The sequence below is a fragment of the Sycon ciliatum genome, chromosome 9 (genome assembly GCF_964019385.1).
Source record: "Sycon ciliatum chromosome 9, ocSycCili1.1, whole genome shotgun sequence".
Classification (NCBI taxonomy): domain Eukaryota; kingdom Metazoa; phylum Porifera; class Calcarea; order Leucosolenida; family Sycettidae; genus Sycon; species Sycon ciliatum.
Window position 1 is genome coordinate 20,386,846 of NC_088651.1, and position 72,089 is coordinate 20,458,934.

Below are 72,089 nucleotides of genomic sequence, written 5' to 3' on the forward strand. Positions count from 1 at the left end.
ACAACACGCAACGTAAAACACAGTGCAAACGGTATTTGCAATGCTTATTTCACTGTAAAAGATCTTGACACTTATACAGATACATGTATAATGGCATTTGATTGAGTGAACAGAGCTTGTCTGTAGGCACGATGCCGACTAGGAGGGTCGATATGACAACAGTTACCAAGGGTTACCACAATGCCTCGCTGTCTATGTAGTATGTACATGTATACATAGACAAGACCGGCACAGGGTGAAACAGCAATGTACCGGCCACCGCACGGCCTGCTAGCAATAGAACGGCAAGCTAGGAATAGAACGGCCTGCTAGCAATAGAACGCCCCCTTCATGGCCTGATAAAATAAATGATCATCGCACACCTGGATAGAATGGCCATCGCAAAACTAGTAAGAACACGGCCAACTCACGGCCTAATGACCATCGCACGGTCTAGTGCCAGCGTGCTACGATACAGAGACAAAACACAAGGACGTACCCAGTGCTGAACGTGCACAGGCAACCACGATATCCCATTCAACATAAACTATAGAGGCGAGTATGGGGTTACAGGGAATAGTATGGGACATGGGATTCAATTTGTAAACTTCTTCCACAAACTGCAAACCCAAAGCTTATAACATGGTCATGGTCTGTTGTAGTACATGTAACCTGAAAATGATTACCCATTATAAAAGTCCACACATACAAAATGTAGTCATCAGTAAGACCGCATTCGCAGCATAACGACATAACGGTTCACATGACTAAACGATATTACAGTGCACAGCAGCACACACACACCCGCTCAACCGTTCATGCTGTGTTGTATACCCAAAATTGTAGAAAAAATCATCAGTTCAGCTACGAGATTTAGATAAGCCGAGCTAGCAGCCATGGTGCAAAGGAGGAACCACAGACATAAAATTTAATATTGTTGGTCGCTCTTGCGACAGAGTGCTCTAACTGCACCAAACAAAGTCGGCAATGTGTCATGTAGCAGCATTGGAGCAGCCTACCGAGAGCGACTAACACGACGAATGTCGAGCAGCATAATCCCCACCTGTGTTCTACACCTATGTGCGCAATGGGCGCACTACAGCCCACCCATATACAACTGGCAACAACGCGTGAACGTACAGGCAGCTTGCACAGACACAGTCATGTTCCACTAGGTAGTCCAGGTCTATATTGCAGCTAGTAGCGCAGAACACTGGCACACCTGCCATGAGACGTATGGCGGGCGCAGGCCTCGGCGCTACGCGCCTTGGCCTGCGCCCTTGGCCGTATGCACTCGGCCTTGATTCAGCCATAAAGTCCTGCCAGAACTCTATGATTGTCTACGTCGTGGTCCCTGGCATTGCCTCGTCTCCGTCCTGGCTGTTAGATGTTGGCGTCACTTACTGCGAGGGCAGCACTGTCGGTTGCTCTTCAAGTAATAGTTCGCAACGAGTGCGACGAGATGCCTTCTGAGTGTTGCACTGTACCCTCGTCGGCTCCTCCTGGCACAGGTACCTTCCAAAAGAGAAGGTAAATTTTGACAAACCTCACTCAGTGCGTGCACTAGGCACAGGTCATTGCACAAAGTGTGCAGTACAACCGTGCACAGGTGACCATTCTGAGACGCCGTTATCCGCTCCAACAGTACTTATGCCACTGTATGACTTACGGTCAGGCCACTCCTCACCAAGCACAAGACCACACTGTGCTGAATCTGGGTCAGGAATGTCGCAGAAGGTGTACGTGCCGTAGACTGCAGCCTGCCATAGATGTCACCATGTTACATGAACAACATGGTCACTGGCAAGCTCAGCGAGTTGGCGTTACATCTTACCATTACAGAGCTAGGTGATCGACACGTTTGAATCCTTGCTGGCACACAGGATATTCTTGCTGAGGTCATCCGTCATAACATCATCACCATGCTGACGCAGTGTTTTCAGCTCCGCTTTCTTTTCATATACACCAGGCAAAGCAGAAACACACCGACGAGCAGCATGCACGCTAGAGCGGATAAGATGATGAGCAGGTAGAACTCTTTAAAACCGACGGCAAAGAACGCTGATGACAAGCTGAGGAGAATGAGGGACATGATGAAGATGCCAACGGTTGTTTGCTCAGCCTGCTGCGCATCACACTAGACCAGAACAAGCGCAAAAAATAGAATACAACCGAGTTACGAATTTGTTCTCACTTTGGTTTATCTGTCAAATAACTAATCGTGTTTTTGGGTTTGTATTTCAAGACAAAGAACCGGGCACGGCATATGCTTCAGAACATACATTACTCTCATTTCTGAAAATTCAGGCGCTCGCAAATTTTAATTCCGACTAGAGATTTCATTCACCAGCACAAGTTGGATTTTGGTTGTCCAGGACTGTACACGTATAATAATTTTTGGGCGAACCAGAATGTTCTCGAAATAGTTTTGAGAGCCATGGCAGTAAAGAGATGAAATCAGACCAAACAGTGAGTAGATTTACGAAAACTACCCGTAACCGATCGACAGAGGTTATATCATACATGATCCAAGTAGGCTGTGTTGTCACTATTACTTGTGGCAATGATCTCCGCGTGCAAGCAATTTGGTAGTTGGCCAAGAATTTCTAGTACCTCGTCCTTTCTTTCTTTCGTATCTGGCTTGCAAGTGTTGAGTTTCGGAGAGAAAAGAGCAGTACGGCACATGTGGCCTCTAAATTCCTAAAAAAATTGAAATTTGGGTTTGCTCGCAGTGGACATAGTTTGATGCGCTCCCCATGATATCAAGCGAATGGCCAAAGGCGCTTTTGATTGGTGTGAGTTGCATGCACCCTCGATATTAGATTCAAGACGTGGTGCATCTGAGCATCAGGTCGTTGAATGTCAGGATCACGTCAGGCTGTGTTGCGCTAATTGCTGCACATTTTGACACAACAGTATCATGCTGATAGTCGTTAGTGTTGGACAAAACGGGTAACTGGTAAACTCATGGTCCTCTCTTTCTGACATAATATATTATCATCTTGCTAAATTTCAACGCAGGTCCTGTTAGTAATTCTGAGAGTTGCCATGAAAATGCAGTGGTGGAAATGCTAAAAATTCCAAGTAAGAATCGGGAGTCGACGGAGAATGACGCCGTCTCCTGCTGGCACTCGAATTGCAGCCGGTTTGTACGCTTGCTTCCCAGTCTACAGTATGAAAAGCGGAACAGATTCACCTCTTCCCGTCGTGACCCGATTGGAACGGTAGTGCGGTTGCGTTCCTGTTTCTGGTGTTTACACTGGACCCCGTAAGACCATCCTCTTGCTTGACGCCGATCCTTACTTGGCGTCCTGGCGCGCCCTGTCGAATGTGAACTAGGCTTTATGGGACCAGTACGAATGTAGAATACTCTTACACAATGTGTGTCATTCTAATGATAGCCCCAGGAAATGATAAAACAGTTTATCTAACACGCTACAGGACTATCCCTAAATGCAGGAAGTGACATAAAACTTATCTTTCTAAATTTCCACTCCAGTCGTTTTAGCTATTCTTTGACTTTGGCTGTGTTTACATGAGAAATTTCAACCCGGGTCGAGTTCAGCCCGGGTTGAAAGTCTGTACGATAGACAAAAGAGGTAAGCGTTTACATGAAGACAGTTGACCCGGGTCAAATACTGATATGCCGCCAAGAGTCCACTTCTAAAGTCCTGTATGGTCACGTGAATCCGTTCGCGCGAAATTTGCATCTGCAGTGCTGTTCAAACCTGGCGCGAGATACGCACAGAAGTACGTTTGTACGATTTTCTTGACCCGGGTAAGGAGAGGTTTGAAATCAACCCGGGGCGAAATTTCAACCCGGGTCAAGCGCAATGCGTAATGTAAACGCGCCATTCATTTTGTGCATATGGCGGGTTGATATCTGACCCGGGTCGAACTCAACCCGGGTTGAATCGCCTCATGTAAACACAGCCTTATAATGGGAAGGGTTTACGTATCTATGTCATTGGGATCTTCCCAAGCTGTACATTGTACTGTTGAGATACCAAATTCAAACAGGAGTAGTCGGCGCGCGACGTCGTCTCCTTGTCGTGATCTGCATCCCGATGTACCACTTGTAGTGTAATGACTGCTGTCATGACTCGGCCTGGTCTAGTCGTGCATAGCTGACTCTAGTTACTCTTGTCCCCCACTGACATTGTGTTTCACCATTAGTACACTTTGCCTCTACTCTAGTCGGTGCATGAATAGCCGTTCCTAGGTTTACATATTCCATCGTGCAGTCCGTAGTGCACGCAACATTCTCGGCTTGACTTCCGCTGCTCTTGCAGCCAGCCAGTTATTATTCCTTTGTGATGGTAGAGAAAGGTTGTACATTGTCTTGGCTCGTATCCAGTAACTCTTTGGGAATGAGGGTACGGATTTGAGAAGTAAGTTGGAATCACTAACTGTAGTTACTTGTGTGACTGGATTGGTTGGGATTAGTAAAGTGAAACTCTCTCTCGAGACGTTTAGGTTGTGCGTCAGTCGAGACATGTTGCTGTGATCAGGATGTCGTCACCCAACGAACAAACAACCTCTGAACAGGAACAGCCTGTCGAGTCAACCGGTGCAGCTGCTGCAGAATTACCGGTGACCCAAGCCGCTCAAACGAGCGTAAATCCACGAGCCGTGGATGGTACAGCGGATGAGTCCCATGAGGCCGGTAATGAGGACGCCAGCAAGGACCAGACCGATGGCACGGACGCTGGTGCAGGAGATTCGGAGCGGCTGCTAGTCTCGTCCACCCCCGAATACAAGCAGATGATCCAATCGAGGTCCAACATGAAGCGTCGACTGACGAGGGTGAGGCAAAAGATAAAAATTCACCTAGACCTGCTAGGAACTGATTGTTTCAGCGCAGACGCTCTTGGCCGCCTAGATGTTTCTGCCGCACGTTCCCTTTACGATGAGGCGTCCGATTTGAAGTCAAACATCGAGGGTATCCAAGACAATATTAGACGGAGCTTAGAAGACGCAAACGAGGATAAGAAATTAGATGAACAAGACGCGTGGGAGAATAATTTCGAACTTGAATGCGTGTGTTTGCTGAGGCTCGCACAATGTTTACAACAATGCGACCACCATTCTCGTACTCAGTATGAAGCTGAAGACGAACGCCGCACCCGACTCCGATTACTACTACTAGAAGAGCATGGGCCACGCGCGCCAGATGTTCTTGATGCGGCCATGTCTAGCCCTCGCAGCGGACCAAAACCAACATGTCATGCGTCGCCAACACTACATGCGTGGAGTGAGAAGATTGCCGACACGGATATCGACACTGCTACTTCAAGTGCTTGTGACACTGTTGAGCCACCGTGACAGTCCCAATGTGAGTCGGCTGAACAGTCACACGCACAAAGTGCAGTGCTTCATGACATTGTACATGTAGTAGATGCAACTGAGTCTCCTGCCAGCGCAGCAAATGCACAGGAAACCAGCGCAGCAGTCAGTGTCAGAAGCCAACCAAGATCACCAGTGCCACCAGTCCCCAAACCACGTGTCAGGCATGCCATTGGCCCTGGCACTGGTAGAACTGCTGCCACTCCCGCAGTGCATGCGGTGCCCAGCCCAAGTCCCACCTATGGCGGTGGTGAGGAGGACAGGGCCTATGACTATGAGCATTACCTCCAGCAGGAGACCCAGGACAGACAAGCAGTACAACAGCTTCAGCCAGATGCAGAAACATTCTATCCACCAGACCATTCTGTCGCCGCCAGGACAGCCCCTCCACCAGCCACAACCTGGCCACGCGATGCTATTGCCCCACTGGAGCAAGCTCTTCAGGGCGCAGTTATGAATGTCGCCCAGGCTTTGAGCCAAAACCAAACGCCACAACACACCAGCATATCCGCTGCAGCCGGCCCAAGCTCCGTTGTGTTCAAGCTAAAACCGATGGAAATACCGAGCTTCGACGGGCAGGTCACCAAATGGCCCGATTTTTGGGACCTGTTTGAAACTGCCGTGGACAAACAGCCAATGTCCGATGTCGTTAAGCTGAGCTACTTGAAGAGTGCCCTCACTGGCCGAGCTGCCCACACGCTCGCTGGTCTGGCTATCACCAACAACAACTATGCCACAGCCGTACAGCTACTGAAAGAACGATACGGACGGACAGATCATATTGTTGCTGCCCTGTATACCAAGCTGCAGCGATTGCAAAGCACCTCGTCCAAACACCGTGATATCCGGAACACCATTGACAACATCGAACGGATACTACGACAGCTGTCTGCCATGGGCATTAGCGTTGAACAGCAGCCACTATTGGTGCAGCACATTTTGTCCAAGTTCCCTACGGAAGTAATCACCAAGCTAGAGGAATGGCGAACATCGAGCCATCAGTCGTGGACGGTCGCCACCCTGCGATCCGCCCTTCAGCGGTATGCCGAAATCCACCGGAATTTGCGGGAAGGTTCCGAGACTTCTGCCTCTCAGTCTTCAAGGACACCGGCCACACAGACACAGCACGGCTCACCAATGACCATGCAAGGAACTGGACACGCTCTTTCATCTCAGTCAACGCATAGTGCGCCTCCACATCTATGTGTCTTCTGCATGGGGACTCACTTCAACGACCAGTGCGTCACCCACAAGCTGGCTCGGACAAGACAACAGAAGCTCCGAGAACAAGGTCGTTGCTTCATTTGTCTGCGACGGAGCCATATGGCGTCCCAGTGCCCAGAGAAAACCAAGGCGTGTTTTCACTGCAGCAAGACCGGCCACAACCGAGCTATTTGCCCAGCCCATGAGAGACGTGAGCCCTCCAAAGGCAGCTCAAGGCCACAACCAAATGGCTCACAACCTGCCAGGGCCGTCTCCACACAGGGTAATGATGAGGAACTTGCAAATACGTGCTCCGCCAGTCTCGTGTCAGAGGGTCCCAGCGACAAGACTGGTGCAGTATTCCTCCAGACAGCACAAGTGCAGATTCAAGCTGCCGATGGTAGCTTTATCACCGCGCATGCGTTACTGGACACCGGCAGCAATCGCACGTACATGAGTACCCAGCTCAGCAAGCAGCTTCAGCTGCAGCCGGAGAGACAAGAGTCATTGACCCTCATCACCTTTGGAGTGACACACCCACGCAGTGTTGTTACATCGGTCGTTCAGACGTCCATCTCACTGTCCGACGGACAGAGGTACCCCATCAAAGCGAATGTACTCGACACCATTACACGACCTATCCGACGCTACCCTCTTCCATCTGAAGATGCAGAGTTCCTGGCAGGCGAACCATCCATTCAAATGGCAGACACCATACCATCAACAGCCGAGACGAGGGCCATTGACATTCTCATTGGTTCTGATCATTACGGAAATCTTGTGCAAGGATCACCGCAGCGTCTACCGTCAGGTTTGTACGTGATGGATACGCTCTTGGGTCACGTCGTCACAGGACAGTGTTCGTCCAAGTCGGATGACAGCAACAGCTCAACGCTTCTTGTCATGACGCAGGCAAGCACCGGTCTACAGCGTCCGCTATATGACTACATGGCAACCGCCGACTCTGCTCTGCTTGCTGAACTCGAACCAAACTTGACGGAGTTTTGGTCGCTAGAAAGGATCGGTGTGGAGGACCCAGCAAGTCTCCCAACAGATGACGACACAGTTCGACAGTTCGAGGAGACCGTCACGTTTGCCGACGGCCGCTACACAGTCCAGTTTCCATGGAAGCCCGACATGCAGCTTCCAAACAACAAGGACCTAGCCTACGGAAGGATGAAGTCACTGGGGAAACGGCTTGCAGCAGATCGAGACCTGCTGACCAGGTACAACGACGTGCTGCTGCAGCAGGAACGGCTTGGCATTATCGAGCGAGTCACAGAGAAAACCAAGTGCGGTCAACGCTCGCACCATCTGCCGCACCATCCAGTGTTGTCTCCTTCGAAGGCTACCACCAAACTCCGAGTGGTCTATGACGCCAGTGCGAAGATCAATAAGACAGCACCGAGCCTGAATGACTGCCTGAATCAAGGGCCGTCCCTCCTGCCTAGCCTCTGCGGCATTCTGCTACGATTTCGCCTGGCCCCGATCGTGCTAATCTCAGATATTGAGAAGGCATTCCTGCAAGTAAGGATTCAAGAGACAGACCGTGACGTCACCCGATTTCTGTGGTATCGTGACATCACTAAGCCGGACGTCATCGTGGACAACATCGAAGTCTACCGGTTCTGCCGACTACCATTTGGCATCATCAGCAGTCCGTTCTTGCTGGATGCCACAATCAGGCATCACCTTGACAAACACAAGACAGCCACAGCAGCCGAAATTCGCAAGAACATCTACGTGGATAACATCATGCTGACGGCTGGTACTGCAGAGGAAGCCGAGGTCAAGTACCGCGAGACTCGGCAGGCGTTCAACTCCGCGTCCATGAATGTACGTGAGTGGTCGTCCAATGACCCTGCTACCTCCTCTGTGTTTGACCCGAGTGTGACGGCGACGAACACGAGCCAGAAAGTTCTCGGCCTGCAGTGGGATACCGTCGCCGACACATTCCACATTCCAGGTGTGAGCTCCGAGTCGCCTGACGTCGACAGCATAGCATCCAAACGGCGTGTTTTGCACAACGTAGCACGCATTTATGATCCACTCGGACTCTTCAACCCAGTAGTGTAACATTTTGCTGGCCGGAGTGTCGTGATCTGCATCCCGATGTACCACTTGTAGTGTAATGACTGCTGTCATGACTCGGCCTGGTCTAGTCGTGCATAGCTGACTCTAGTTACTCTTGTCCCCCACTGACATTGTGTTTCACCATTAGTACACTTTGCCTCTACTCTAGTCGGTGCATGAATAGCCGTTCCTAGGTTTACATGTTCCATCGTGCAGTCCGTAGTGCACGCGACATTCTCGGCTTGACTTCCGCTGCTCTTGCAGCCAGCCAGTTATTATTCCTTTGTGATGGTAGAGAAAGGTTGTACATTGTCTTGGCTCGTATCCAGTAACTCTTTGGGAATGAGGGTACGGATTTGAGAAGTAAGTTGGAATCACTAACTGTAGTTACTTGTGTGACTGGATTGGTTGGGATTAGTAAAGTGAAACTCTCTCGAGACGTTTAGGTTGTGCGTCAGTCGAGACACTCCTGTTCCCACTCGAACCACAGCCGTTTCGTATGTTTGCGTCCCCGTCTAAGGTACGAAAAGTGGAACAGATTCAACTATTCCCGTGGCTTCCCGATCTGCACGGTAACACAGTTGATTTCCCGTTCCTGGCGTTCAAATTGAACGCGGTATGACGGTCCCGTCTCTTCCCGCCGATCCCTATTCCGCGTCCCGTCGCGCCGTGTCAAATGTGAACTAGGCTTTATTGGAACAGTATGAATCTAGAATGCGCTTTATACAAATATTCCCTTCACTGATAACTGTACCTTGACTTTGAAGTTTATCACAACGCTCTACACTTTTTTAAAGATTATTTTCGTTGATTCTCCGGCGGGGTTTGTTCCATTCATCAACCATGATCTTTTTTTACAGCACCTTTCATTGCTCTGCAGCGTATCCATTTTTACTTTGAGCCATTTCCAATGCTTCTAAACATGTACTGTAGTGGACATTGAAATCCGATCGCACGTCTAGCGGCCCCAGGGCGCTGGCCATGCAGCCGTGGGTAAGCAGTACACACATTCATTTATGAGCGCACTGGTCTCATCGGATCAACATGTGCACTGCACACAGCGTTCTGTACGCGCTGAGGGCGCCGGTCCCAGTCAATCGATTGGATTTCCATGTCCGCTACACTACAGTCCATATCCACTACATAATGATGATACTAAACATTTTCGTGGCATAAGAAAAAGAGAACACAAAACACATTCCGTGCGTTCACTTACTTCTTTCCTCATCTCCAATTTTGTAGCTGGTGTCAGTCATAATAATTATTTTCTCAGGTATCGGCTAGATCGCTAGCGGTAATGCAACCCCTGAAAGCTTGTACAATGGAAATGATGTCCAATTTCACCTACTAGAAATTCTTGGCCAACTACCAAAATAATAATCGCGTGCACGCGAAGATCATTGCCCCAAGTAATACTAATAATACTAGTGATAGCAAGAACACAGGCTACTTGGACCATGTATGATGTAACCTCTGTGACCGGGAGTTGTCGTAAATCTACTGAGTGTTTGGTCTGATTTCACTTCCTTACTGCCATGCCTCACAAACTGTTTACGAGACCATTCTGGTTCGCCCGAAAATAATTCTACGTGTACAGACTAGGCAACAAAACTCCAACCTGTGCATGTGCTGCTAGCTGCAGTGCAGAATGGAAATTCATCCAGCCCCGTCACCATGGTCACCATGGTAACTCAAAGCTCAAGCTAAGTGTACATGCGAAATGAATATAGGGCTTGAAAGTGATGACGTCAAAACGGCCAGGGAGTAGTAAGTTGACATCAGATTTCTATTTTTGGATCCACTAAGGTGTGGCTTTGCTATTGCCTAAGTATGTGGGTGCATAGCAACCCACTCATGTCGCATGCAGGTGTGACTTTTATTTCGCCACCAGTTGTAACCCCGCCCCCAGTAGCCAAATCAGTCAGTTTCACTGGCTACATCACCATGCTGTGAGTAAGACCGCTTGAGTTGAAATGTGCTTGGATCCGTACAAAAACTGGATCCAAGTGGATCCAGTTTTTGAATTTTTGAAATTGTTGCTATGCTGTGACGTAGCACTTTCAAGCCCTAGCCAGCGATCGAGTTTACCATAGTTGCGGCAATGACGTCATTGTCGACTGTCGCGCACTCGCACAGTCTCGGCCCCAACTCCCAGTGAGTACGAGTTCGTAGGCAGCGATCCAGCGTGCGTGTGGCCGTGTGTATCATTCTCTTCTCTCATCACTTATGAAAAAGTGTCTCGAGTCCTTCGATTATTTGTACAATCATGTTTTTTGTTTGACAGCATGAAACCAGGTGGAGGACACCGCCTTTGGAAACAACGACCATTCTACAACTGGTCGAGACCAGTCGTCCGTCGACGTTTTCAGCAAGTTGCATTACGGAAATACACAGAAGCATACCTCATCAAAGAGAGACAACCATCCAAGAACGTCGACGCCGGCATTTCCTACATTGACGAATGGTTGTAATCCGTGCAGCAAGGTACGAGGGTTTCTGTTGGCATTAGGTGTTCAACAGGTCAGTGTCCAACTCGCATTCATAATTGCAAAATATGCCTTCAAAGTGATGACGTCAAAAGCTTCAACGGTCAACGGAGTAGTAAGTTCACATCAGATTTCTATTTTTTGATCCACTTATAAGTGTATAAGTAGTTACGTGTATATGTATGTGTGATTTTGCTATTGCCTCAGTATGTGGGTACATAGCAACCCACTCATGTCGTATGCAGGCGTGACTTTTACTTCGCCACCAGTTGTCACCCCGCCCCCAGTAGCCAAATCAGTCAGTTTCACTGATTACAATGTACCTGTACATGTACATGTACATGTACATGTACATGTATATCACCTTGCTGTGAGTAAGACCGCTTGAAATGTGCTTGGATCCATGCAAAAACTGGATCCGAGTGGATCCAGTTTTTGATTTTTAGAAATTGTTGATATGCTGTGACGTAGCATTTTCAACCCCCACAGACTCGAACGGCTAGATTCCTTGATCACTTGTACCACAGATGTACATGTATACGAGTTCTATCCTTGGCCTTGATGTACAACCATGTATATGCACACGGCAATGCGACTGACTTGGTAACGTGACTAGTTTTCTTGCATACAGTAATTACGTGCATACAGTAATGTCGTGCATTATCGTGCATAGAAGAGCAAACGTTGTTAAACACGATTGTCTTGATGTTCGTGTACCACGCAACATACGCGATCTACAACGTGGACCTGTTTCCTCCCACACACACTTGTACGTACATGTACATTGTAGGTATGTTTTTTCCAATTGCCATTGCTTGCCTACACTATTTTTTTGCTGTCTTTCATCTTTTCCAGACATCTCCACAACACTCTCCAAACGGTCTCTGGGCTACACTAATCACTAAAAGAAAAAGACAATATGTCATATTAAAATTATTCAGGCAAGGCCCATCTTCAGGAATGTAGTTACTGCAGACAAAACAGAGATTATAATAATTATGACAAGTCCGAACATTTTGGCTGGTGGGCTGGGGTCTATCATCTTGATAAACATACCTTGGTTATCCGTGCGACACACGCTTACTGCATACAAGACGCCATACTCGCATCATGACTTTATTATGAACTGTTGCTTGCCATCTATTTTTCTTGATTGCTGAAAACGAACACTTACTAAGATTAATTAATCACTCCATCAATACGAAGACTCCTACGATTTAGGCTAAGGCCTGTGGAGAATCCATAAATACAAATACAAAAGACTTCTCACACTACAACCCTCCCTCCTCCACAAACCACGTTTAAGTGTCTTTCCACGCCAGCGAACTGGCCGTCCCACCCACGGTTAACTGGGTAGCTGCTAATTATTTCTTTTTGTGAATCACGTATACTTTCTCCGACCATGGTTGCCGGCTGCTTCTTTGAGCCCGCTTGTACAGTTGTTCACAGTCTACAATGCTGACTCACATTGTGACTAGCTCAATCGCATATCACGTAGTTACTTATTCCCGAGGCCAGGCATTGCTCAATATAAATAGTTGCTGTGTGGAAATTTCTGTGCTCACTCCTACTAAGTAGTTCTTCAGAAAGGACAAGAAAATATGTACCAAGTAGTGCTTTGTGAAGAGACCAGGAACATATCTCCCGCAGAAGGACATCTGTACATTTAGCCAAGTATTAACTGCTGCTTGATGTCAGTTGACACGTGAGCAGGCTGAGGTAAGACGTAACTCCAGCTTGTTTTAATATTTCAAGTAGGTATGTTGTGCAGAAGAGGTGTGTTCATGAGTGTGTGAGGGTATGGCGATGAAAAGGAGCATGCGATCGCGCGAGTAGGGCCATGCACTGCCTTTTGCGCCAAGCCGTTAGCGCCTTCTCCTCCATTGACCGGCTTGGTCAACTGCATTCCCGCTCATCTTACCCGCCTTTTCACCTTTTTTCCTTATTATAGCCCTAGAGTTTGCTTCTCCTGGGTTAGAGTAATTTAGAGTAGTTATTGAGCTAGTCTGAGAACGTCTCAAGAGTAGAGTTCGTGCTCTCCACCTTTACCAATTGTATTTCTCCGTTGCTGTTTACATGAGGCTGCTTTAAAAATATCAGTAAAGATTTCGAACCTCTCCAGTTCATTGGTAGCAGAGGATGGTTTCCTCGTACTAGTTAGTCAGTTCTCGAAAAGTGTAGAAAGCGAAACCATCGCAGTCATGGCGCCCAAAGACGACATCAAGAAAGACTTCATGGAGGACCAGGCTACAGACGAAGGTGCCAGTTCAATTACAACCGCAGAGAGCCAGCCCGTGGAGTTAGCGACGGAACTCCGAAAGCGAAGCTGCACGCCGAAATAGCCTTCACCAGGCACCGGCGAGCAGTGCTGGTGCGACTTATCGACGAAGAGATATTTATGGATAACGTAGACGGCGAGCTAACGGAACTCGGCTAGCCCTTTTCCAAAGGTGCTCTTTTCGCACTTAGTGCTTTTCGCGTCCCTCAAAATATGCTGAAAAAGTGCTCTTTTTTCAGTGGAAACAGGCAAAAAGTGCTTTTTTTCAGTGGAAACAGGCAAAAAGCTCTCTTTTTTCAGTGAAGGGTAGCCATGATACATGTTCAGATATGAACCGAAGCTGAGAAATGAATACGCGCCCATCCATTTATGGGTCCACGAAAGGCAAAACAGGAAGTAAAGTTCAAAAAACCCACTTTTTACAGCATTCTGTACACCGGGTACAAGCTTCACCAAATTGTTGCCCCCCCCGAAAATGCAGCATGCCAAGGCCCATCCACATCAGGCACTCGAAAACTGTGACCGCATGCATAAGCAAACAGATTTTAGAACTCTTTTAGCTAAAAAAGCTCAAAAAGAGCGATATTCACCAAAAACGCAAAAAAAGGCAAAACAAACGGGCTTTTCCAAAAAGGGCCAGAAAGGGCGAAAAAAGTGCCAGCATCTTTGGGAAAGGGCTAAACTCGCCCATACTTACGAAAGAGTTATAAAAATGGTAAGGGACCTCCCAAGCGTTTACGAGGCAAGCGACGACTAGAGAATAGAAAACGTTTTAGGAGAAGCAGACGCGCTGGAGCAGCAGCACACCGCAGCAGTGGACAGAGTGTTACTTGAAGCATGCCCACGCATAAAGTGCGAGCGCTTCACCGACCCCGCTGAGCGGTGGCGCCCGACAAAAGCTGAAGAAGAAAAATACAGCACGAGCGTTGCGAAGTGCACGAGAACTAGAGGCAGAGGGACACACGTCGCATCTCGACTGGGACACCTCCACGGGCTACGGAAAACGAGCGGTCCTTCCGCCATGGAAACGGAATGGCTACATACCGTATTATCTCTAATATAAGCACGGTAGAATGAAGTTGAAGACACCACTGCAGCTGTACTTATGGTTGATAAATATGGTGGTAAAGACACACCTGGCAATATGGCGGTAAACACACGCCTGCCCACACACGCTCTCTAGGCTGCAAAGTTCTGGCACAGAGCTCTCCTTCTCACCACCACCACCATCAGTTCGCGCCTGGCGCCTGGTCGATGCACGGCTGGCGGTATCCGGCATGGCAGGCTGGTACATCAAGTAGCGCATGGCACATAGATGATGACACAGCAACGACATAGCTCGATTGCGACGTACGTTTCGTCCCCATGCATCGACCAGGCGCCAGGCGCGAACTGATGGTGGTGGTGGTGAGAAGGAGAGCTCTGTGCCAGAACTTTGCAGCCTAGACTGCTAGAGAGCGTGTGTGGGCAGGCGTGTGTTTACCGCCATATTGCCAGGTGTGTCTTTACCACCATATTTATCAACCATAAGCACGGTACTTTCTTTTTTCAATGTACCTCCGCCCCGTGCTGTTAATGGAGACGTTCCTTTATAGGAGACTGTTCCATTATTATTTCAACCTCATTTCAGAGGCATATTGCCATGCCAAATAATGTCAGACACACACATTTCAGGGTTGTTTCGCAGGTACAGATAATGAATTTACACGGTGTGCTTATAATGGAGACTGAGCACTTTTTTTTTGAATGCCGCCCCAAGGTGTTCTATTATGGGAGACGTGCTATTATTGGAGACTGTGCTTATATTAGACATTATACTGAGCTTGTATACAAACTCCCATCTCTCCCCACACAACACTCCAGACTTGTATTTTGCATATAACAGGTACTTCGATGACGAGAATATAAACTGGTATATAAACTGGTGTATAAACTGGTGTATAAACTGGTATATAAACTCCTTTTTTTTAGGATCACACTAGGGGAGTTTGTATATCAGCTCATTATAAGCATAATATAACCTACTCAGTTGAATATGGGAAATATGTATCTAATATTGAATGAGTACGAGGTCAATATAGGAAATAAAAGCCGAGTAAAAGACCGAGGCGAAGCCGAGGTCTTTTACGAGGTTTTATTTCCTTTACTGACCAAGTACGAAGTCAATATTAGATTTATCACGACAAACAGTCCGTATTTCAAATTCCAGAACGATAACCTCATGAATCCCGGTTTTATGATTGCACAACCGTTGCACCACGGCCTACTCATGCAGTGACAATGCTGCACTAGGCACCGTCCGTTCAACTGCGCAGTGCGCAACCCCTAAGCAGTCAAATATAAGCAGTCAATATAGCCCTAAGGAGTGAAATATGCAGGAATATTTGACTGCTTAGGTATGGCAAAAATCTATGGGAGTCAATACTAAGGGAGTGATAAAAACCAATATACAAACCTCGGCTTCGCCTCGGTTTGTATACAGGTTTATATTTCCCATATAATCAACTTATTATTATTATTGCAATGAATATAACTAAATGCGCACTCATATCACAACCATGGGGACGAATCATGTATTCCAGAACGTTTTCTTGTCACAATTATCAATGGAATTCGTGACTAAAGAGAATGATGAAACTACAATAGGATTTATACACTTGCAGTGGAACAGCGAGGATACAAGCATAGTAAGAAAAATAGCACAAACCTAGGAACAATTTGCACAGGTAATAAACTATAGGTGAGGTGAGAAATGATAGGAAATTCAGCAAGTGCAGTGTGACAATGGACATGCATGTGTAAGTGTGTGTGAGTGCGAATTTACTGGAATAGCGTAAGTGCGGTGACATTTTCTTTTTGTTTACAAAGATTTGGATCACGAATGCGAATGTAGACTGCTTCTAGAACTTTTAACTGCTTGAAACTACTTGCAGAACGAACAACACTGAACCAAGAATCATCATAACTTTCACGACACACGGGGTTAGACAACAAATGCAATTTAATTGCCGATGTATTCTTCTTCTTCTCACCGCCTCCGCCTTCACTTGGTTTCTGACCGCCACCGTCCTTCACACCATCTGCACCATCATCGTCATCATCGTCACCGTCCTCTTCATCATCGCTGCCACCTTCACCTGTCGTCGGCTCTCCCAGCAACTGACCACCGGGTTCATCATCGTCACTGCACACGTCGCTTCCACACTCCTCCTCCAGCTGCCGTCGCGTTCTCTTCGTGACCGGTCTTCCCTTGCCATTGCCAAACGCCTGACAGTCGTCAACTCTTCCGCTGGCATCATCCATATCCGGAGAGTTTCGATGCATCTTTCCAGTCACCTCTGCAAACCGAGCTGCCGCCAGCCGTCTCACCTCACCTATAGTTTATTACCTGTGCAAATTGTTCCTAGGTTTGTGCTATTTTTCTTACTATGCTTGTATCCTCGCTGTTCCACTGCAAGTGTATAAATCCTATTGTAGTTTCATCATTCTCTTTAGTCACGAATTCCATTGATAATTGTGACAAGAAAACGTTCTGGAATACATGATTCGTCCCCATGGTTGTGATATGAGTGCGCATTTAGTTATATTCATTGCATTATTAAGATTATTGTCTCCACGTCGCCTTTTTATTATTATTATTATTATTTTGCTTGTTCGCGTTGGCATCAACCTGCATAAAGCAGGTATTATAGCCTTCGCTTAAGCTGCCATAAAAAAGAAAGCTCATCCTAAGCGAGAGGGCTAGAGGGAAATATAACGATAACGAGATACAGAATACAAAGAAATCCAATGAGTTCAACGTACAATTCAAAACAAGAAAGAAAGGAAAGAAAAACAGAGCCGAATCTACCGATTGATCCATCAATCGACAAAGGGGACTAATCCGTTAGTGTTGCAAAGTAGAAGCTGATTATAGTTGCAGATCTCCAGGCCAGGGCCAGCATATTGCCGATTCTGGATAGGTCTCCGCAGCATTTGATGTGGTAATTATCATAATGTTTGATAAAATTGTTAGAGTATCTAGTATCTAGAGTACCGAGTATCTAGTATCTAGAGTATCTAGTGTAATTGTATCCGTTATTATTGTTAAGGGTATCTAGTGTAATTGTATCCGTTATTATTGTTAAGGGTATCTAGTGTAATTGTATAACTTCAGCCATTACACACAGCACACATTAGTTCCTTCCACTTTCGACGATCCTGGGCAAGCTGCCTCAGTGCAACTAGATCCTCGTGTGATGTGAGGGAGTTTGTGGATCTGGAATTTTTCAGGTCGTTGTTGATGGATCGCGGGAGTGTTGTTCTCGGGCGGCCTCGGACCCCTGAGCTTCCTGGCTGAAAGTATGCTGACATAGCCTGCTGGACCGGGGATGAGGTGTCTAGTCGAAGCATGTGGCCAAACATTCTCCACCTAGCAGACTGGATGATTCTACTGAGTGGCTTGGAGCCAGTGCGCTTGTACAGTGCTTCATTGCGTATTATACGGGGATATTTGACCCCTATGACTGCTCGTAACTGCTGGCGGTGGAACGAGTCAAGTTTCTTTTCTTGAGTCTCTGTCAGGCTCCATGTGCCGCAGTTATAAAGAAGTATTGGGAGAATAAAGCTGCCGTATAACCTAATCCGAAGGGGTTCACGGGCATGGTTACCTCTTAGCCATATCACCCACAGCTGATGTAAGGCGCATGTTGCTAGACGTTTTCTCCGACTGATATCTTCCTCCACTCCAAGCATCGATCCTAGTTTGACCGTGTTCCGCCATCGCTCGTCTACTCTGTCCTTTTCTCTTTTAATTGTAGTATATTCGGTTTTGGCTTCATTCATTTTTAAATTGTATTCCGCTAACGAGGATGATAGTATGGGTTGATTGTCATGCAAATATTGTAGGCTGGTGCTGATGAAGTCTACGTCATCCGCATACGCTGTTTCATTGGGCAATTGAAGCTGAATATCCAATGCTGGTCGCGGTGAGAGTCGCTCTCGAATCAACCTCAATGCAGCCTCGAGGTAGACAGTAAAAAGGACTGGCGATAGAGAATCACCTTGTGGGGTTCCATTATGTGTGACTAATGGTTGGCTGAGAATGTTATTCAGCTTTACTTTTATTGTGGTGTCTGTCAGAAGGCACTGGATGATGTGCAGCTCATCATGATCATATAATCAACTGGTTAGGTTATATTATATACTAATACGGTACGCGAAGTCCGCGAGAACTAGAGTGCAGGCAGATGGGCACACGTCGCATCTCGACTAGGACACCTCCAGGCGTCTGCATGGCAGCAGGGAGGGTGTCCATGGTGACATCCACTCGGCGTCATGGAACGCAGAAGCAAGTGGAGCACGCAGTACGGACGACGGTGCTGCGGGAGCGCTGGCGAAAGACGGTGCCGCAGGTGCGCTGCGGACGACGAGCAGGCAGTAAGCTGCGCACGCAGTACGGACAGCCGCGTGCAGAAAGATACTGCAGGAGCGGACGCAGAACGACAAAGAAGCGCACGCAGCGCTGGCGGCAGTGTTCTGGGGTACGTTGAAGGTTCGGACGCCGAACAGACAGTGCTAGCGAGCGAAAGCAGCGCAGGCAGTGCGCTGGAGGCACGGATGTGGAACAGTCAGTGACGGTGACTGCGTCGATCAGCGCCAGGATTTTGATGGCCACTAGCGCTGGAAGTGGAAGCACGACGCAACCTAGCACCATCCTTGCGCCATGCGAGAATAGCGGGCAGGCCAACCCTGCAGAAAGGCGGGCTAACGCCCCTACATGGCTACTTCCCCTTGTCTAACCCCAACACGAAATGTTAGTAGCCGACTGGCCGAATAAAAAATAAAAAATAAACCCTGCAGAAGGCAGTGTTTCAGGAAGTACTACCCCTACCAGTGGCCACTGTGAGACGTCACCTGTGCGGATATCCCGGCGCTCTTGCAGCCATTTGCGTCTGGAATTCAGTTGCGAAACACACTCCTTTGGCCATCTCTTCGAAACGTGCCCTACGAGTTCTTGCACGAGTTCTTGCACATAGTGCCAGCCTCTTCCAGCTTGAATACCGCTGCAGTTTCGGCTGTGGAAAGTAGATGGTACTTCAGAAACATGTGGCTGGTGAGGCCCTGCGCACATCCACCTAGGAGGTGTAGGGTATAACAACGCGTTTGCCGTTGCGCAGCCCCACTGGCACAGTGCGCAGCGCAACTCTGTCAGGTACAACTGGCAGTGACTACTCCCCCTTGGTGAAATTCTGCACCAGAAAAGTTGAGGATTGTCTTCTTGTCTGATTTTGCTGCTGGTGTTGCCGACTTAGGCTCAGGGGAATGGGGCTGTCTGGGCTGCTGTGGGCTGCTGGTTCTCATTTGAGGCCATGCACTGTCTGTACTCTATCAGCACACTTGCAGGTGCTATCACAGGGCTGTGAACAGGCTGATTCACAGTGCTGTGGACTGCCTGTACAGGCTGATGTGGAGCACTGTGAACAGGCTGATGATGCCATCAGTCTGTTCACAGGGCTGCACATCAGCCTGCTTACAGGGCTGCACATCAGCCTGTTTACAGGACTCCACATCAGCCTGTTCACACTGCTCCACATCACTCATCAGCCTATAGGCTATACAGGCAGTCCACACCACTGTGTATCACTATCAGCCTGTTCACAGCCCTGTGTCTGTGACAGCACCTGCAAGTGTGCTGAGAGAGTACAGACAGTGCATGGCCTCAAATGAGAACCAGCAGCCCACAGCAGCCCAGACAGCCCCATTCCCCTGAGCCTAATAAGTCGGCAACACCAGCAGCAAGGTCAGACAAGAAGACAATCCTCAACCTTTCTGGTGCAGAATTTCACCAAGGGGGAGTAGTCACTGCCAGTTGTACCTGACAGAGTTGCGCTGCGCACTGTGCCTGTGGGGCTGCGCAGCGGGAAACGCGTTGTTATACCCTACACCTCCTAGGTGGATGTGCGCAGGGCCTCACCAGCCACATGTTTCTGAAGTACCATCTACTTTCCACAGCTGAAACTGCAGCGGTATTCAAGCTGGAAGAGGCTGGCACTATGTGCAAGAACTCGTGCAAGAACTCGTATGGCACGTTTCGAAGAGATGGCTAAAGGAGTGTGTTACACAACTGAATTCCAGACGCAAATGGCTGCAAGAGCGCCGGGATATCCGATGTGGAGCCCTGTAAAACAGGCTGATGGGGAGCCCTGTAAACAGGCTGATGGGGAGCCCTGTAAACAGGCTGATGGGGAGCCCTGTGAACAGGCTGATGGGGAGCCCTGTGAACAGGCTGATGGGGAGCCCTGTAAACAGGCTGATGGGGAGCCCTGTAAACAGGCTGATGGGGAGCCCTGTGAACAGGCTGATGGGGAGCCCTGTAAACAGGCTGATGGGGAGCCCTGTGAACAGGCTGATGGGGAGCCCTGTAAACAGGCTGATGGGGAGCCCTGTGAACAGGCTGATGGGGAGCCCTGTGAACAGGCTGATGGGGAGCCCTGTGAACAGGCTGATGGGGAGCCCTGTAAACAGGCTGATGGGGAGCCCTGTGAACAGGCTGATGGGGAGCCCTGTAAACAGGCTGATGGGGAGCCCTGTGAACAGGCTGATGGGGAGCCCTGTGAACAGGCTGATGGCATCATCAGTCTGCTCACAGTGCTATGCATCGCCATCAAGGCATCAACCTGGTCATGGCGCTAGCGCTCCATATCAGCATGTCCACAGTGCTCCGCATCAGCCTGTTTACAGGGATTGCGGTGCAGAGGACTGTGAACAGGCTGATGAAGAGCAGAACCTGTCAATGGAGACGCTACGTAAGAGGGCCATGCAGAGGCCTGACGGATCGTACCTCCCACTACTCACTAGCGATGAGGTGAAATACTCGTTAGTAGCGGGGTGCCCACTGGCAGTATTTTTTTTTTCACGGGGTCGCGTGAGACTCGGCTGGAAGCCGGGTTTTCCGCATTCGTAGGAACGCCACCACCCTTCAAGGATCAAGGCGCAGATGCAGCTCCTAAAGCGGTGGGAGGTGAGTAGATCAGCTCACCAGCAAGTGGTCAAAGACCGAAAATCCCATTCACTGCATCCATGTTTTCCTCGTGCCAGGCCACGAGTTCCCAATTAACTGTGGGTCGCAGCACGGCTGGAAAAAAATCCTTCCGCTTCCAAGCAGGACTTGAACCTGGTACCCTCTGTTTCTCAATCACGGTCTTAGACCATCCCACTATGCCTGCCTGCCACTGGTAGTACATGTCCTTTATTGCCGGTGGTCAGTTCTGGTATTGCAGCCGGATGTTTCTAGAGGACATTGGCCACTAGGTCGAATTACAGGCACCATGCCGGGAACGGCCGGCCATGTTCACGTAGTCCAAGTGCAAGCAGCCCAGAGAAAAGACAATAAAAATAATAATAATAATACTATTAACTGGTTTGAGGGAAATAATAATAATATCTTTATTAGAACGACCCAGAGGCTTGTCTCCTATCAAGGGGTTCACCGCGATGACAAAGCTGATTACCAGGATCTGCCCCTTGTATTGTGATGTGGGAAACTGACGGTTTGGCAAAGGTGAATTTCGAATTGATTGCTAGTATGCACGTCGCATTGATTATTAGCGGAAGACATTACTGATGAGAAGTATTTTGGACACACCGATACCGTAGAATCGCGCGGGGCTTATCTGTTTCACAAGGACATTTCGGTGGGCTTCTAGGAGAACATGGGCGGGATGGGCTTATACGCCGAAACCAAGTAACTATGAAGTTGATTGTTCCAACTAGGAACACACGCTTCTTGCCGAACTTGACACTTGACTGACTCACGACTGCCATCCGGAGCACACGAGGAGCACGTCGCACCTTCCACTCGGCAAACCTGCAAGAAAGCACCACTCCCTGCTCAATACACGGTGTTTCGGGGAATTCACCCCTCATCAGTTGAGTGGAAGGTGCGACGTGCTCCTCGTGTGCTCCGGATGGCAGTCGTGAGTCAGTCAAGTGTCAAGTTCGGCAAGAAGCATGTGTTCCTAGTTGGAACAATCAACTTCATGACTATTACCGCCGAAGTCGCAACTTCTAAGTTACCAAGTAACTAGTTGTGCGATTGAAAAGTATCAAGCATTCAAGGAAGTGAGAAGTACATTGCTGAAAATTAGTGGTGTGCACAGGTAGTCGGGTACCCGTGCTACCCGTGAGGACCTCGGGTAGACGGGTATCGAATCGTACCCGAAAACCCGAAGTCGCAGTTGACATAATTATACTGATGTAGAAAGAGTAGAGAGAGAGAGGTCTACAGTGTGCGTGTGCAAACAATTCACGCATGTCTACCCAGTGTGTAAGGGAAGGGTCCGGTGTGCATTGTGGTCTTGCCATGGGAACAATACCCGATCAGGTACCCGTGCTACCCGTTGAAAACTACCCGGACCCGATACCCGAAGAAAATGCTACCCGACTCAGCCCTACTGAAAACCACTTTGCAAACAAAACCAACCGATGATTGTGCTGAAATATACGAAAAAAACTAAAATTGTGCATGTACTGTACTACGTACATGGTATGGCCATGAGTCCGTAATTTATGGACTCTCGGTATGACCTAGGCCCATGGGCTTGTACGATGAAGCTTTGTGATGTTCGAACAAACCCTGGGCTTATGCGCGGGCATGGGCTTATACGCGGGATTCTACGGGTATAATGCTTGCTTGATTATGCTGCTGTTTCCGGTGTGCAATGCGTTCTTTGCGTTAGTTTATGTTGAATCTCCAATGCTGTCGATATTGGGCTTATCACCACTATAATAAAAATCCAATCCAATCCAATATTTCGCTGCATATCGCAAGGGGGAAAATGTGCAGAAGCGGTGTGCTCAGGAGTGTGTGAGGGTATGGCGATGAAAAGGAGCATGCGAGTAGAGCCATGCACTGCCTTTTGCGCCAAGCCGTTACCGCCTATTCCTCCATTGACCGGCTTCGTCACCTGTATTCCCGCTCATCTTACCCGCCGTTTCGCCTTTTCTCCTCTTTATAGCCCTGGAGTTTGCTTCTGCTGGGTTAGAGTAGTTTAGAGCAGTTATTGAGTTAATCTGAAAACGTCTCAAGAGTAGAGTTCGTGTTCTCCACCTATATCAATTGCGTTTCTCCGTTGCTGTTTACATGAGGCTGCTTTAAAAATATTAGTAAAGATTTCGAATCTCTCCAGTTCATATGTTACTAACCAAAATATGTGTGATGAATTGACGCACTTCCAGTTGTATAATAGCTATAAAGAGAACAAATTATGCTGTCATCGCCACACTACAACAAAGTCAAAGTCACACGCATTCCTTAAAAAACAAAATTATTTATGGATTCCCCAAAGGCCGAGGCCTAAGTCGAGGGGGTCTCCGTTCATGGCTTACTGGGAATATATCTGAAAAATTATAACATATAGATTGAGAAGAGGAAGGGTTATAACAAATGCATACTGTAGAAATCAGCCATACCATTCTTTCCTATGTTATAGAAACTCTGGAAGGAATGAAACCAGCGGGTTCGAAGCGGGTGTTGGCAAAGATAGTACGCACACGAGACACAAAGCAATGACTATTTTGGGTGGTTCTAATGTCAGTGGGGAGAGAATTCCAGGTGGCAGCGGTAACAAAGAGGAAGGTCCTCCTAAATTCAAGCTGTCTCTTCCTTGCAAATTTCTAATGTCTCAGTCATTTTCTTTGTGGTGTTTATGTTGGTCGCGTGCACTTAGTCACAAAGAGCAAGTATTGGAAAAGCAGCCCTGCAGGCCTACCGTGGCAATGGATGATCATGAATCAGCAGTGAATGGACTGAAAAGTGTTCACTTTGATGTCTGGCAAGCCGTCTTGTTGCCAATGTTGTCTATTCAAGACATATTTCAGCTGTGTGCTGTCAGTAAATCCATGCAACGGTTGCTGCTCAATGAATACACGTTCAGACAACTTTGTATGGTGAGTACTAACTATAAGTGTTTTGGATGTGTATTTATGTCGGTATATGAGTCTTAGGATGTGTGAATTGCATGTGTATTTTGGGCTCAATTTCTGCGTCAACAATGTCGATTTAAGATTCATTTTCGTCCCTATTTTTGAGGCAGTTGCAATCTAGCCTTGGCTGATTCCTTACTTTCATAACGACAAATGTCCATGTCTTTGTCTTCCTACGCTCTGTCTACTTTACATGTACCAAATTCTCGAAACCATTTCTACCTCACATTTTCTTTCGGGATCAAGGAGTATCAGTTGGTAATGCAATGCTTTTAAAGATGCAAATGCTTCGGCCTGACTAGTCATGACATGACCCTAAGTCCATCATCTGCCGTGTGTGTCATGGCGATAACAACCTTCTTTGTTGAACATGAAAAATCAGGAAGTGAACTCTGAAGTATTTCAATCTCATCATTTTAATCCCTCCACAGGAAACTCCCTTGATGTAGGCCTCCGGAGAATCCATAAATTAGTACAAATACAAATACGGTTGATAAATACGGTGGTTAAGACACACCTGGCAATATGGCGGTAAATACACGCCTGCCCACACAAGCTCTTTTTAAAAAGCTGCAAAGTTCTGGCACAGAGCTCTTCTTCTCATCACCACCACCATCAGGTCACGCCTGGCCATATTTACCAACCATAAGTACAGCTGCAGTGGTTTCTTCAACTTCATTCAAAAACAAATACAAACACGGAAGCAGGTTAATATTCACCATTACAGCTGTTCACTACTTTGTCATATCGTCACAGACTTCCACAATTCATGAGAACATTAAGCATTAGATCCGAACATGCATGCCTACACGGAGTAGTAGTACAACTTGAGGATCTTAAACAGAATTGTGAAAGTTAACTGGGTTTCTGGAGTAATCTTTCAACACTTCTCTTCAAGTGATAGACATACAGGAGCACTCGAACGCAAAACATGGAATTATAATGAAACAGAGCAACGAGGAGAAGCTAAAAACAACAGTAGCTGTAAAATATAGACAAGAATAGAACATAACTGCAGTTAAACAACGTGCTTATGACCACCAAACTATCAGAATAAGTGCAAATTTCACACGAGTCTGTTTTTTTCGTGTTGATATACACAGCTTCTGAAACATTCCACAACTTAGCACTATGTAAACGTCAAAATATATAGAGACACAATGATCAAAATACCATTACAAAGCTCGACATTCAGGATGCTCGGACACAGTCATGCATTTGTACTGTACTTGCACACGATTGTTCTGGTCTCCCCAAACCAGACGAAAAGGCACGAAAGTTTGTTCTTGTATCCCATTTCACAAGGCTGTTGCCGAGCCTGCAGTTTGTGCTAGTACTCCGATATATATTATCTTTTTTCTCTCCTAGAAACCCTTTTACATGTACGAACATGTACATGTATATTAGTGTAAGTGTTCATTGTCTTGTTTTTTGTCCCGTGCTTGCAGCAACGCTATCACCTCAGTCCACGTTTGAAAGTGCCATATATTCGAGTTGCAAAACTTATGTTTATCGCTCACAAAGTGGCCACTATTTTCTACATCGACGATGAAAGGACACTCAACGATACAGCCAATACGTTGGGATGTATGTTGAAAACGTTTGTACAAATATTGAGCCTGGCGTTGAAGTCACCCGCCATTGCTGGTCTCAAACCGAGCTGGACAAATGCTGCTTTACGTTATCCACTTGTAAAAGGGATTAACTTGTACCCTGAAGAGGCTTCTCTGGCCTTTCCGAACATATCTCCCATTATAATCATGGACAGATGCACACCTATCAACCCAGAGAGACCAGCTGGCAGCAGAAGGTACCGAATTGAAGATATATCGAATTTGTTGCTCGAGATTTGTGGTCCGCTGGAGCAGTACCAAGAGGCCATCATTACACATTTGGAAAAAGATATGCCCAGACTGGAGGCCATCTTGCCATATGTGAATCGATCATCAAGGCTTGTAGAGCTTGCAAATGGTCTTCACGGCATGACAAAGAGCGACACAAGAATATGTTCATACCTGGAACTAGATGAATTAAATGTCTATACGGACGCTCCTTATGAATGGACATATAATCCTTTTTTGGAATGGGCTATTCTGGATGATGTGAATGACCAACTCGATTTTTCCGACCCAGTGCTTGTTACCAGAATATGGATAAGCATGATTGGAGAACTCGCAACCAATCATTCCGTTGTCAGCCTGCTGATAATGGGAAGGCTACGTACGTCTGAGGTGGGCGATTACTTCACAGCTATCACAGAGCACGAAGACGTATTAAGGCGTTTACCGCAGTCCAGACGCCCCGATCGTCACAATCTCTACCGTGGTTTTGGAACCTTTCTCCTTTCATCATCACAAGGACCGAAGTATCAGAAGGAATGGACGAAAGTGGAATTGGTAGACGCTATGGTTAGATATGGCAACGAACTCACTGGCAAGGGACTGACTGGCAGTGGAAAAAGGTCGAGTTGAGCTATCCCATGGTAGGCCTTGGCGGATAATGCTCGAAAAGGTGGCAGATTCTGCTTTTTTTGCACCGAAATTAGCAGAACCATACAAACCTTATGGCGGGCAATTCCTCGAATTCTGCTCAATTTCTTTATCCACATACCAAACATGCATGAAACGTACCAGAAAAAGTACCGAATTCTGCCAATTTTTCTGCCGGCATTATCCGCCAAGGCCTATCCCATGGCCAGCTAATTTATATTATACACAGCTCATATGCAATATTTCCTGCCCAACTCCTATCAATATCTACCTTTATACCTCATTCCATATTCACCCACATACAATTGGCCATCTACATAAGTGGTGAATATTGCAGAATATTTACCGCTTATATTCACCACTTACCTCATATTCACCACTTATATTCACCACTTTTTGATACTTACATGAACTGTAAAGAGAGCAGTGCTCGGTGCTGCGCTTGAGTCCGCTTCAGTCGGCGCACCGGAGCTGTCAAGTGCCCTAGAACATTTCTACGCTAACTAACTTCCGTAGACAGGACTTTCCCGAGTACAAACGAAATAATTCCTTGCTTGCCATTGCCGCTGGATCCGCATGTGATCAAGGCTGACAGTTAGCATCTTCACAGACTGACCGTTCCAGCGAGCAAACAAGGTTTTGGACGCTCAACATGTCAATGGCCCGATGATTGCGGATCAAGCCGAAAGCCAGGAATTTCGTTTGTACTCAGAACAGGCCTGTTCAAGGACGTTAGCGTAGAATTTTCCTACGGCACACAACAGCTCCGAAGCGCTGCCTAAACAGAAAAGAAGTGAAACCGCTTGGCTCGCTGTTATAAACCGACTCCCGATTTGGGACAGGGTACGTAGTGTTTGTAACACTTTATTTTTATTTTTTTTAATGTTTATTTGAATTCGGATAGCTCAACAGTACAGAAGTACAACTACAAAGAGTACCGAATAGAAGGCCCCGAGAACGGGAAACCAAAAAACAAAAACAAAAAAAACAAAAACAGCAACATCAAGTTACTGATTATGCACATTGCTTGAAAGCAAATCACAACAATGATTAAGAGTTAAGCTGTCTTTTAGCCAAATAGCCAATTTGACGCGGAAATCTGCGATAGTAGTGCAGGACTTCAGGTCGTCTGGTAAATAATTCCAAACAAGAGCCGATTTACTTGAAAAGGACAGAAAGCCAGACATAGATCTATAGCGATTGATACTCATGTTATGAGTTGTAGAGCCGCGAGTAGTTCGGGTAGACGTACAGATGGGAAAGAGGGACTGCAAGCAAACAGCCGGCTTAATACAGTAACAGTGGAAAATGAATACAAGGAACAAAAATACTGATCGATATTGGAAAGAGGAAACATTGAGGTGGTGAAGAAGTGGCGTGATATTAGCTTGGGGTGATGCGCCACAAGCAACTCGTACAGCGCGCCGGTGGAGTGAGGCTAGCTTGTTTCTATTTTTAGCGGATATAAACGAAAGGTATACAGGGAGAGCATATTCTAGATCAGGCTGAATAACACCGACAACGAAAGTACGGCGGGCAAACAGGTTCATCTGGCGGAAAGATCGACGCAGTACACCGATCTTCCGTGAGGCTTTCCGGACGACACTAAATCGAATGGTATTGGTCCGAAGAAGCTGCGACAAACGGTTCCCCAATCGAACGCGCTCCGAATATGGCCGTTTTGTACACAACTAGATGGTGTGGCTACCTGGCTGCACGATGTGACGTCATCACCTGGATCTGGATGATGCGCGCTCAAATTCGCACATGTTCGATTGGGCGTATCTGACGAACCATAGGCCGCAGCCTCTTCGGACAAAGTCCATTCGACTCATCGCCGCGACCTCTACGGGCTGTGAAATTTAAATTTTTCACCCGACTTACCCTTTAAACAGAAACGGTGAACACCTAGACCAAAGCACACAACAGTTCCATAGAGTGGCAGTTTGACTAACAAGCAGAGTTGAAGCCGTTATCGGCATCAACGAAGAGGTGGCACACTGTTTCGGGATCATCGAAGACATCCTTCATCGCATGGACTGCCGACACTGGTACATGACTGTACTATGGTACAAAAACGTACAACAGGCAGCTCTTGAACTTTTGTACTACTTACATGTACTTATAGAATATGTCCAAATCGTAAGCCAAATCTCTTGTGGCATCGCAAACGTAGTCGTTGAGCCAAGCTGAACTACTTGTACTTCACTTTCGAGATGGCACAGTTGCTGCCGTTGCGTGGGCTGCCAGATGCCCAGCTGAGTTACATGACAAGATACATGCACTAGAGCAGAAGACGAGTAGGGACCTTTTGTCATGAACGCTCACAACCAACTGCATTGTACTTACACAAATGCAAGTGGTACTTTGATGACACAGTACTTGAAAATGACTGTACTATGGTATACTAGTTAGGCAGAGCTGTACAGCTTTCGAACAGACAGTAAACTCTTTGCATTAGGCAGAGCTGTACAGCTTTCGAACAGACAGTAGACTCTTTGCAACGCATCCAGTCAGATCCGGTTTTCTTCCTCCTAGTACAGCAGACACGTGTGTAGCCACCCGAGATCACCAGTTACCAACTTTCCTTTCGCTCAGTTAGGTAAGCGTGTAGGACGTAGACGCCATGGAATCTCTAATGTCCCTTCATGTTGTGTTTAGTGTAAAATTGTAGATTCCCATGTTTCAAAACACTGGTAGCGACATTCTGTGCTGATTCCTTCTTGACAGCTTACTCTTTCCTGGCCGACTTGAGTTGTCACTTGACTGACTCGAGACTGCCATACAGATACTGTGCACACGAGAGGTCCACTGATAATGCCACAGTGCAAGCCTGCGAGGATGCACAAATCATTTCGGGAATTAGTGTACTGTGAAGCCAAGGCAGAGAGAAAGCGGGAGGTCTTTCTTCTATATATCGATGAGCAATGAGTAAACCTACACACACATTGCTAAATTCAAGCTGTCTCTTCTTGGCAAATTTCTAATGTCTCAATAATATTCTTTGTGTTTATTTTGGTCGCGTGCACTTAGTCACAAAGAGCAAGTATTGGAAAAACCAGTCCTACAGGCCTACCGTGGCAATGGATGATCATGAATCAGCAGTGAATGGACTGGAAAGTGTTCACTTTGATGTCTGGCAAGACGTCTTGTTGCCAATGTTGTCTATTCAAGACGTATTTCAGCTGTGTGCTGCCAGCAAATCCATGCAACGGTTGCTGTTCAATGAGTACACGTTCAGACAACTTTGTATGGTGAGTACTAACTATTCGTGTTTTGGATGTGTATTTTATGTCGGTATTTCAGTCTGTGGATGTGTGAATTGCATGTGCATTTTTCGCTCAATTTCTGCGTCAACAACGTCGATTTGAGATTCATTTTCGCGCCAAATCGTCCCTCTTTCTGAGGCAGTTGCATTCTAGCCTTGGTTGATTCCCTGCTTTCAGAACAACAAAATGAATGTCCATGTAGAGTTCTTTGTCTTCCCACGCTCTGTCTACTTTACATGTACCAAATTCTCGAAAACATTTCTACCTCACATTGCTATTAAAGATGCAAATGCTTCCGCATGACTAGTCATGACATGACCCTAAGTCCTCCATCTGCCGTGTGTCATGGAGATAACAACCTTCCTTGTTGGAAATGCAAAATCAGTGAGTGAACTCTGAAGTATTTCAATCTCATCACTTTAATCCCTCCACAGGAGACTCCCTTGATGTAGGCTAAGGCCTGCGGAGAATCCATAATATGGCGGTAAACACACGCCTGCCCACACACGCTCTCTAAGCTGCAAAGTTCTGGCACAGAGCTCTCCTTCTCACCACCACCACCATCAGTTCGCGCCTGGCCATATTTATCAACCATAAATACAGCTGCAGTGGTGTCTTAAACTTCATTCAAATACAAAATAAAAACTGTCCTTCTCTATTTTTCTTGGCACCCTTTGTCTGTGCAGACGCCGAGACCGCCAAGGCCGGCTGAGCAGCAGGGCCCCGCCACAACCTTCCGCATTCATTCGGGAGCATAGTGGACATAGTAAAAAAAACCAAAAAACCAAAACCCAAAAAAACAGAAACAAGTTAATATTCACGATTACAGCTGTTCACTACTTTTTCATATCGTCACAGACTTCCACAATTCATGAGAACATTAATTTTTTAGCATTATATGCGAACATGCATGACTACACGGAGTAGTACTACAACTTCAGGATCTTAGCCCTTTGAGAGCCGATTGAAAATTAAAGAGAATTGTGAAAGTTTACTGGGTTTCTGGAGTAATCTTTCAATACTTCTCTTCAAATGATACACATACAAGAGCACCCGAAAGCAAGAAGAGGGAATTATGATCAAACAGAGCAACGAGGAAGAGCTTTAAACAACAGAAGCTATAACATATAGACAAAAATAGAACATCCCTGCAGTTAACCAACGTACTAATGACGACCAAACTATCAGAATAAGTGTAAATATCACATGAGTCTGTTTCTTCGTGTGGATATACACAGCTTCTGAAACATTCAACAACTTAGCACTTTGTAAACGTAAAAATGTATAGAGACACAGTGATCCGAATACCGTTACAAAGCCCGAAATTCAGGATACTCAGACACAATCATGCATCTCTACTGTACTTGCACACGATTGCTCTGGTCTCCACAACACCAGACAAAAAGGCACGAACGTTTGTTCTTGAATCCCATTTCACAAGTTTGTTGCCGAGCCTGCAGTTTTTGTTAGTACTCGGAGATATACCTATTTTTCTCCTAGGAACCCTTTTACATTTTTGGGAAAATGAAAGGCCACATGCCACGTACTGCTCTTTTCTCTCCGAAACTCAACACTTGCAAGAAAAACTTTGAAATTCTCCGTGAAGTCCAAATTTGAAGTTGCAACCCTTTTACATGTTAGAACATTTACATATATCTTCGTTCGTCCCTCTTGATATTTGTACTTTGTACTGTTGAGGCAACGAACTGAAATAATAAAACCAACCAAACCAAACACCACATTAGTGTAAGTGTTCATTGTCTTGTTTTTTGTCCCGTGTTTGCAGCAACGCTATCACCTCAGTCCACGTTTGAAAGTGCCATATATTCGAGTTGCAAAACTTATGTTTATCGCTCACAAAGTGGCCACTAATTTCTACATCGATGATGAAAGGACCACTATTTTCTCCATCGAAGATCCAGCCAATGCGTTGGGAAGTTTTTTGAACACGTTTGTACAATTATTGAGCCTGGCGTTAATGTCACCCGCCATTGCTGGCCTCAAACCGAGCTGGACAAATGCTGCTTTACGTGATACACTTGTAAAAGGGATTTACTTGCACCCTGAAGAGGCTTCTCTATCCTTACCGAACATAACTCCCGTTATAATCATGGACAGATGCACGCCTATCAACCCAGATAGTCCAATTGGTAGCAGAAGGTACCGAATTGAAGATATATCGAATTTGTTGCTCGAGATTTGTGGTCCGCTGGAACAGTACCAAGAGGCCATCATTAACCGTTTGGATGAAGATATGCCGAGACTGGAGGCCATCTTGCCATTTGTGAATGGATCATTGAGGGTTGTAGAGTTTGCAAAAAGTCTTCACGGCATAACCAAGAGCGACACAAAAATATGTTTATACTTGGAGCTAGTTGACCTAGATGTCTATACGGACGTTCCTTTTGAATGGACATATAAACCTTACATGGAATGGGCTCTTCTGTATAATGTGAATGACCAACATTTACTAGATTTTTCCGACCCAGTGCTTGTAACCAGAGAATGGATTTACGCGATTGGAGAACTCGTACCCAATCATTCCGTTTTCCGCCTGCTGGTATTGGGAAGGCTACGTACGTCTGAGGCGGGCGATTACTTCACAGCTATCACAGTGCACGAAGCCATATTGAGTTTTTTGCCGCAGTACAGACGCCCCAATCGTCACAATCTCTACGATGGTTTGGGAACCTTTCTCCTTTCATCATCACAAGGACAGGAATATCAGAAGGAATGGACGATGGTGGAATTAGTGGACGCTATGCTTAGATATGGCAACGAACTCACTGGCAAGGAACTAACTGGCAGTGGAAAAAATGTCTAGTTGAGCTATCCCATGGGCAGCTCATTTAGATTATAGACAGCCCATATGCAATATTTCCTGCCCATCTCCTATCAATATCTACCTATATTCATGAACTATGCTGACAGTTGGTCCCGCACAGTTTCCTGTAACCTAGTTTGATGTCATTGATAACGAGTTAAGAACTCAGCAACTATATACTGTTTCTTTGCTTCCTATTATGACGTGTGCACATGCAGTGGCATGTGCGTATTTTACCTTCTGACCCGCTAATGTTTTTCATGTCTTGATTTTGATTGTAATCGCACAAACAAGTCAACAAAAAGGCATCTGTGGGTCATTGAGGAGTGTTGGTCTCGAAACAACTTGTTTCAAGCCCAAAGTAAAGCTGCTGTTAGCTCACCGTAGAGCTGCAATGATTAATGCATTTCATTCCCGTAGCTATGCAGAAGACGTTACTTCAGTAACGTCTGGCGCAAGCCAGGGTCCACACATTTAATTCCCGTAGCTATGCAGAAGACGTTACTTCAGTATTGTCTGGCGCTAGCCAGGGTTCACACAGCTTTAATTCCCGTAGCTATGCAGAAGACGTTACTTCAGTAACGTCTGGCGCTAGCCAGGGTCCACACAGCTTTAATTTGGTATTTGTGTGTTTGTTTGTTTGTTTGTTTGTTTGTTTGTGTCACGCCTGGTGCTATCCGTATCTGACGACAAAAAAAGCATAGGGATGTTATAAATTTTTCAATTCTCCTATTTTCTTTTCAGGCATATCCTGGGATTCGAACCCGCACTATCGCCCTACATGCATTCCCCCTACACTTCGCATTCATACCCATTCTTCCAAGTTGCTTCACGTTATGATCTTGCGTTTGAAAGCCCTATTTAAGGAGGCTACGATTCTTGACCAAAAACTGCGAGCCGCGGTCGCGGCTCGACCTGTTTCCCGTACTTTGCATTGTTTTGTACGCCAGAATTTTAAAATTCAAATTTTAATTCGTTGCGCAGGCCAGAACACGAGGATTTGTTTGATTTCGCGCGCGCAGGCAGGTGAAACGTCATCAAAAAGTGTGGACCACGACCGCGGTACCGCGAATGGCGAGTGACAGTGGAACCGCGCTGCTCCGCTGCATGCAGCCAAGTGCCGCGGAGCAGCGGAGCCGCGGAGCCGCAGTGGAACCCGGCCCTTACATGGATCACCCGTTGATCTAGATCGGATCAAGTTCATCTTGATGTCCAGCTCAAGTCAAGAGCACGCATGTCGTGTTGTAGGCCTTCCAGCCGGGACTTTCCCTCAACATTCAGCACACAGACTAGGGCGAGTAGGGTCAAATCACGTTATTCATGACGTAAGAAATGTGCCATGTGGGCGCGCCACATACTGCATACAACCAGTGTTGGCCGCGCGCTGGTCAACTCCAAGCGACCTTGATGGCATGGACAACGCCCCTTCTTTGCTGTTGCAGATCTACGTGGATCATCAGCATGTATGTGTATGTTGACACTGCACCGCCTCGCTTCAGCCATCACTTGCTCACTCAATCGCAATGGGAAGGCGTCAATGCTGAAATTGCCGCAACTCACTGGAGTGACCTTTTATGCGGCCTTGATATTGATACAGCCGTTTCTAACTTCTCGTCTGTCCTCGAATCGTCTCTCTCAGTCTGCTCTTCTCACCGCGATCACCAGTCAACCACCAGAAACCGAAGCCGCCCTTCACGCCAGGATCCACCATGGATGACACCAGTGCTCAGGGCAGGCATTAAGAGAAAGCATGACCTCTACAGCATCTATAAAAAATACCCTACCCCGTCCAATGCAACGCAGTACAAACGTCAGCGGAATATAGCAAAAACGTTATCACGTGTAGCCCATAAAGAATACATCCAGTCCATTACTACTTCTCTCACCGACAGCCAGCGTCCATCACTTCACTCATTTATAAGAACTCTTCGTAAATCAGCATCGTCACTGGGCTCTAGTCCAACAGCAGTCACACGGTCTGACCAAAGTTCCGCCACTGCGCCTCTTGATATCGCGGATGCTCTGAATGAGCAGTTTACCAGCTTCTGCGTTAAGGATAGACCTGAATGGTTAGTTCCTCCTATCCACCAAATACCTGTAGAGTCAACGTTTACATCGCTGACGATTTCATCCCGTACTGTAACCAGATACATACGCAGTCTCCCCAATAAGAAGTCTCCTGGTTACGATGGTATACCAAACGAAATCCTGAAACACCTCCAAGACAGCCTAGCATATCCGTTATCGCTGCTCTTTAACATCTCTCTGTCGTCTGGAATCTTTCCCTCCGCATGGAAATACGCATTAGTGGTCCCAATTTATAAGCGCAAAGGCTGCCGGTCGGATGCAACGAACTACAGACCCATTTCCCTACTGTGCTGTATTTCAAAGCTGTTTGAGCGCATTGTGTACGATCAGCTATATCGACACTTGTCCCCGTACTTGCATACCATGCAGTCTGGTTTCCGGCGAGGGGACTCCACAGCTCTGCACCTAGTCCACCTAATCCAAAACATCATGCAGTCCCGACATTTGAAAGAACATACTGGCATGTGCTTCTTTGACCTGGCGAAAGCCTTTGACACTGTTTGGCATAGAGGCCTGATTGCCAAGTTGGGTGCCTATGGCATTGGTGGCAACCTGCTTTGTTTCTTTGAAAGCTACCTAACTGACAGGCTACAGGCTGTACGCGTCGGCAACACCCTCTCGTCTCCCCAGGCAATTAATTCTGGTGTGCCACAGGGGTCAATCCTGGGGCCACTATTTTTTTAGTCTACGTCAATGATCTACCGATGTCTGTCCCTAATGTTTCACTGTTCGCCGATGACACCACAGTTTCCGCTTCAAGTAGTTGCAAGCAATTGCTAGTCAATGACCTCCAGAAAAAGATAAACTCCACCATTTCTTGGATGTCGACTTGGAAGCTGAGACCGAACACTAGTAAGACCAAAGAGATGTTCTTCTGTAGCGGTGCTAGTGATCATTTCTGCAATGTGTCTTTATCATGTCCTGGCAGCTCATCGACCATAGAAATTGTCCATGAACATAAGCACCTTGGTATAATTGTTGACGACTGTCTAACATGGGCTCCTCATGTAGACTATATTTGCAAGAAAACTAGTAGTGTTCTCGGCATACTATATCCTCATCGTTCTCATTTGCCAAATACATGCCGTTCTATGTTTTATCGCTCGTATCTATTACCTATTTTCCAGTATGCATGTCAGTCTTGGTGTAGTCTAAGTCAACATCTTGTGAACAAACTTGAAATCCAACATAAATCTCTTCTTAAAATATTGTTTAACAAGCAGCGTTTATTTCCTAGTCTTGAGCTCTATTGTATCAGCAATACTCAGCCACTGCAAGATAATCGCAAACAGCAGCTCTGCGTTTTGATCCACAGAATTCGCCTAGGTAAAATTCCCATTCATCTCTCCGTATTCAATTGGTTTTCTCTGTCCCGGTCCACTCGTAATAGTCTCTCACTTCCCTGTGCTAATTCAGCCGCATTTACCAGCTCTCCTCTGTTTTTGTCCTACAGCCTTTGGCTGCAACTTCCCCAGCATGTTAAGACATCAAAATGTCTTTCCAGCTTTAAAAATGCACTCCGATCGCATAATGTAGTACGATAGGATCTCATTGCTGTATTCTTGTCTATCCTTCTTTCTTCTCTTTTTCTATATTCTTTTCTTTTCTTTTCTTGCCGTGGTTGGCTATCACCCCTCTCTCGCACTTTGCGTGCCAATTGGTCATGAACCACGAGTTGAGTGAAATAAATAAATATAAATAAATAAATATAAATATGTAAACTAGCCGTAGTTCCTGTTGACCCATGTTCGGGATGAGCGAGGTTAGTGTGAAAAAATGCATCCCTGTTCTTTTGCAAGAGGAAATATCTCAAAGAATTCTTGCCAATGCAGTACTGCTAGCGGTATAACGATAGTTTCTGCATGTTCTGAGCAGAGCATGCAAGAAATATAATGCATCTTACCTCCTCCCTCATGTTCCGGTTCGAATAGCGCCTCAGGAACGATCGTGATCGTTTGCATTGTGTCGTGCACCAGAAAGCATTATTCTACGTCACGATCCACGTGATTTCTTCATTCCTCTTGCTGTAAAATCCCAAAGCTACACGCAAAAATTCAGTCACTTTTGCATCAACTGTTGCACCGAAAAATGTTGGTGGCGCAAGGAGAAGCTTGTCGTTTGGAGTGACAAGTGATCACCGCTGCTTTTCCTTGTTAGAGTCAACAGTACACTTTGATCTGCAACGTTGGGAGTGGTGTTGGAGTAGAAATTGCTGACTAGGCGTTGCTGAGAAGCGAGCTTTCCTGCGCAGGTATGAGTTTGGATGTATTTCAGAATGGGCGAATGGAAAAATTCAAAATTGTTTATTTCAAGAAAACCCCAAAAGGATGATGGGGGACATGTCCTCAGTGCTAGAAGAGGTGTTCTACTATCTGCCGGTGTATATTGTTTGCTATTTGAGGACGTAGCTCGCTGTTTTATCAGCGCTTGTTATTTGTAAGAAAGGGTTTGCTCCCCACACCGGAGCTCGCGCTATTCCGCCGACTTTACTTGACACTTGACTGACTCACGACTGCCATCCAGAGCAAACGAAAAGTCCATCGAACCTTCGACTCGGCAAACCTGCAAGAAAGCACCACTCCCTGCTCAATACACAGTGTTTCGGGGAATTCACCCCTCATCAGTTGAGCTTGAGTAGGCTGAGGAAGATTGTGCCTGAAGAGCACCACTTATATAGTGCTCTCCAGGTACAAACATCACCAGGGATACAAACTTACAGAGACGCTCCGCTTCCAGCACGATAAACACCTCGTGAACACCAGATAGCAGCGCGAGTCAGTGTCGCTCCTGGACGGTGAGACCAGACGTTGAGGACCCTCGGTCATTCGCAACGCTGTCACCTCCAAACCAACTAGTCGCAAGCCCGCGCTTGCGCTTGCGACTAGTTGGTTTGGCGACTAGTTGGTTTGGAGGTGACAGCGTTGCGAATGACCGAGGGTCCTCAACGTCTGGTCTCACCGTCCAGGAGCGACACTGACTCGCGCTACTATCTGGTGTTCACGAGGTGTTTATCGCGCTGGAAGCGGAGCGTCTCTGTAAGTTTGTATCCCTGGTGATGTTTGTACCTGGAGAGCACTATATAAGTGGTGCTCTTCAGGCACAATCTTCCTCAGCCTACTCAAGCTCAACTGATGAGGGGTGAATTCCCCGAAACACTGTGTATTGAGCAGGGAGTGGTGCTTTCTTGCAGGTTTGCCGAGTCGAAGGTTCGATGGACTTCTCGTGTGCTCTGGATGGCAGTCGTGAGTCAGTCAAGTGTCAAGTAAAGTCGGCGGAATAGCGCGAGCTCCGGTGTGGGGAGCAAACCCTTTCTTACAAATCATCGCCGAAGTCGCAACCACTACTTCGTGCTTGTTATTTGGCTATTTTCAAGACGATCATTTGTGGCGTCAAGGGATGATTGCCCTCGTCTTCTTGGATGCTGGCGTGGCTTAGTGGTGCTGCCCCAAGAACTCTTCTAAGGTGAGGTAATGTTGGCTTGATCGAGTTTGTTCGTAGCTTGTTCTTGTACGCTGTGCCGTGGCTCGTTTGTAGACCCGTAAATCGTGCCAATATTGGGCCAATATTGAGGGGTATGCCAATTTCATGGTTCCCTTCAAAAGATTTTGCGCGAGCTTTAGAATGTCGATCTACACCCCAAAGCAAACCTACCTGCAAAATTTGAGCGAAATCTGAAAGATCGACTTGCCCATATATTCTGGTTTTCTCAGACATGCTCTCTTAAATATAATAAAATACAAATACAAATCCAAGTTCACACCAAGATTCAACTCAAGTTCAACTCGAGTGCCAGGACTGCACCCAAAAAAGGACAAAACAGGCTGTAAGTTGTACTCTGCAGGCACAGTGACCAGGTGACTGGTGTACGCAGGAGCACGTGACCGCTTGGTAAAGCATGTTTGATTGGGAATAAGGGACGAACGCTGCATCGCATCCTTTTCGGCCCAAAACCAGTCGACGCAGCGTCCAAAGGACTACAACATATTATATGGGCCAATCGCGGTCATCCCTGCTTTTGTAAGAACGAAATGGTGCATATAGGGACATGTTGTATACAAATCCCCATCTAGTAGGGGGCAGTCACCCAGTTTCGGAGGAAGTGCGCGAGTTCGATTGGGATTCAAGTAAGAAGGGAGAGTCTCAGCTCCCTTGGACCAGGACCATTCGACTCAGCACCCCGAAGACTACAATTAGCGAAATTTTGATTCTAGCCCTAACGTCCCCTTTAATTTAAATCCTGTCTTCCCGTCGGCTAAGTTCGCGTTCTCCACCTTCGTATGCAATGTTTAAAAAGTTCAAACGATCAAGAAGCCACTACCTTTTATCGTTCCCTTCTCTTCCGGGTTAATACAGGGAATGATGGAGATTTTTCGAATACATCAAGAAATTCTAGTCTGCCTTTCCTCGTCGACTCTTCCTAATTGCAGGTTTCTTCGTTTGTTTCCAACGGTGTATCGTTTGCTGGGATTGAAGAGTAGTTCACCATGACACGGAAGTCTGTCCAATGGTCATCATGATGAACACATTGTAAAGCCTAGTTCACATTCGACGCAACGCCGACGGTACGGGACGTAAGGGCTTGTCGGGAGGGCTGGGGTGAGCTGTAAAATCCTGTACGATTCGTACGACAAGACATGCAGCAATCGTTGCGACGTTCACCGTCGAACGGCGCGAGTCATAAGGCACGGTCCGTGAGGGGGTGACTTTTGGACCTAATTTCTCGTTTTTCGGGACTTCTTTTCAATTATTTCTCCTTGAAAGAAGCGGAATCAAGTTCACAATACCAGTTTTTCGTGAAGACCAAAAAATTAGCCCTCAAAGTTGTGGCATTCAAATAATAGCCCCAGGAAATGATAGAATAGTTCGTCTGTCACGCTTCTGAACTATCCCTAAATACAATAAGTGACATGAGATCTTATGTTGCTAAAATTCAACTCAAGTCGTGCTAGGCATTCTGTGAGTTATCATGGGAAGCGCAGTGTTCGAAATGCTAAAAATTTCCAAGTACGAATCGGGAGCAGTCGGCGCCTGACGCCGTCTCCTGTTCACACTCGAATTGCAGCCGTTTTGTACGCTTCCATCCCCTTCTACGCCCGTCTACGGTATGAAAAGTTGGATCGATCCAACTCTTCCCGTCGCTTCCCGATCTGTACGGTAGTACGGTTGCGTTCCCGTTCCTGGTGTTCACATTGGACGCCGTCAGAACATCCCGTCGCTTCCCGTCGATCCTTACGTCGCGTCCCATCGCGCCCCGTCGAATGTGAACTAGGCTTAAACTGAAGTGGGTGTAAACACGTCATCGCATAATCAGGTAGGGGTTTCACGGCGTGTAAACACGTCATCCGCAGGAAAAGTTTTAATAGGGTACTACATGTACATGTTGCTCTGCTAGTGGTCGTTGTCGTTTTTCTCGAACGTGTGCATACCTCTGCGAGAAGGGGGAGATTCCAGAAGGGTAGGTGGGAGCTGATTCCAAGTTGCGATGAGGGAGTGGGGAAATGAGCGGAGGGTGTTGTTTCGTGCCTCTGGATGAAGAATACTGGTGAGTTGCGATGGATGATGTGTTGCAGATCTGGTTGTCTCACGAGTAGACATGCGGCATTGCGGTGCGGCTGCTGATGGTGGCAGAATGGCTTTCACCATTTCCGGACCCTCCACAAAGTGCAGCTTGTACAGAAAGCAGGGATGGTTCATGAATCCGCCCAGTCCACATTCCTTCTCCGTTTCTCTCTAGTAATGGTTCATGAATCCGCCCAGTCCACATTCCTTCTCCGTTTCTCTCTAGTAATGGTTCATGAATCCGCCCAGTCCACATTCCTTCTCCGTTTCTCTCAGTTTTTCTTTCCTTTCAGTTGCATCTTCCTTTCTGCTCTGTTTTATTTTCTCTTTTCGTTCGTCCCCCTTGATATTTGTACTTTGTACTGTTGAGGCAACGAACTAAAATAATAAAAACCAAACCAAACCAAACGTTATGATCTTGTATTTGAAAGCCCTATTTGAATATGCATTGTGGCCAGCCGTCTTTGATAATACGGTACGGTACGGGACATGTACGGGACCGGTACGAGACAGGTACGGGACACCTCACGGCTGTTGTTCTGCGTCAGGTCACGCACGGTGTATGCACAGAACCGATGCTGCAGCCAGTCGCCGGAGAGAAATTCTGGCTTCTGTCCACAACGACCGCTGATCAGGCTCGTCTTGATGTTGCCGCAAACGGAATCTGGGGTGGCCGATTTGAGCGCACTTTTCTTGATTTAAGGGTTTTCAACCCCTATGCTGCCTCAACTCGCGCTGCCTCAGTTTCCTCAGTGTATGCACGTCATGAAAAGGAGAAACGCCGGAGGTATGAGCAGCGTCTGCTTGACGTTGACCGCGCCACGTTTGTACCAGTAGTGCTGTCAGCCACTGGTGGCACTAGCAAGTGTGCATCGGCTCTGTTCAAGCGTCTTGCAAGCATGCTGTCTGACAAGCTGAAGGAGCCGTACTCCGTGAAGACGACATGGCTTCGCTCCAAGCTAAGCTTTGCATTAGTCCGAGCTAGCGTGATGTGCCTTCGTGGGGCAAGATCCTCATCCGCACACCGTGTCACCAGGAACTCTGTAGTAGTAGTAGCCGAGGCACGTGTTTCCTTGCAGGACCGTTGAACTAAAGTCTAGCCATGTACATTTTTGTCTAGAGGAATATTCATGTACTTGTTATGATTCTTTTCTATTTTATTCTTTTTACCAGGCGTGGGCCATCCCCTGGACTATCAAAATGGTTGCCTTATTATTTTTCTCAGTGCAATAAATGGTTTCGCTGTCTCGGAAGCTGCCATACAGCAGATAGGTACGGAACAGGCACGGAACAGGTACGGTCGAGGGTAATACGACACCATCTACCGCCTTGATGACGCCAAAAAAAGAATTGGGATGTTATAAATGTTTCAATTTTCCTACTTTTTTTCAGGCATTACCTGGGATTCGAACCCGCACTGTAGCACCAGCATGCATTCCCCCATACACTTCGCATTCATACTCATTCTTTCAAGTTGCTTCACGTTATTTAGAAAAGCGATCCTGTCAGCTTTTCTATTATGGTGTTCACATGGCAAGAAAAACGACACCGCTATGCTACGTAAGTTTCTACGTAAGGTGCTCGGTATTTCACTTAGGCTACGTAAGTCTCTACGTAAGGTGCTCGGTATTAGATCTACCAACGGCTGGTAGCCACGTGCGGTGCACGTGCACGGCCGACATTGTGTTGCAGTGCAGTCCGTGTTCGGACGTTCGGATGTGCATGCGCGAGGAACTTCCTTCTTTGGAACTGCTTCTTGTATGAGCTGCTTCGGATATTTCGTCTCCTGGCCTGGCTTATTTCGTTTCGGCGCTGCTGAGACCTCCTTTCGCGGAATATTACTCAATGACAGGTAAATTGACCAGTTCCCTTTGATTCATTTGCTTCTGTTGACTCTTTCATTTACGAAAAGTGTGCTGATTTTGGGCGGAATGCAATAAAATTAATAATGGAAAAGCTGACAGGATCTCTTTGTTTCCTTCGATTCATTTGCTTATGCTCACCCTTTCATTTACGGAAACGTGTGCTGATTTTATTCGGATTTAGATCCATTTTTATCTCTTTGCCCTTGTCTACAGTGTGCGAAGAACGCGAGTTCACCTTCTTGACGGTAAGGCTTATGTTAGATGTGTTGTCGAACTACTCATGTAGCGTATAGCGTATCCCCATACGTTAGCATATCCCCGTACGTTACTGTATTCCCGTACGTTAGCATATCCCCGTACTGTATCCCCATACGTTAGCGTATCCCCGTACATTAGCGTACGGAGTTTGCCTGTGCATTAAAGCCACTGCTCACGATTCGTTTATAGCCAGTCAGTTAATTTAGTTGCCTGTTAGTTAATTTAGTTGCCATTCAGTTAATTTCGTTGCCAGTACATTTCAATTGCCGATTACAATGTGTTCACTGAGACCCTTGTGCGTTCTTGCCGCGGAGAGACTGCGGCCCGCTACACTCATATTCATTGTACATTGGTACGTTACAAGTAAGGCACTGGTCAGTGGCATACTATCGTTGGCAGTTCCCAATCTGGGGGGAAAGGTTCAAGGACCCATTGACCGAGTTTGCAAAATATATTCGAATATGAGGGAAAATTTCCATTGTGGAGAGGATCAGTAACTTGTTTGCTTCATACGAAACAAGCCAATGGGTGAAAGCAGCTACATGGAGAATGAAAAACAACAAGAAAGACGTTTTATCTCATGTATTGGACAAACAGAGCTAACAGGAAAAGACCGTTCGTTATGCCTATACATACTGTCCGTGTGTGTGTGGGGGGGGGGGGGCATGTCACTGTTTCTCTTTTTTTTAAACGTTTAGAACGAGGTCTGTCTCGTTGTCCAGGAAACGACCAATCAGCGACATTCCCGCCAAGGGCCTTATCAGAGTTTAAAGCCCGCTCAATCGTTATTTTACTACTCTTGATGACGCGTCGAGAGCCTTGGATTAGTTTAAAGCCCGCTGAATATACTCTAAACTGGTGCGTACAACTCCCTGTATGCATAATAGTACGGTGCAGATAATGAACTCTGCATAACGTGTACGGTGTACTACTAAAAGCTACGCAATTCAGAAGTGTGTACGGTTTTTGCCTCCCGTATTCTTTCATCTGTACGAATTTTCTTTGTCAACAGCTTGCGTAAACCTATAAAAAGCGAGGATCAAAGTCATTACAGTTATCGACAAGGGGCTCTCAAAGCCCCTAAATAGCTCCACAAGCTACATACATGTATATGAATAAGAATGAAGCTCGCAATAAGAGCCCAGCATTTCATTTGCTTCCATTCTACTTTTAGTAGTCCTAAGTGGTGCTGAGTTACCATAACTTACCAGAAGAAAATATTCTTTCATACCACACCAAGTCTCTCTGCACACAAACCACAAAACTACCCAATATAGTGGTACACAAGTATAATGGAAGTGAGATAATGCATGTAACCTCGTTCTAAAATAGTTAGTGCATGGCAGGGAGAGTCTTATGGCTTGTTTGTGCCCTTCAGGTTAGCCCTCGGGCCTACGGCCCTCGGGCTAACCTGTCGGGCACTAACAAGCCATAAGGCCCTCCCTGACATGCACTAACCTATAATTATCACTGCACCTCCCCGTTGAGCTAACCTCAGCTCAACTTTGTGCTTCAAACCAGTTATTTCGAAACTAGTGTTTATCAATGATCCAAAGATGCCTCTTTGTTGTCTGATTTTTGTGAGGGACGGGGTAATACAGTCAAAATCAATATCGCATTTATGACAAGCGTTAGCTGTTCAGTAGGTAAAATACGCACATGTTAAACTTCATATGCACACATAATAATAGAGCGCATGGAAACAATATAAAATTGTAAGGTTCTTAACTCGATATTAATGACGTCAAACTAAGTAAGAGGAAATTGGGCAGAACCAAAGGTGAGCATTGTTCACAAATAGAGGTAGACATTGATACTACTTGGGTATGAAAGATATGTTGTGAATAATGCAAATGAGCTGGTGAGGATATATCTCAGCTCTTCGTACTCCACGGCCGGGTAGCTGCTTGCCTAGAGTAGTTCATTGCCATATCGCACCATAGCTTCGACCAATTCCGCTTTCGTCCATTCAATATGATTTTGCTGTCCTTGTGACGACGAAAGGAGAAAGTCTCCCAAGCCTAGGTATAAGTCGTGACGATTGGGGCGTCTGGACTGCGGCAAACATCTCAATCCGTCTTCGTACTCTATCATAGCTGTGAAGTAATCGTCTGCCTGAGAAGTGCGTAGTTTTCGCGTTATCAGAAGGGTGAGAACGGAATGATTGATTGTGACTTCTGAAAACATGTCAATCCATTCATCAGTAACAATCACTGGGTTGGAAGTATCCAATTTGTGATTAATATCATGTACAAAAGCCCATTGCAAATAAGGATTATACGTCCATGCCAAAGGAAAGAATGCAGAGTGATTAAAGCGATCAAATTCCAGGTATGAACATATTCTTGTTTCGATCGTGGCCAAGCTGTGAAGTCCATTTGCAAGCCCAACAAGCCTCGATGATCGATTCGCAGACGGCATGTATTCCTCCAGTTTGTGGATATCTTCGTCCAAATTGGTGATGATGGCCTCTTGGTACTGTTCCAGCGAACCACAATCTTCGAGCAATACATCCGTTACATCTTTTAGCCGGTACTTCGTTCTGCCTACCGGTCTCTCTGGATTGATAGGCGTGCATCTGTTCAGGAGTTTATTTGAAGAAATGTTCGGTAAGAACAGAGAAGCCGCCAGAGAGTACAAGCTACTCCCTTCAACAAGTGGATAAAGTAAAGCAGCATTTGTCCAGCTCGGTCTGAGGCTAGCAAAGGCGAATGGCTTCAACGCCAGGCTCAATATTCGGACAAACATTTTCACCATCAATTTAAAAGTATTGTCTGTATTAAATATCCTTTCATCGACGTTGAAGGCAATACTGGCTACTTTGTGAGCGATAAACATAATTTTTGCAACTCGAATATATGGCACTTTCAAATGTGGACTGAGATGATAGCGTTGCTGCATGGACGGGACAAAAAAGACAATGTAAACTTTCACGTTAATGTTTTAGAGGATTCCTAGGAAAGCATGGATCCAGTGAATGGGATTTTTGCGGTCTTTGACCACATTCTGGTGAGCTGATCTACTCACTTTCCTCCAAAATAGGTGCTGCATCTGCGCCTTGATCTTTGAAGGATAGTGGCGTTCCTACGGATGCGGAAAGCTCGGCTTCAGGTCGAGTCTCACGCGAACCGTGACTTTTTTTTAGATGAAAAGGTAAATGTATACTTTGGAGTAGTAGCACAAACTGCAGGCTCGGCAACACCCTTATGAAATGGGGTTCACGAACAAAATGTCGTGCCTTTTCGTCAAGTGATATACAGACCAGAGATTACAAGTTCAAGCAAAGTAGAGTAAAGATGGATATTTTTGTATGAGAATCCTGTATGTCGGGCTTTATAGCGTTATTCTTCCTACTGTTTACATGCAATTCACACCTCCACTCACTCACATACGCACATAAATTAATACACACACCAAAACAGGAATAATGCATTATTACTCACCACACAAAGTCGTCTGAACGTGTACTCATTCAGCAGCAACCGTTGCATGGATTTGCTTACACCACAGAGCTGAAATATGTCTTGAATAGACAACATTGTCAACAAGATGTCTTGCCACACATCAAACTTTACACTTTCCAGTCCATTCGCTACTGATTCAGGGACATCCATTGTCAGGGTAGGCCTATAGTTCTAGTTGTCCGATACTTGATCTATGGGGCTATCTACCTGCTACCAACAAGAACACAAAATTGCAAACATAATGCAACACAATAATGCTTACAGAACGAATACAAAAACCAGCAAGTCACAAGTATATTTTTCATTTTAATTAATATCATTTATACAAAGAGAGAAGGCCAAGGCTTTACAAGCTCTCCATCCGAGTTCATTCCTGCACACCTTAAGAACATTTGATCAGACTACCTCACGATAACTACATGTAAAGCCAAGAGTGGAAAATCTTGGAACTTTTATACTCCAGCTAAAACATTTCACCTTAGTGGCTGCCATTCCATACATTTTCATAAAATCAGCAGAAAAGGGAATAAGAAAGCATAAAAACGACAGTCAGTAGTTTCAAGCTGAAAACTCCTTGCTCCTCACTGAACCTCCCGCTTTCCTGCTGCCTTGACTTCACATTACACTAATTTCCGAAATGATTTGTGCATCCGTGCAGGCTTGCAGTGTTGCATTCTCAGTGGATTTCTCTTAGGCACTGTCTGGCAGTCTCGATTTAGTCAAATGAGAACCCATGTCGGCCAGAAAAGAGCAAGCCCTCACGGAGGAAGCAGCGCAGAGTGTCGCTGACTGTGTTTTGAAGAAAGTAAATCAACATTTTTTCAATAAGCACAACATGAACTAAAGATAGAGATTCTATTGCGTCTACATCCTACACGCTTACCTAACTGAGCGGAAGGGAAGTTGGTAACTGGTGATATCGGGTAGGTACGCAAGTTTCTGCTGTACTTGGAGGAAGAAAAACGGATCTGATCGGCTGCTTTGCAAAGAGTCTACTGTCTGTTCGAAAGCTGTACAGCTCTGGCTAACTGGTATATCATAGTAGAGTTATTTTCCAGGACTGTGTCATCAAAGTACCACTTGCATTTGTGTAAGTACAATGCAGTTAGTGGTGAGCATTCATCGTCTGGGAGAAGACAAGAGGTCCCTACGCGTTTCCTGCTCGAGTGCATGCATCATGATTGTCATGTAGCTCAACTGGGCATCTAACCGCCCACGCAACACCGGCAACTGTGCCATCTCCAAAGTAAAGTTCATGTAGTTTAGCTTGGTTCAACGACTACGTCTGCGATGCCACAAGCGATTTGGCCTACGATTTGGACCTATTCTACAGGAAAGTAGTACAAAAGTTCAAGAGTTGCCTGTTGTACGTTTTTGTACCATAGTACAGTCATGTAACAGTGTCGGCAGTCCATGCGATGAAGGATGTCTTCGATGATCCCGAAACAGTGTCCCACCTCCTCGCTGATTCCCTTAACGACTTCAACTCTGTTAGTCGAACTGCCACCTTATGGAACTGTCGTGTGCTTTAGCCTAGGCGTTCAGCGTTTCTGTTTGACTTATTTCGTCGGTTTCCGGTCGTTGTGCTTCGTGGGGCAGGCGCCAACTCCATCCATGTCCTGCACAGTCGTGAGGGAACCAAGCGAGACTGCCCTTGGCAATGATGATGTATGGTATTGGTGAGCAACCCCTTGTCAGGACACTCGCCAACCCCAGTAAAAAAACGACAGGACTATTAGTTTTCCGATGATTCCTTATGTGGAGGGAAACTGCGGCATGTCATCGAGTGTCTCCATGTTCTTGCGGACGCAGGCCAGGATTTTAGGTACTTCTCTGAACCAACAATGAAGAAACCCCATGACAGCCACATCCCCGGTTGGATATGTGAAGCAGGGTGGCATGTTCACGATTTCCAATTCAAAACATTCTCCGGAAAACTTTACAATGGAGCCAGTCAGTAGCGAACATTAAAAATGCATGTTTCGGAGCCATCAACTTGGTCTTGAAAAAATCTAATTTTTGGGACTGTGATTACCATCGATACGGTTCTGGTCCTTGTTAGAAATTCTAATAGTAATGCCAGAATCAATGGTCCTACTGGTTGTTTTGCTCGTTTCGCCATCATATTATTTATTGCAGCAAGAATAGATGAAGCATTTATTCCCGTAGCTATGCAGAAGACGTTACTTCAGTAACGTCTGGCGCTAGCCAGGGTCCACACAGCTTTAATTTGGTATTTGTTTGTTTGTGTGTTTGTTTGTTTGTTTGTGTCACGCCTGGCGCTATCCGTATCTGACGGCAAAAAAGCATAGGATGTTATCAATTTTTCAATTTTTTTAGGCATATCCTGGGATTCGAACCCGCACTATCGCCGTAAATGCATTCCCCCATACACTTCGCATTCATATCCATTCTTCCAAGTTGCTTCACGTTATTATCTTGCGTTTGAAAGCCCTATTTGAATATTGCGGGCAGCTAGACCTTGTCGTATTACCCTCGATCGTACCTGTGCAGTACCTATCCCCTACCGTACCGTGCCATCAAAGACGGCTGGCCACAATGCATATTATAGCAATAAAAACTGCTTTATGGCAGCTTTCTAAAAAAAGTTATTGTGTTCTAGTCCTGGGTCCGGCATAGGCTATAGAAAATTTATAAAATTGCTTCCAAACTGGCTTGGACTCCGTTTAAAAAGTAAGAAATTAACGAAATGTGATTGCCGAAAATTAAAATTCCACACAAAACCTCACAATAATCACAACACTTGACAATCAAATACTGCTTTCAGCACTTGTTTAGTCTGACACTGTACTAAGTCTTGTACTTGTACTGCACCAACATGCATGCATGCACGGGAAAGAGGATCACGAAGGGAAAAGGTCTTCTAGCTTTTCATCCTGTGTGTGATTATTGTGAGGTTTTGTGTGAAATTTTAATTTTCGGCAATCACATTTCGTTAATTTCTTACTTTTTAAACGGAGTCCAAGCCAGTTTGGAAGCAATTTTATAAATTTTCTATAGCCTATGCCGGACCCAGGACTAGAACACAATAACTTTTTTTAGAAAACTGCCATAAAGCAGTTTTTATTGCTATAATTTCTTTTGTTTTTTCTGTCACCAATCAATGGAATGCCCTATAATATTATGTAAATGATGGCCTTCACATCATACCAATACCGTATTATACGCATTGATGTGCAAGCCTTTTCTTGCAGAAAATGGCACTAGCATAATGCATGTTCTTCTGCTGGGGAAACATGTGGTTCGTGGTGATGATACTTTTTTTATACGCAGGTACTAGGTCATTCTGTGCATGTTGCTGTTGCAGAATTTCTTGACTGTCATAAAATTGTCTTGCCTTTCAGATATTTCAGATTTCCCCACCCTCGATCAGATTTACTTGAGAAATATAGCCAGTTGCGTGTCGCAGATGTTTTTGTTGATTCTGTGTTTATAATTGTTTATAATCATGGGTTATCATGATAAGGTCATCCTGCATCATATTGCACTGGAATCGTAATCCTGTTGATGTCGATACAACTTTTAGAAGTAGTTCAATGACTTCAAACCGTTAGACCACGATTTTCTAAAACAACACAGCAAAGGAGGAACAATAAACATGTATAAAAATGTAAACAAATACATTGTTAAGTCCGGCACCTCGTTCCAACAACTACACTGATCCTGAAGATAAAAGGGGCAAGGCCATTGGAGGTCGGAGGTCATTATTATCAAATTGTCAAATTTTCGATAGGGCAATCCCCGCAGGCCTAAGGCCTTCTTACAGGCTACTCTGGAGGTACTGAGAGATAAACAATGCACTCCATAATAAGTATATGTTATCGCATGGTTGCAAGGGCCTTATGGCATATTATTGCCCCGAGAGGTTAGCCCGAGGGCTAACCTCGAGGGGCAATAATATGCCATAAGGCCTGCAGCAACCATGCGATAACAAATTTATCACATGGCCCACAGAGCAGACCATTGGGCTGCTGTTGAAATTAGCCCAAATGCCAACACATTATGACCACAATGTATATTGATGTGCTATCATTATCAAAACAGGAAAAATGAAGATATTTCTCCTACACCCTAACAAAAGTCTGCTACAGGCCATCAGAGAGTATACAGCACTGAAAGACGGAGACAGAAAAAAGTGCCGGCACCGCATCGTCATAGCAATAGACATCGCAACGACAATAAAATACAGCAGAATCATAATTTCAGTTGAAAAATTAAGAGTGCTACCACAAAGAGTTTCTTCATGTTTACATGTGTATCAGGAAGTTGTCAAATACAGTACTGCAACAAGTGCAAGCATTTGACGACTCCCTGGTGTGCAATTCTGAGGACAATTTTTCTTCTTTTTTTCAGCTCCAGATAGCTGTGTTTTTCATTGCAAAACATTCCTGAATTGTTGTGTTTGTTGTTCAAGCAAAGGTGAAGGCAGAGGACATATGAGCCTGGTAAGAGTTTTGCGTGGCACATGAAGACCACACACAGGCAGTGACTTTGCGAGGATCTGAAAACGCACGACGCTGAGTTGAATTTGTGTTATTTCAAATAATTGTTTGTGATCACAGTACCACTTCGAGCAGAACTGAATCTTATCCACAAGCTTAACGACGGTCAGGCTGCCAACATGACAGAACAAATGATCCCTGCAAGCACCACACGGCAGACGTCCGAGGCCATGTCCATTGCCGGGATGTCCATCTCCAAAAAGAATTCCATCTTCTCAATGCTACACTGCGACTCGTCGTAGAGTCGTAGAGTCTACAGTCTTCGTAGTCACGCGATCACTGAAATAAACTATTTTTTTGCGGGCAAATAAACTATTTTTTTGCGGGCAATATCGCATATTATTGCCCGCGGCGCGAAAGGTGCTGATTCGCTGGAGTACGGGCAACAATCACGTGCCATGTGATAATAAAATGTTACATATCTTTTGCCGTGAGTATGAATGATATCCAGTTGAACCTCTTTAGCACGAACACCAAGGGACCGATGGTATTTATTCTGTGAGTTAGTCAACCTATTTTATAACCAGTGAATACATTTCTCCAATAGACATACGAATAGATTTTTTTCTACAGCGAAAGATTCTAAGCCACACCGACTCGTCTCGTATGAAACAAATGAGTCACTGAACCTTTCTTTAGCAACATGACGGCAACTGAAACAGCAACAGAGAAAGTACGATACATGTTCTGCACATTCTTGCAGGTACTACAAACAGATTGCAGATCGTAATTTTTGCTTTGGCGGCACGCAACTTTATTTGGGGCAGTGCAATCTCGGCGGTACTCACAAATCAAACAGCCCAGACTCGAGTAAACAAATCCAATCATACAAGTACGAGATTTTCACGAGACGAGACTGCACCCATTGGTTTGTTTCGTATGAAGCAAACAAGTCACTGAACCTCTCCATAATGGAGATTTTCCCTGATATGCGAATTTATTTTGCATACTCGGTCAATGGGTCCTTGAACCTTTCCCTCCAGATTGGGAACTGCCAGCGATAGTATGCCACTGACCAGTGCCTTACTTGTAACGTACCAATGTACAATGAACACGAGTATTTCGACAACACATCTAAGCCTCAGCAGCAACATAAGCCTTACCGTCAAGAAGGTGAACTCGCGTTTTTCGCACACTGTAGGCAAGGGCAAAGAGATAAAAATGGATCTAAATCCGAATAAAATCAGCACACGTTTCCGTAAATGAAAGGGTGAGCATAAGCAAATGAATCGAAGGAAACTGGTCAACTCAGAGATCACCTGTCATTGAGTATTCCGTAAAAGGAGGCCTCGGCAGCGGAAAAGCTAAATTTAGAAAGGAGATCCTGTCAGCTTTTCCATTATTTATTGCATTCCGCCCAAAATCAGCACACTTTTCGTAAATGAAAGAGTCAACACAAGCAAATGAATCAAAGGGAACTGGTCAACTCACCTGTCATTTAGTAATATTCCGCGAAAGGAGGTCTCAGCAGCGCCGAAACGAATTGAGCCAGGCCAGGAGACGAAATATTCGAAACAGCTCATGCAAGAAGCAGTTCCAAAGAAGGAAGTTCCTCGTGCATGCACATCCGAAAAGGCAACAACAAAAAGTCTGCAATGCACACGCATGCGGCCAGCCGGCCGCGTGATGGTAGGAGCCATGGAGTAGCTCCCTGGTCCAGGACCAGGTACCGAGTATCTTACGTAGAAACTTACGTAGCTACGTAGACAACGTGTCTGAATAGCGGTGTCGTTAGGTAGCGCCATGTGAACACAATAATAGAAAAGCTGACAGGATCGCTTTTCTAAATTCAAATAGGGCTTTCAAATGCAAGATCAAAATGTGAAACAACTTGGAAGAATTAGTATGTATCGGGGGATGCATGCAGGGCGCGCGATAGTGCAGGGCACGCGATAGTGCGGGTTCGAATCCCAGGTTATGTCGTAAAAAAAAGGATTTTTTAAAGAATTTATAACATCCCTATGCTTTTTTTGTCTAGGTCAGCAAGGCAAAAAGCATAGTGTAGGGCCCTGAGCTTCCAAGCTCTCTTGTTTATTTATTTGAGAATTAGATGCGCGATTAACGGCGCTATTCTCTGTATCATGGCTCAAATCACACTTGCTGTACTAAGACCAATATTCGTTACAGTCATGACGAGTAGGCCCCTCAAAAGGAGTCAAACGGGAGTATGTACCGCTTGGTCAGGGGGGGGGGGATTCTAACGCAGATCCCCCTTGGCGTTGCCGTTTCACGGTTTGCCAATGGTCCGTACTACAAAAATAATACTTCGAGTACGTGTGCAGACTGGTCGGTGTAGTCGTGGATCTTCACCGATATTTTTATTATCAATTTAGAAAAGCGATCCTGTCAGCCTTTCTGCTTTTTTTTGTCACAATGTAAGAGCCAACGACACCACAATTGACACTTTATCTACATAAGGTTCTATCTAAAGACAGTAAAATGCTCGATACCTGGGCCAGGAAGTACTATTTTACTACTCCATGGCTCATAGCATCGCCTGGCTGGCCGCGTACGTTTGCACAGCAAATATTTTTTTAAAGTCTTTCGGAAGTGCTTGAACGAGGAACTAACTTCCATTTTTGGTACTGTTTCACGTCATCAGATAATGAGGTGTTGCATGGCGTGTAAACACGTCATCTGCACGCATAGTTATTTTAACGGTGTACTAAATTTACATGTATTATTTAGGTTTGCTGATACAGGTCTCAACTAACCAAACTAGCGCACACGCTTCACTGCATTGCCTTGCATTTCAGATTGATGTCATGTGCTTTGCTTGGCTGGTTAATTATAATTTGCACCCAGTCCGCTTTGCTGAAAAGAAGGATGAAATCCTGCTTGCCGCATTGTGGTCTTGCAGAAAAACCGATCGTGCTTCTTTACCTACATGTGTTATCTCTCCTTATCCTCCTTATCCAAACCAAAATTATATCCTACTTACTGATCGGGTTCACTCTCACAACTGGTGTTTGCACTGTATCCAGGCATTTGCGGAGTCTTTTCCTGGACCTATATCAATGCATTTATTACTTCATTGCAGCTCTACTGTGAGCTGAAAGTAGCTCTACTTTGAGCTTTAAACCAATAAACCGTAACTCCTCAATGACCCATAGATGCCTTTTTGTTGACTTGTTTGTGTGAGGGACGTGACTGATCAAAAATCAAAATCAAGATATGAAACCCGTTATCGGTTCAGAAGGTAAACTACCCACATGCCAAACTGCATGACAAACTTCATAATAGAGAGCATAGAAACAGTATAATGTTCCTGAGTTCTTAACTCGTTGTCAATGACATCGCACTAAAACACAGGAAACTACGCGGGACAAATGGTCAGTCATCGTTTCCGATTATGGGTATAAATTGAAAGGAGGTGGGCAGGAAACACTGCAGATGTTCTGTCGATAATCTAAATGAGCTGGTCACGTGATAGCTCCACTCTGCGCTTTTCTACTGCCAGTTAAATCCCTGCCAGTATAAGTTCATTCCCATATCGCAACATGGCTTCGGCCAATTCCACTTTCGTCCATTCCTTCCGATATTGCTGATCTTGTGATCACGAAAGGAGAAAGCTTCCCAGACCAGAGTATAATTCGTGACGATCGGGGCAACTGGACTGCGGCAAACATCTTAATACGTCTTCGTGCTCTACAATAGCTGTGAAGTAATCGTCCAACTGAGACGTACGTAGCCTTCCCGTTAACAGCAGGCCGACAACAGAATGATTGATTGTGATTTCTGAAAACATGTCAATCCATGCATCAGTAACAAGCACTGGGTCGGAAACATTGAGTTTATCATACACAACATCTAGAAAAGCCCATTGCACATAAGGATTGTACGTCCATGCCAAAGAAAAGAACGCAGGTAGATTAAAGCCATCTAAACCCAGGTATGAACATATTCTTTTGTCGCTCTTCGCCAAGTTGTGACGTCCATTTGCAAGCACTACAAGCCTCGATGATCGATTCGCATAGGGCAAGTATTCCTCCAGTTTCCGGATATATTCGTCGAAATGGCTGATGATGGCCTCTTGGTACTGTTCCAGCGAACCACAATCCTCGAGCAGTAAATCCGTTATATCTTTTAGTCGGTACTTCTTGCTACCAAACCTTCTCTCTGGACTGTTAGGCGTACATCTGTCCATGATTCTATTGGGAGATATTTTCGGTAAAAACAGAGAAGCCCCTAGAGGGTACAAGCTAGTCCCTTTAAGAAGTGGATAAAGTAAAGCAGCATTTGTCCAGCTCCTTTTGAGGTCAACAAAGGCGGCTGGCTTCAACGCCAGGCTCAATAATAGTACAAAGGTTTTCGACGTATAATCCAACGTATTGGCTGTTCCGTTGACTATCCTTTCATCATCGTTGTTAAAAATACTGACTCCTTTGTGAGCAATAAACATAATTTTGGCAATTCGAATATATGGAACTCTCAAATGTGGACTTAGATGATAGCGTTGCTGCATGGGACGGGACAAAAAAGAAGACAAAGAACACTATCCCTAATTAACATGTAAATATTTCTAGAGGATTCTTTGGAGAAAAAAAGGTACACGTATACCTCGGATTGGTATCAAAAACTGCAGACTCGGCAACAACCTTATAAAATGGGGTTCACAAAAAACTTTCGTGCCTTTTGGTCAGGTGATATTCAGGCCAGAGCAAGTACAGTAGAGTAAAGATAAGACAATTGTGTCGGACCATCCTCTATGTGGGGCTGCGTTACGTTATTCGGATGCCTGTTTCTCTATCTTTCTAACGTTAACGCAGTGCTAAGTTGGTGACTGTTTTAGAAGCTGTGTATATCCACACTAAGAAACCGTATCTATGCAAAACATACGCATGTGAAATTTACACTTTATCTGATAGTTAAGTCACTTATCGGCAAGAGGGGGGGGGGGGAGTGATTGTCTACTGTTCTCTATTATAGCTACTGTTGTATATACCTTATTTTCGTTGTGCTGATACATCATAATTCATTGTTCTTCTTCTTGTGTGCTCTTGTATGTTTATCACTTGAAGAGAAGTGTGGATAGATTACTCAAGAAACGCATCCGTTTCACAACGCCGTTGAAGATCCTGACGTTTGGACAACTACTCCGTGTTGTCATGCATGTGCACATCTGATGCTTGGCGTTCTCGTGTAGGTTTGAAGTTTTTGACGATATGAAAAAAGTAGTGAACTGTGTTATGGTGGATCCTTACCTGCTTTTCTATTTGCATTTGTGTTTCTCGATTCTACACAGGCCTTAGTCTAAATCGAGGGAGTCTCCTGTCGACGGAGAGAAATGATGAAATTGAAATACGTCAGTCTTTAGTTGACGTATTGAAACAAGAACTATTCTCAAATGGAAATGGTTGACGCAGATATTGATCCAAACATGAACAAGCAATTCACACATCCATGCACTTACGTACGGCCATTAATACATATACGAAAGCCGTAATAATGCATTATTACTCACCAAACAAAGTCGTCTGAACGTGTACTCATTGAGCAGCAACCGTTGCATGGATTTACTGACAGCACACAGCTGAAAGACCTCTTGAATAGACAACATTGGCAACAAGATGTCTTGCCACACATCAAACTGAACACTTTCCAGTCCATTCGCTACTAAGTCATGGGCGTCCATTGCCAAGGTAGGCTTGCAGTGCTGGTTGTCCGATATTTGATCGATGGGACTAACTACATGCGACCAACAAATACACAAAATTACGAACAAAATGCGACACAACAATGCACACGGAACTTAACAAAAAAAACTCGAAAGTAACCAGTATATTTTAAATTATATAATCATGTGATCACTTGTCAGTTTGAGCACTCTGGCAAGGTACGTTCGGGCATGATTGGAAATTTTTATTTCCATTGCTATCAGGTTCGGCCTCATTTCTTCTGTGCTGCGCTGATGAGTTCACAAAGAACGAAACAGCATGCTGTCCGCAGATTGAGTAATCATATGATCACTGTACCTGAATATAATTACATGTAAAGGCGACGAGGAGACAATAACTTTATCAATGCGATTAATAGTATTAGTGAAGCGGACATTACAAAATGATGAATGAGAATACATGTATCTAAAATGGTTGTTCCTAATCGATTTTCTTGAGACTATCATCAGGGAAAATCGTCTCACAATAGAGGCTATACGGAGAAACAAACTACTTATAGGTTATTGGATAGTGGGAAGTATACAAGGTGAGGTGTGAAAAAAGTAAAGTGGGGGAGAAGACGAAAGAAATTAGAAGAAAAGATGTGAGAGTGTTCCCGACGGTGTGAGCTACTACATAAGGTGAGTGAAATGAAGGCGTGGAAGCAGGTGAATGTGATAGAGTGAGGAACTGTGAGGTGTAGGTGTATGCGAATGAATACGTGTGTGAATGCTAGGTGAAGAGTCTCAGTTTTGTGACATTTTCTTTCTGAATGCATAGATTAGGATTGTGTTTACGGATGAAAACAGCTTCTAATACCTTAAGTTCACGAAACCTACGAGCACGACACAAAACAGTGAAGCATGAATCATCATACACTGAGCGGCATTGGCTACTAGACAAGAGGTGTTTCTTAATGGCTGACCCTTTCGTTGTGGTCTCACCTTCAGTCCGGTCATCTTCATCTTGGTTGTCCAACTCACTCTCTTCATCACTGCTCTCACCTTCCTCATCCTCTTCCTCTTCCATCCCGTCCTCTGCACCCGACGACAATCCCACGCTACTGCTCGCTGCCAGTCCATGTCCGGTTGTAGATGTCATTACCAGCGCACGAGTCATGCTCCTTGTTACCGGTCTCCGTACCTGTGTTTGGCCAATTCCTTCAGTCTCACGTACCTGTGTACTTGTAGTACGTTCAACCGGTACTGTGTGGTTCTGTTGTAATTGTTCAACTGGCACCTGTTTGCGGGGACGGCCTCGTCCAGGTCGCTGGGCTTTGGCTCCATCTGACAATAGGTACAATGGTACATGTTGTTTGACGCGTGCGTTCAGGTGCTGAAGGGTTCTTCCTACATATCGGCTATCACAATGCCGACATTCAAAATGATAGATTACATGGCTAATCAGTTGGGTAGGAAGAACATCCTTCTTCACCGTGAACGCACGGGCCGTAGTAAAGACTGTTGTCAATGCTGTGGCAAAATAGGTTTGTCTGACAACAGTCCTCACGGCACGGGCCACATCCAGCGAAATTTGACCTTTCCATGGAAGTCGTAAAAACACACGACATGGGTCAGGTCCAAACTCAGGATCGGCAGCCTGAATATCAGGTTCGCTAAACAGCTTACTGAGGAGCTGAACAGGATATCCATTCTGAACGAATACCTTCTTCAGGAAACAAAGCTCTTGCTGAAGCTTATCAGGCGAGCAAATCCGCCTAGCGCGCATGATCAAATTTCGTACGAGATTAGTTTTGTATAAAGTCGAGCAATAGGAGTCGTAGACAATGTATTGCCCGGTGAACGTTGGTTTTCGATATACTGAAGTTGAAACACCCATCTCCGTTTTCTCGACTAACACATCGAGAAAAGACAAACGGTTTGACTGCTCATGTTCACATGTAAATTTCAGAGCGGGATGTAGGTTGTTGAGCATACCAAGAAACTCATTCGATTGTTCCAGATTACGGAAATGCGTGAACGAATCATCCAAGAATCTAACATATAAGCTAGGCCACATCGCACTTGGAATCTTCGATTCATAAAACCCGACAAACACATTGGCCAGAACTGGACCCAATGGTGAACCCATGGCCACCCCGTCAATTTGGCGGTACATGGTGTCATCAAAAGAGAATTCAACATCAGTTGTCATCATCTGCATTAGTCTGCGGAACGCAGTTTCGGACATCCAGGGAGAATCGAACTGTTTACTGTACTCTTTATCGTGGTACAGAGCATTAGCGCAAATGTCAATTGTCTCCATCACGGGCACATTGGTGAACAAGCTTACAACGTCGAAGGAGCACATGTAGGAAGAAGACGGTACGGGCTGCTCACGCAGGATATCGATGAATTGGAAAGTGTCTTTTACATTGTGTTTGCAATAGTACTTAGCTACTGGTGTAATAATATCGCACAACCATTTCGAAACTGTATATTGAGGTGAACCACACATTGAAAGTATTGGGCGAAGAGGACAATCCTTCTTATGGATTTTCGGCAATCCATAAAGTCTGGGACGTGTTGAACCAATCGGTTTAATTCGTAAGTACTCATATTTAGATTATTTCCTCTGCATTCCGCAGCTTCCGCAAGTACTTGATGATATCAGATTCTATAGCTATTGTACGGTCGTGTATCTGTACAGGGCCTAACTTAACAAACTTCGACCGATCATCAAGGATAGTAGCCATCTTCGTGTGGTATTGTTCTTTAGTGATTATAACAGTGGCTCTACCTTTGTCCGGTCTCGTGATAATAATGTCTTTCCGTGCTCTGAGATCTCGGAGGGCTTTCAAGTGCTCTCGAGACAAAGAGAAAGATTTACGGTCTGGTTGTTGTGTGGCATGCTCTTCAGCTATCGATCTCAGCTTGGCAGCTGTTTTCATCCGTAAACACAATCCTAATCTATGCATTCAGAAAGAAAATGTCACAAAACTGAGACTCTTCACCTAGCATTCACACACGTATTCATTCGCATACACCTACACCTCACAGTTCCTCAATCTATCACATTCACCTGCTTCCACGCCTTCATTTCACTCACCTTATGTAGTAGCTCACACCGTCGGGAACACTCTCACATCTTTTCTTCTAATTTCTTTCGTCTTCTCTCCCACTTTAGTTTTTTCACACCTCACCTTGTATACTTCCCACTTTCCAATAACCTATAAGTAGTTTGTTTCTCCGTATAGCCTCTATTGTGAGACGATTTTCCCTGATGATAGTCTCAAGAAAATCGATTAGGAACAACCATTTTAGATACATGTATTCTCATTCATCATTTTGTAATGTCCGCTTCACTAATACTATTAATCGCATTGATATAATTACATGTACAGGCAAGAGTTAACAATCTGGGAACTTTTATACTTTAGCGATAACATTACACAGTAGTGACCGCCATTTAATAAATTTTCATAAAATCAGCAGAAAAACGACAGAAAGTAGTTTCCGCTGGACCTCTCGCTTTCCGGCGGCCTTGGTTTCACACTAGACAGATTCCAGAAAGGATTCGGGTATGGGATATCCTTGCAGGCCTGCAGATTGGAAATTTCAGTGGACTTATCATGTGCATTGGATGGCTACCTCGAGTCACTCAAGTAAGAAATCAAGACGGCCGGGATAGAGCAAGCTGTCACGAAGGAAGCAGCACAGAATTGTCGCTATCAACAATTTTACAATAAGCACAACTTGATCTGACTATAGAGATTCTAACGTGTCATTTTTCACTCTTACCTAGCTGAGGGGAATGAAAACTTATAACAGTTACTGGTGATATCGGGTAGCTACACAATTTTCTAGGATGAAGAAAAACTGATCTGCCCAGCTGCTTTGCAAAGAGTATACTGCCTAGCTACATTGCTATGCCTCACTTGTATACCATAGGACAGTTATGCCCCAATGCCAGCAAAGTACCACTTGTGATTGCGTAAGTAGTTGGTTGTGGGCGTTAATGGTCGTAGACAAGACATGATGTCCTTCTGCGTTTTCTGCTCGATTGCATGCATCTATATACCTCAGCTGGGTACCTTGCAGCCATCGCAAAAGTAAAGTGATCAGAAACTTGGCTCCACTTTTGCGATCCGACAAGCGATTTGGCGTACGATGTGAACCTTTTCGAGTCATAGTCATATCCCAGTACAATGTCGGCAGTGCATGCGATGAAGAGGGACCATTAGAGAGGTTCCGCTACACGTGGCACGTAGAGAAACCGCGTAGAGAGCAGGTGTTTGGGTTAGAATCTACGGCTTCGCGTGTTTAGGGCCCAGATTTCTACGCGTAGTTCAGGTTCTAGATGTTGTGGCACCAGGCAGAACAAATGTATCCAGAATCTCTGAGCATCGATCAAATGCAGGTAGAAAACTGTCGAATATGGAAGGGGAAATTCCCATTACACATTCCGCGTCATTTCTCTACCGTCAGGCGAAACTACTGGTCAGTCGGCGACACGCTTTTTTCACAAAAAAATTGCGTTTCACCTGCTAGGAGAGTATGCGTGTACTTGAGTCTCATCCTGAGCAAGTTTTTTCTTCTTTTTTTTCAGCTACAATACCTGTATTTTTCATTGCAAAGCCCCCTCGATTGTTGTGTTAGTTGTTCAAACGAAATAGACATTCAATCATGAAGGCAGAGGACAAAGGAGCCTGATTGGAGTTTCTCTTGGCTTAGGACGGCCACACAGAGAGTCAGAGATACTTTGTGATTTTCTAAATATAAAATACCGTACGCACGATGCTGATATCAATTTGTGCGATAGAAAATTGTTTGTGATCTACTACATCGAGCAGAACGGGATCCAAACACAAGCTTTCCGACTGTTGGCTACAGACCTGACTGGACAAATGATCCCTGGCTTCACCAGACGCCAGATGTCGGACACCATGTCCTTTGCCGCGACGTCCATCTCCAAAAAGAACTTATGACCAAAAAGGGCTGTATAAACAGATAACCAGATGTCATAACGAGAGAAAGAGAGAGACAGAGGGAGAGAGACAGAGGATAAGGGAAAACTTACCTTGAAGGTAATACGGAGAGGTGGGACAAACAGAGAACAGTATGAACAGATAGCATTCGCTGTTGATTTAATTCTGCTAAATGAACTGGTTGGGTGGATGAATTGCCTTTAGTTATGAAACTATCCACCAATGAAAAAACGGCTATTTAGAAATTGCTTGAGAACAATTCCATTATCGTTAGCCTATTATAGAGTTTGTGTGAAATGAGAGCGATGAACTCTTTTCCTATTTCGACAGACTATTCATAATCTTAATGAGCTGCTAAATTGATAACTAATAGCTCTCCGTGTTTCCCCTGTAAGCGCGAGGATTGACATAAAGTACATGGCCATATTTCATCATAGCGTCTACCAATCCCACTGTCGTCCATTCCTTCTGATGCTGTTGTTCTTGTGATAACGAGAGGAGAAATTTATTGACCTGACTAAAATACAGTCATATAGATCTACATGATATTGTACTATGATCAAGTGCTCAAAAGCGTTGAGTGTCTACACAAAGGGATCCATGATGCATAAACCTGGTAACAGGAGGAGGGTTGCACGTAAAGGTGATCCTTGACCATGGAGTTGAACGACTCCTTGTTCTTGGCCTGCCCGGTACGCGAATCCGTCGAATTTATTTATTTATTTTTATTATCCGCTGGACCCTACCATGTACTGCTGAGAATATCCAATGTCCCTATCAGAACGCAATTACACGAACGATCTTTTTGGGTTGCTCAATCACTTGTAGGACAATAAACTGTGTATTAACGGTTTCTTTTCACCACTTTTCATACTTCATCAATTGTCACTGCATTGAGCTAATCCCCGGTCGTAGCCTTGATTTATGACGTTTTTGGGCAAGTCGCCCATCGTCAGAACTATTTACAAGGAGCGAACCTGGCCTATTATAGCAAAAGCACGCAAGAGCGTATGTATGCCACATCAGTTCAAAAGAGTCTGGTTTCTGTAGAGGTGATTCCACTGTCCGTCAACTTAACCGGATGATGAAAGACATTTATTCTTATCGGGACAGAGGACAATATGTAGGGTTTTGTTTCTTTGACTAAACGAAAGGTTTTGACACCGTGTGGCATGTCCCCCATCATCCTTTTTGGGTTTTCTTGAAATAAACAATAATTTTGAATTTTCCACTCGACCATTCTGAAATACATCCAAACTCACGCCTGCGCAGGAAAGCTCGCCCCTCCGCGACGTCTAGTCAGCAATTTCTACTCCAACACCACTCCCAACGCTGCAGAACAAAGTGTATTGTTGACTCTGACAAGGAAAAGCAGCGGTGATCACTTGTCACTCCAAACGATAAGCTTCTCCTTGCGCCACCAACATTTTTGGTGCAACAGTTGATGCAAAAGTGACTGAATTTTTGCGTGTAGTTTTGGATTTTACTGCAAGAGGAATGATGAAATCACGTGCCTCGTGACACAAGAATGCCAGGTCTCGTAGTTTGCGGTTCAGCAGTTGTTCCGAGTCACCTTGATCGAACGCACCTGCACTTACATGGATCACCCGTTGATCTAGATCGGATCAAGTTCATCTTGATGTCCAGCTCAAGAGCACGCATGTCGTGTTGTAGGCCTTCCAGCCGGGACTTTCCCTCAACCTTCAGCACACAGACTAGGGCGAGTAGGGTCAATTAATCACGTTGTTCATGACGTAAGAAATCTGCCATGTGGGCGCGCCACATCTTTACTTATAAAAGAGAGGCACCTGTGACGTGTGTCTCTCTGTGTGTGTGTGTGTGTGTGTGTCACGCTCCTTATAAAGAAGAGGCACCTGTGACGTGTGTTTTTGTGTCACGCTGAAGCGCTGCGGAGCAGCGCGGCCCTGAGCACGCGAAGCGTGCGAACAGTGTAGCACAGTGTAGCTAGCGGCCGCAGAAGCACTGAGCACGCGAAGCGTGCGAATCGTGTAGCTAGCGGACGCAGCCACAGAAGCACTGAGCACGCGAAGCGTTCGAATCGTGTAGCCACCACCACGTGCTGAGCACGCGAAGCGTGCGAACAGTGTAGGTACGGTGGTAGCGCTTATACTGTAACTAACTTATACATAGCAGACACGATCAGTACGAGTAGCAGCCGCGCGCAGAAGCACTGAGCACGCGAAGCGTGCGAATCATGTAGCCACCTAGCCTAGGCCATAGGTAGCACTACTAGCAGCCGCACAAGCGCTGCGGACCACGTGAACCGTTCTCTGCAAATAAAAACATCTGCAACAAAAGGATACAAAAGATCTGCACTGACTGCACTCTGCATCTGATCTGCGGTGAAGAGCGCATCGCACTTTTGTTCGTATTAAAGTTTATGAATTTTTTGAGCCGCTTCATCCGCCACCAGGTGATGGACAACCCTGACCAGCCTCCCGAAGGCGTAACAGACGTCCCTCCTTCTCCTTCCAACGATGAAGAACCTCCCTCACCAGGACTTCAGAGGTCTGGCCACCACAACGTGCTGAGCAAGTGTGCTCTTCATGCACTTGCTTCACCCGCATGCCACATTCGGCCAGGCAACGCTTGCGGAGGTGCTGCTAGTACTGCATACAACCAGTGTTGGCCGCGCGCTGGTCAACTCCAAGCGACCTTGATGGCATGGACAACGCCCCTTCTTTGCTGTTGCAGATCTACGTGGATCATCAGCATGTAAACTAGCCGTAGTTCCTGTTGACCCATGTTCGGGATGAGCGAGGTTAGTGTGAAAAAATGCATCCCTGTTCTTAATGCAAGAGGAAATATCTCAAAGAAATTCTTGCCAATGCAGTACTGCTAGCGGTATAACGATAGTTTCTGCATGTTCTGAGCAGAGCATGCAAGAAATATAAAGCATCTTACCTCCTCCCTGATGTTCCGGTTCGAATAGCGCCTCAGGAACGATCGTGATCGTTTGCATTGTGTCGTGCACCAGAAAGCATTATTCTACGTCACGATCCACGTGATTTCTTCATTCCTCTTGCAGTATACAGGCAGGCATAGTGGGATGGTCTAAGACCATGATTGAGAAACAGAGGGTACTAGGTTCAAGTCCTGCTTGGAAGCGGAAGGAATTTTTCCAGCCGTGCTGCGACCCACAGTTAATTGGGAACTCGTGGCCTGGCACGAGGGTAACATGGATGCAGCTAATGGGATTTCGGTCTTTGACCACTTGGTGGTGGGTCTGATCTACTCACCTCCCACCGTTTAGGCGCTGCATCTGCGCCTTTGATCCTAGAGGGTGGTGGCGTTCCCACGGCGGATGCGGAAAACTCGGCTTCCAGCCGAGTCTCACGCGAACCGTGAAATTTATTTTTTTTTGCAGTAAAATCCCAAAGCTACACGCAAAAATTCAGTCACTTTTGCATCAACTGTTGCACCGAAAAATGTTGGTGGCGCAAGGAGAAGCTTGTCGTTTGGAGTGACAAGTGATCACCGCTGCTTTTCCTTGTCAGAGTCAACAGTACACTTTGATCTGCAACGTTGGGAGTGGTGTTGGAGTAGAAATTGCTGACTAGGCGTTGCTGAGAAGAGATCTTTCCTGCGCAGGTATGAGTTTGGATGTATTTCAGAATGGGCGAGTGGAAAAATTCAAAATTGTTTATTTCAAGAAAACCCAAAAAAGATTATGGGGGACATGTCCTCAGTGCTAGAAGAGGTGTTCTACTATCTGCCGGTGTATATTGTTTGCTATTTGATGACGTAGCTCGCTGTTTTATCAGCGCTTGTTATTGGCTATTTTCAAGAGGATCATTTGTGGCGTCAAGGGATGATTGCCCTCGTCTTCTTGGATGCTGGCGTGGCTAAGTGGTGCTGCCCTAAGAACTCTTCTAAGGTGAGGTAATGTTGGCTTGATGGAGTTTGTTCGTAGCTTGTTCTTGTACGCTGTGCCGTGGCTCGTTTGTAGACCCATAAATCGTGCCAATATTGGGCCAATATTGAGGGGTATGCCAATTTCATTTGTTCCCTTCAAAAGATTTTGCGCGAGCTTTAGAATGTCGATCTACACCCCAAAGCAAACCAACCTGCAAAATTTGAGCGAAATCTGAAAGATCGACTTGCCCATATATTCTGGTTTTCTCAGACATGCTCTCTTAAATATAATAAAATACAAATACAAATCCAAGTTCACACCAAGATTCAACTCAAGTTCAACTCGAGTGCCAGGACTGCACCCAAAAAAGGACAAAACAGGCTGTAAGTTGTACTCTGCAGGCACGGTGACCAAGTGACTGGTGTACGCAGGAGCACGTGACCGCTTGGTCAAGCATGTTCCATTGGGAATAAGGGGCGAACGCTGCATCGCATCCTTTTCGGCCCAAAACCAGTCGACGCAGCGTCCAAAGGACTACAACATATTATATGGGCCAATCGCGGTCATCCCTGCTTTTGTAAGAACGAAATGGTGCATATAGGGACATGTTGTATACAAATCCCCATCTAGTAGGGGGCAGTCACCCAGTTTCGGTGGAAGTGCGCGAGTTCGATTGGGATTCAAGTAAGAAGGGAGAGTCTCAGCTCCCTTGGACCAAGACCATTCGACTCAGCACCCCGAAGACTACGATTAGCGAAATTTTGATTCTAGTCCTAACTTCCCCTTTAATTTAAATCCTGTCTTCCCGTCGGCTAAGTTCGCGTTCTCCACCTTCGCATGCAATGTATAAAAAGTTCAAACGATCAAGAAGCCACTACCTTTCATCGTTCCTTTCTCTTCCGGGTTTATACAGAGAATGATGGAGATTTTTCGAATACATCAAGAAATTCTAGTCTGCCTTTCCTCGTCGACTCTTCCTAATTGCAGGTTTCTTCGTTTGTTTCCAACGGTGTATCGTTTGCTGGGATTGAAGAGTAGTTCACCATGACACGAAAGTCTGTCCAATGGTCATCATGATGAACACATTGTAAAGCCTAGTTCATATTCGACGCAACGCCGACGGTACGGGACGTAAGGGCTTGTCGGGAGGGCTGAGGTGAGCTGTAAAATCCTGTACGATTCGTACGACACGACATGCAGCAGTCGTTGCGACGTTCACCGTCGAACGGCGCGAGTCATAAGGCACGGTCCGTGACGGGGTGACTTTTGGACCTAATTTCTCGTTTTTCGGGACTTCTTTTCAATTATTTCTCTTTGAAAGAAGCGGAATCAAGTTCACAATACCAGTTTTTTGTGCAGACCAAAAAATTAGCCCTCAAAGTTGTGGCATTCAAATAATAGCCCCAGGAAATGATAGAATAGTTCGTCTGTCACGCTTTTGAACTATCCCTAAATACAATAAGTGACATGAGATCTTATGTTGCTAAAATTCAACTCAAGTCGTGCTAGCCATTCTGTGAGTTATCATGGGAAGCGCAGTGTTCGAAATGCTAAAAATTTCCAAGTACGAATCGGGCAGTCGGCGCACGACGCCGTCTCCTGTTCACACTCGAATATGCAGCCGTTTTGTACGCTTGCGTCCCCGTCTACGCCCGTCTACGGTATGAAAAGTTGGATCGATCCAACTCTTCCCGTCGCTTCCCGATCTGTACGGTAGTACGGTTGCGTTCCCGTTCCTGGTGTTCACATTGGACGCCGTCAGACCATCCCGTCGCTTCCCGTCTATCCTTACTTCCCCTCCCGACGCGCCCCGTCGAATGTGAACTAGGCTTAAACTGAAGTGGGTGTAAACACGTCATCGCATAATCAGGTGGTGGTTTCATGGCGTGTAAACACGTCATCTGCAGGAAAAGTTTTAATAGGGTACTACATGTACATGTTGCTCTGCTAGTAACCAAGTAACAACCTGAACTAGCGCACACTGTGCACTGTGCTTTGTACTGCATTCCAGACTGATGTAACGCGCTTTGCTTTGCCACGTAATCACAAGTGGTTTCCATCACGTTTTGCTAAACATAAAACCAAATCTTGCTTGCCTCGTTATGGTCTTGCAGATATCAGATCTGAAATATTTGCGCCATTTTTTCTTTACCTACTAATGTAAAACCGGGAAGACTAACGACCAAAAGGTTTAACTTGCAGAAAGTTACGCGATGGCTACCTGGCCACCTATCTGTATGTGCATCTACACACAGACATCTAGCGATAACGTTTTTTCAAATAATGAAAATCAATTTTGAAGTTGGTTGCTCCAACGAGGAGCACACGCTTCTTGCCGAACTTGACACTTGACTGACTCACGACTGCCATCTCCGGGACACGGGGGAAACGCTGTGTATTGAGCAGGGAGTGGTGCTTTCTTTCAGGTTTGCCGAGCGGAAAGTGTGACGTGCTCATCGTGTGCTCCGGATGGCAGTAGTGAGTCAGTCAAGTGTCAAGTTCGGCAAGAAGCGTGTGCTCCTCGTTGCAGCAACCAACTTCATGACTAATACCGCCGAAGTCGCAACTCCTAAGTTCGAAAATCAATTTGTCGTTAAAACGTTAGACTTTGTGACTCGTTAGACTTTCCGGTTACAGTATCCTTAACCTTATTTAAACTATAATTATATCGCATCCACTGATCTAGTTTACTCTCACAACCGGTTTTATCTAGCTATTAGATGAGGCTGTGTATATTGCTTACATTCATCTAATATTGATTGAGTTCCAGGTCAATATTGGACATAAAAGTCGAATAAAAGCCCGAAACGAAGCCGAAGTCTTTTACGAGGGTTATATTTCCTATACTGACCAAGTACGAAGTCAATATTAGATTAATCACGACAAAAAGTCCGTACTTCAATTTCCAGAACGATAACCTCATGAATAAAAAACAAACAAACTTCTGGAATTGTACGCCATATGTCATGCCAACAAGCCCACCATAATATGTTTAACAGAAACCTGGCTAAGCCCGTCACTTTTATTCAGTGTTCCAGGCTACACATGCTTCCGTAAAGACAGATCTACACATAAGAACCTGAGTTCAAACCTACGTGGCTAAGGGGGCATGGCCATTCTCATACGTGATGGGACATTTCCACATTGCACCCGTCGCCACGACCTTGGTTCTCCCCAAAGCGATGCCTTATGGATTGAGCTTGGTGCATCGGCAGGTCTCCGGGCCAATCCGCTACTCATTTGCTGTCATTACCGCCCCCCCCCCCCTTCACAATCCCTTCTCGATATCACCTCCTTTTGCGACATACTTACCGACACGCTGTGTTCCTTGGACCTCTCTTTATTTGATGTTTTTCTTACCGGTGACTACAATGCCCACAAATATGACTGGTGGAGTGGTGACACCACCTCGCGTGCTGGTACGGAGCTAACACACGTGTTCTCTAGCTTTGGCCTCCAGCAGCTTGTCAATTTCCCCACCCCTGTCGCTCCGAATGGAAGACTGTCCTGTCTGGATTTGCTTGATACGAACCGACCCCTCTCTGTACGCTCTGTTGACGAAGCTGCCCCGCTTGCTGCATCGGATCATTTGCAAGTCATTACAACGCTAGACTACAAAGTTGCCACTGCTAACACCTCTTGCAATTGCTGTCAGACTCCTACCCCTCCGCGACATGCCTTCCGCAAGGTTACACCCTCCACTTGGTCAATCATCAACTCTGCACTTTTTGCCTGTGACTGGCATCTTTTTATTCACCTCCACTACTGTTGATGAAGCTGTGGATAAGTTCACCACAGTTCTTGATGACGTGCTCTCCTTCTATGTGCCACAATACGGAGCAAGACCCGCTACACCCAAACATGGCAGCCACCACCCTCGTCAGTCCAGCCGTAACCCCAAGATCCCTTGGCTCGACAAAGATCTCCAAGAAGCATTTAAACTCAAATACGACTACTACAGCTTAAGTAAGACGTACTCCACCTATGCTAATATTTCTTTATACAAAAACAGCGCAATCTGATGAAGTCCTTTGTCACGTTCTAAGCATCGAGCATATTAATTTACGCTCGCTCACTACCACACTATCTCACCCCTCTTCTAGGCCTAACCTGTCTACCTTTGTTCGCACTCAAAGGACAACTAGTACACGTCAAGACATACCTCCGTTATTACAATATTAGCTTCCAATGGTTCGATGGTGACTGACCCCAAGTCTGTAGCTAATACTCTCAATACGCAATTCACATCAGCTGGTATTCCAGACTACCATTCCTCTCCAATACCACCTCTTCAACGTTCTTCGACTGTGTCTTCTGATCTGCGCTCTATACATACCACCACATCATCTGTTCGCAGCTACCTAAAAAGACTAAAAAGCAACAAAAGCCCTGGTCCTGATGCCCTACCAAACGAAGTTTTCAAAGTTCTTGCTCCATCTCTGGCGCACCCACTGTGCCTTAAATTCAACCTTTCCTACTCCTCCGGCGTGTTTCCTGATCTTTGGAAGATCGCTAAGGTCACGCCCATCTACAAGTGTAAAGGCTCCCGATCACAAGCCTCAAACTATCGTTCAGTATCTCTTCTCTGCTCCCTTTCAAAAGTATGTGAACAGGTATTTTACGACCAGTTGTATTGCCACATTGCACCATGCCTTAGCCCTTCCCAATCTGGTTTTCGGCGCAACGACTCAACCTCTGACCTACTAGCTCGTCTAGTACAAGACATTGCCACCCTTCGTGATGCTCGACACCATAATGATCTCTGTTTCTTTTACTTGGCAAAGGCCTTTGATACTGTCTGGCATCGTGGCCTCCTTGCCAAGCTACATAATTGTCTTTGGTGTGTCTGGCCCTGCTCTGTCCTGGCTAGAGTCCTATCTGAGTAGCCGATCAGAGTTCGTTTCTGCCCTCTCAATCAACTCTGATCCTCTACCAGTGTATTCTGGAGTTCCCCAAGGCTCCATACTTGGACCTCTTTTGTTCCTAGCATACGTAAATGATTTACCCTCTATAGACCCAGGTGTCTCGTTATTTGCTGATCATACAACCCTACTGTCAGCATCCTCGTCCTCAGCGGCTCTTGTACCTCGAGTGTCGGCTCAGATATGCAGTGTCCTACGCTGGATTCAAACATGGCGATTAAGACCCAACCTGACTAAAACCGAAATAATGTTCCTTCTCCCAATCTCATCCATGTCACCTTTACACCATCCTGATTTCCCAGAACCCATAAAGGTTGTTTCCAACCATAAACACCAGGGAATAATGCTTGATGATCGTCTCTCTTGGTCTTTCTGTATTGATGCTCTTTGCAGCCGTTCAAGCTCTGCCCTAGGTGTTATACGTCCCCATTGTTTCTTTCTTTCTTTCAAATGTAAACTTTTGTTTTACAAACTGTACATCCTGCTTCTTTTTCTGTACGCTGCTGTTAGCTGGTGTGGCTTGTCCTCGGCTCTCGCTGAGCATCTCGAAATCCACCATAGAAAACTTCTTCGGATCCTGTTTAGTCTACCCACTCTCTACTCTTCTGCTTCCCTGTATGTCTTTGCAAATGCTTGCCCACTGTCGACCAACCGTCAAAAAATAATTTGCACATTTGCTCACAAATTTAAAGTAGCTCTACTTCCTCCTCATCTTAACGTGTATAACTGGTTCCGAATCACAGATGGCTCCGAGACAAGATGCTCTGTTGCCCTCCCCGTGGCAAAAACGTCCTCCCTTGTACGCTCTCCACTCTTTTATGCTTACTCTGCTTGGCTTGGGCTGCCCGCTTCTACGCGTAATGCCAGTACCCTGGACTCATTTTAATCTGCTCACTAGATTCACCATCACCTGTCCCTCCCATGCTTCTCCGTCTTGACCATTACTTTTCTTCTTTTATTCACCATGGTTGGTTAACACTCACATCTCCCGTACTGGCTGATTTCCGTCTCATGCCATGAGGTCTTGTCTATGTACTACTAAAAGCTACGCATTTCAGAAGTGTGTACGGTTTTTGCCTCCCGTATGCATTCATCTGTACGAATTTCCTTTGTCAACAGCTTGCGGAAACTTACAAAAATCGCAAATTAAAGGTCATAAGAGGTATGGACAAAGGGCTCTCAAAGCCCCTAAATAGCTCCACAAGCTATGAATAAGAATAAAGCTCGCAAGAAGAGCCCAGCATTTCATTTTGCTTCTATTCTCCATAGCCCCTAAATAGCTCCACAAGCTATGAATAAGAATGAAGCTCGCAAGATGAGCCCAGCATTTCATTTGCGTCTATTCTACTTTTAGTAGTCCTAAGTAATGCTGAGGTACCATAACTTTCCAGCAGAAAATATTCTTTCATACCACACCAAGTCTCTCTGCACACAAACCACAAAACTACTCAATATAGTGGTACACGACCATAATGGAAGTGAGATAATGCATGTTACCTCGTTCTAAAATAGGTAGGGCATGGCAGGGAGGGTCTTATGGCTTTTTGTGCCCTTCACGGTAGCCCTCGGGCCTACGGCCCACAGGGTTACCTGTCGGACACTAACAAGCCATAAGGCCCTCGCTGGCATGCACTTACCTATAATTATCACTGCACCTCCCCGTTGAGCTAACCTCAGCTCAACTTTGTGCTTCAAACCAGTTATTTCGAAACTAGTGTTTATCAATGATCCAAAGATGTCTCGTTGTTGTCTTCTTCTTGTGAGGCACGGGGTAATACAGTCAAAATCAATAACGCATTTATGACAAACGTTAGCGGTTCAGTAGGTAAAATACGCACTTATTAAACTTCATATGCACACATAATAAATTAATAATAAAGCGCATTGAAGCAATATAAAATTGTAAGGTTCTTTACTCGATCTTGATGACGTCAAACTAAGTAAGAGGAAATTGTGCGGGACCAAAGGTGATCATTGTTCACAAATATAGGTAGACATGGATAGGACTAGTGCATGAAAGATATGTTGTGAATAATG

At 45.6% G+C, this 72,089-nt stretch overlaps 2 protein-coding genes across 4 annotated transcripts; one reads left to right on the plus strand and one right to left on the minus strand.

The window, feature by feature from the left end:
* Positions 1–29,235: 29,235 nt before the first annotated feature.
* On the plus strand, positions 29,236–42,990 carry LOC135824915 (uncharacterized). Of its 2 annotated transcripts, none has more exons than XR_010554972.1 (3): positions 29,236–29,421; positions 29,853–30,073; positions 42,638–42,990. XR_010554972.1 is itself a non-coding variant. In XM_065337657.1 (3 exons), the coding sequence occupies exons 2-3, from the start codon at positions 29,903–29,905 to the stop codon at positions 32,910–32,912; spliced, it is 1,209 nt and encodes a 402-aa protein (XP_065193729.1). In that variant the 5' UTR covers positions 29,236–29,421; positions 29,853–29,902; the 3' UTR covers positions 32,913–33,348. The 2 variants fall into 2 exon arrangements, 1 of the variants encoding a protein (XP_065193729.1); XM_065337657.1 differs by lacking the exon at positions 42,638–42,990 and adding an exon at positions 31,875–33,348.
* Positions 42,991–44,245: 1,255 nt separating this feature from the next.
* On the minus strand, positions 44,246–47,123 carry LOC135824817 (uncharacterized). 2 transcript variants are annotated; one of them, XM_065337533.1, is made up of 3 exons: positions 47,030–47,123; positions 46,126–46,353; positions 44,246–45,577 (listed from the first exon to the last, which is right to left on the minus strand). In XM_065337533.1, the coding sequence occupies exons 2-3, from the start codon at positions 46,294–46,296 to the stop codon at positions 44,594–44,596; spliced, it is 1,155 nt and encodes a 384-aa protein (XP_065193605.1). In that variant the 5' UTR covers positions 46,297–46,353; positions 47,030–47,123; the 3' UTR covers positions 44,246–44,593. The 2 variants fall into 2 exon arrangements, with proteins under 2 accessions (XP_065193605.1, XP_065193606.1); XM_065337534.1 differs by having other exon boundaries at positions 46,126–46,356.
* Between the last annotated feature and the right edge of the window lie 24,966 nt (positions 47,124–72,089).

Coding starts and splice junctions, on each gene's coding strand:
- LOC135824915 (XM_065337657.1), top strand. CDS start 29,903: ATGGATGATCATGAATCAGCAGTGAATGGACTGGAAAGTGTTCACTTT. Junction 30,074..31,874: donor CGTTCAGACAACTTTGTATG/GTGAGTACTAAC, acceptor CCGTGTTTGCAG/CAACGCTATCACCTCAGTCC.
- LOC135824817 (XM_065337533.1), bottom strand. CDS start 46,296: ATGGATGTCCCTGAATCAGTAGCGAATGGACTGGAAAGTGTAAAGTTT. Junction 45,578..46,125: donor CGTTCAGACGACTTTGTGTG/GTGAGTAATAAT, acceptor CCGTCCATGCAG/CAACGCTATCATCTCAGTCC.